The following is a 72,089-nucleotide window of genomic DNA, read 5'->3' as shown; positions in this document are numbered from 1 at the left end:
GTGTGTGTGTGTGTGTGTGTGTGTGTGTGTGTGTGTGTGTGTGTGTGTGTGTGTGTGTGTGTGTGTGTGTGTGTGTGTGTGTGTGTGTGTGTGTGTGTGTGTGTGTGTGTGTGTGTGTGTGTGTGTGTGTGTGTGTGTGTGTGTGTGTGTGTGTGTGTGTGTGTGTGTGTGTGTGTGTGTGTGTGTGTGTGTGTGTGTGTGTGTGTGTGTGTGTGTGTGTGTGTGTGTGTGTGTGTGTGTGTGTGTGTGTGTGTGTGTGTGTGTGTGTGTGTGTGTGTGTGTGTGTGTGTGTGTGTGTGTGTGTGTGTGTGTGTGTGTGTGTGTGTGTGTGTGTGTGGTTTCAGCATTACAAAGGGGGTAAGACTCACTAAGAAATGCAAATGGAGCCCTGGCACCTGCCCATGAAACAGGTCCCTCTGTATCCCCAGCAGCCCCCACCCACACACACACCCTGGGTACATTTCCCCCACTGGTGCAACAGCCCCTGAAGACTTGTAGAGCAGACTCACACTGATGTGTTTACTCAACAGTGGGAGGGTGGGGGAGTCAGGGATGGATAGCAGGGTGTGGAAAGAGAAAGGAGAGGACAGAGGAAGAGCGCCTGTAGCCTCGGGGGCTTTTCACACCTTATCACTCAATCCGCTCCCCGCATGTAGCACGAAGCGTTTCCCTCGCTCAGAATAAGGGCATCTCATCTGAGGTGTGTGAGAGTGGGAGGGGGGGGGGGTTCTGTGCATGTGTGCTCATGTCGTGGCAGTAAAGCGCAAATCTGTGCATCAGCTCAGGCCAGAAAAGCAGCCAGCAGGTAACCTCCTCTGCATTCTGCCGTGTTATTAAAGACTCCAGGTCGAAGCCAAACATAACTCAGCAGCAGTGCAGTCTGGGTAATGGTAAGCCCAGCCTGCCCCCTTCTGGGCACCATTTGAACACATCCAGCCTCTGCATGGCCACAGTGTGTTAAACAGGGGAGGGGGAGGGTTACTACTAAAAGAGGAATATTCTGATTACTTACTGTTACCTCTGTATTACCTCACTATCAAATACAATGTAAATAGAGACAAGAGAAAATACATACCTTATTATCTAGAATTCACAGTTAAACAAATCATACATTAAAAAAAAGGAAAAAAAATGCTTCTTCAAATTCGATTTTGACTCAGCTGTAAGCCATGAAAATGAACTGTAAATGAAGCTATGAGCTATTGTCTCAAAGCGTTTCTTCGTTATATCGTTCAGTATTTCCAAATGGATTGTAATTCTCATAGTAGTCCATTTTTTTTTTTTACTAAATGCAATACAGTTACCTTTGTTTGTATCCTGATTACCAAATTCCGTTATAAAAGGCTTTCACCTGAAGTAGCAGTGTTTCCCATTTGGACCCATTGTGACGAGGCATATTTAAACTTGGCTTTGTTTCTCAGGAAATGCTGCCAAGTGAATCAGATCTGAGTAAATTGTGAGGCGGGTGAAGTAGTTCATTTCTCAAACTCGTGATCACATTAGCTTAATCCAACCTTCTAGCGTTTTCTTCATTTGTTGCAATTACTGCTCTGTCGGGTAAAGATGTAGCACGCCATAAACAAATTCAGCTTCTCATTCACTCTAACAAGATGTTGCTAAACCCTGTAGGTTTCCCCTTGCTTATGCCATATCTGCACTCCCCCCTCTCCCTTCTCTTGGTCTAGCTCAACAGTGATGTATAACACCAGCTCTCACCCTCTGCTGCAAACACAATAAAGCCTTTGTGTATTTTGACGTGAGAAATGTTTGAAATAAGGCAGAGAGATAAACTTCCTGCAGGTGGCTACGTTCCAGGAAACACAGTTATGTCTCTTCTCCTTTAGGTGCACCATGTTGAAAGCAGGAGGAGAGTAAACTTGTTTTTTCCCGCATTATTCCCACTGAGTAAATGCTTCACCATCTTCCAGCAGAGGGGGAATAAGTACTCAGTAGAAATAATATTGGTTAAAACAAAGTAATAATACAAAATATTAGTATCAAGATATACTTAAAGTATAAAAAGGGATTTCATATTACTTCCATTTCTAATTTAAGAGGCCCTTTTATGCTTTATTTTCTCTTTCCTGTAGTGTTATGGTTTATTTATGTACAACATGGTCTGCAAATGCTAGAATCCCAGTGACCCTAACCCTTAACATAAAGTATTTTCTACTACTGTGCAATGTTCAAAACAACAGATAAAGCCAGAAATCTAGGTGTAGTCATGGACTCTGACCTGAGTTTCAACAGTCACATTAAAACTGTTACTAAATCAGCCTACTATCACCTAAAGAATATATCTAGGATTAAAAGACTAATGTCACAGCAGGATTTGGAAAAACTTGTCCATGCTTTTATCTTCAGTAGACTCGACTACTGCAATGGTGTCTTCACAGGTCTCACTAAAAAATCTATTAGGAAGCTGCAGCTGATTCAGAACGCTGCTGCTCGAGTCCTCACTAACACTAAGAAAGTGGATCACATCACTCCAGTTCTGAAGTCTTTACACTGGCTTCCTGTGTGTCAAAGAATAGATTTCAAAAATACTGCTGCTGGTTTATAAAGCACTGAATGGTTTAGGCCCAAAATATATTTCTGACCTCCTGCTAAATGATGAACCATCCAGATCTCTCAGGTCTTCAGGGACTGGTCAGCTTTCTGTCCCCAGAGTCAGAACTAAACATGGAGAAGCAGCGTTCAGTTATTATGCTCCAAATATCTGGAACAAACTCCCAGAAACCTGCAGGTCTGCTGCAACTCTGAATACTTTTAAATCCAGGCTGAAGACTTTTCTTTTTGTCGCTGCTTTTAATTGAACTATTCATATCTTAGACTGCACTGTAACATTTATCCATGTACTTTTTTTCTTTTAATGTTTAATTGACTGCCATGTATTTTTTTCTTTTAATGTTTATTTTATTAGCTTTTCTTTTTAATGACTGATTTTAAATGCCATTTTCTTAATCTCTTTCATTTTTTGTAAAGCACTTTGAATTGCCTTGTGTTGAAAAGTGCTATATAAATAAACTTGCCTTGCCTTGCCTTGCCTTACTTTTAGTAGGCTACTTAAAGGTGGGGTAGGTAAGTTTGAGAAACCAGCTCGAGATACACTTTTTGTTATATTCCATGGAATGCTCTTAACATCCCGATAGCAATGAATATCTTAAGTGCTTTGACAAAAAATCCATAACAACATTTAATCTGTGGAAGCCGTAGTACTGTAAAAAGCACGACCAATCATTTTAGCCAGCCCAGCTAAAATAACTGGATGGCCTACCTGCCTGTCAGCCTTCCATCTGTGCACAACTGTATCTCGTGCCCTCATTGGTCATGTGCGCGGTCGTGTGTGTTGGAGGAGGGGCTCTGTAAGGAAGTGGCAGATTTGTTCCGGCTGTGTATTTTCAAATTCTAGCGCACTCGAGCTGGTTTCTCCAAAATTACCTACCCCACCTTTAAAGTATCAAAAGTATAGTCATTCTGCAGAATTGCTCTTTTTTAGAGTAATATATTACTATAGTTATTGTATTTTCCTGTTTTTTTCTCACCTGCAAATACATTTAAAAGCATGTTGCAGTTTTTCAACAGGGAGCCAATTCATGAGACTTACAGAGTGGACTAACATATCATTTCTTTTCATGTATAAAAAGTGACTAGTATCTGATATAACATGTAGTGGAGTAAAGAGAACCATGTTTACCTCTCAAATATAGTGGAGTAAAAGTATGAAGTAGCATAAGAATAACTCAAGTAAAGCACAAAAATGGCAAAATAACTATTGGTTACATTCCACCCCGTCTCGAACAGAAGGCACCGGTTAGCCCCGGCTGCCATCACATGTGTTTTTCACAGCAGATAAAGAGCGACATGAAATCACCAACAGCACTGGAGAAGGAGGGAAGTCAGACTTGTTGGTCGTGGGAGCTCAATCAGACACTTTCTCTCCTTCCCAGGCTGCCGAGTGTCACTCTGCCTGCCTCTCAGGTGTGAAATAACAACACAATGAGAAGAAAGTTTGAGTGAGAAGCATTTCAGCTCCGCGCTCTGCGCTCTGCTCGCACACACACTCCTCTCCAGTCAGTGCACCGTGAGAATAAGCGAGTCCCTGCTTCTTTGAATTCCTCTCAGTCCTGCGATTGTCAATTTCATGCTTGATTAATTGTCATTACTCGGCGAGAGACAAAAAAGGGGGAGAGAAATGCATTTCAGGATTAAAATGGAGAGCGAGACCTCCCTAAAGAGAGCGATTTAGTCTGTGCCAGGTTGAGCGAAGAATGAGAGAATTCTGCACACGCAGGTTTTACTGTATTTAGCTTTTATCCTCCTCAGACAGACACAGTGGAGCATAACACGGCTGATTGGTGGAAACATTTGTTCATGTTAAAGACAACTGATACAGCGATAAGTCTGATAATTACCTGACATTTACAGAAACATCATGAAGAGGAAGTCATCCATGCTTTTTGATAAAGGTTGTTGTGTAAAACAATCGGAAAGACACATGAGCAAAACACACATACTTGATAGAAGTTTGGCCTCTTTGTTGTTGTGTTTTCTTCTCTTGGTTGTATCTTTCTGGGGTTTTGAGTCTCATTGTTGTTATTTTACATTACTTTCTAAATATTCTGTTAGTATTTGTAGTTATTTTGTGTTTCTTTGTGATCTATTTGCATCTGTTACTTAACATATTTTCCTCTTTGTGGTCATTTTTGTCTCCTTTTTTTATAGTTGCTTTGTGGCTGTTTGGGTCTGTTCTGTTTTTATTGTCATCACAAGTCTTGTTGTAGTTAATCTGGGCGATGTTGTAATTCAATTATTTTTGTCTTTTGTATTAACTGTTTACACATAGTTGTATTTTGCCAACTTGTTTTGTATGTTTTTTTTTAATTGATTTGTGTCTCTTGTGTTCATTTTGTGTCTCTTTTGGGTTGTTTTTCACTTTGACCAATTCATTCTCTGTGTTTTTATAATTGTTGTTGGTCTTTCTCAGTTTCTTTGACATCTTTGAGGTTACTTTTAGTCTTTTACTGTTTGGAATGTGTCTCTTTGAGTGACATCCTGTTTTGTGGTGAAGGCCAGGGGGCATCTGACCCTTTTAGCCCCTGAGCCTTTGAGGCATGTGTAGTAATCAATCCATGGTGTTGTGGCCAAATATCCATCTGTTCTTCTTTAATTTAAAATAGGACAGAAGCTCAAAGGTCATCACTTCCTGTGGCAGGCCTCCACAATTGAGTTTTCATGACAGAGAACCAAAGTCATGATGAATAATGAAAAAATTGTGATTTATGATAATAATCCTGATGCCTTCTGTCTCGCTGGAAAGATGGCATGGCAGATTTCAAAGCATGCTTGAATGTCAGCTTTCTTCATGACAAGGGGAATGATTTGCTATTTGAGTAAACAAACAGCAAAAGAACCCAGCGAGGCTCATCTGTGGTGCCTTTATTAAGAAGCTAATGCAGGCTTAGAATAAACATGTGCCCAAATCCCACACATATGGCAGGGCTGTCCTTATTTCCCAGGCTTCAAATTATTTCAGCCAACACTGCTGCTTCCCTTTGACCAGTGACATTCAGCTTTCCTTTGAGGTTAGCTCTGCTTGTTGGGTCTGCACCAGGCCCGGTTCTACGGGGGTGCATAAGGGTGCATTGCACCCTCAGTTGAGTCGTTATGCACCCTCATTTGAAAAGTAAAAAAAAAAAAAAGGGGGGGAAAAGTGAAAGATATTACATATATAATAATAGTAGTAGTAATAATAAGAAGAAGAATTTAGTTGAAATTAAATACATTGTAATTGTGGTTAAATAACATTGTCTGCTGCATTTATTTGGTCAATTTAAACGGTAAGTAACGTTATTATGTCAGGTGTGCGTGACCTGTGCCGCTGCGCGTTCGTCATCTGCAAGGTGCTTACACAGCAGTCAATGATGGACATAAAAAAAACAGCTCTTATAGCCAGCAGTAACACTGCATCTACTGCAGGTAATAACAGTTCAGATCATGGGGACATCACGTTACCCGCGGCCACTGTCGTGGACACTAACGCCCGACTCGCCGGCTTTGCCCGCCTCGCCCACGGAGGCGGAGCAGCCGCAGCCGTCTTCGTTGCCCCAAACGCCGCCACCCCTCAGCGGCCCGCAAGTGCCAGAGGACCTTGGCAAAACAGAGCCTGCCCAGGTATATTTAAAAAAGCACCCAACTCGCCTGTACAGTGGAGTGAGGCGCTCATTTTGCAGCTCATGGTTTCAAAACAGAGATTGGCTGGAATATTCATGTAAAAAAGATGCCATCTTCTGCTATGCATGTGGACATTTCGGTTCAAGTAAGTCAGATGCCTTCACCACAACTGGCTACAACAACTGGCGTCATGCTCTTATAGGCTACTTGATAAGGGACTGGGAAGGCATGAATCAAGCAAAGAGCACATAGATCCATAGATCTCTTAATGTTGCTCTCAAAGTGCACCAGATTAATGCTTTTAACTTCAATATTTTAAAATAAATCTTCCGGGGGAGCATGGACCCCCTAGAGGAGGTGAGGACCCTCCTAGAGGAGGTGAGGACCCCCCTAGAGGGTGTTAGGTCCACTCCCCACTTATAAAAATAGCACTTTACCCCTGCACCCTCTCTAATCTCAGATGCACCCCGAGTCATTTTGTTCTGGAACCGGGCCTGGTCTGCACGGCACAGGCATCATAGTTTTAATTTTTGTGTTAGAATGAAACCCAGCAGGCGCTTTTACAGGACAGCAGGTTCCTGAGTGTCTGTGCGTAGGTTGAAATGTGGTGCGAGTGCACATATTCACACTAACGGAAATCACTCTCTTTCCTTTTTCCACAGCCTTGGCCCTCAGTGTCCAACCTAGCCAAGGACTTTATCCATCGCCTGCTGCCGTTGGACCCCGCTTCTCGACTGAGCGCAGACCAAGCTCTCCGTCACCCCTGGGTGTCCACCATGGCAGCCAGTTCCTCCATGAAGAACCTCCATCGCTCTATTTCTCAGAACCTCCGGCAGCGGGCATCCCGAAGCTCCTCCCGGTGCCCGAGTAGCAACGGAAGCTCTGCGGACTCCACCAAGGTTGGCTTGGGAAAGCTCATATCGCTGGAGGGAAACCAAGAGCAGCAGCAGGGCCGAGCATCTGGACCACATCCAGCCAGAGGAGCTTCAACGCCATCCAACTGAAGCACCAGATTTATAAGAAGGCTAATGGAAAGAACCAGCTGCCCCATGCTCAGTGTGTGTACTAAACCTCAGAGGTGCAAAAGTGCCTGGGACAGGTGTTGTGACGAAAGAAACTTCAGTCAAGCTTCTCTAATAACCCCCTGAAGGTTTCTACCTCCAGTAGCTCCTCGTGCTCGGGTTAAGCTGTAAGTGAACATCTTTCAGTTTAGAGGGTCCAGGTTTATATTGAGACAGAGCTGTCCACCTCTACAAGGCCTCCAGCCTCCTTTTATTCACACAGCTCAGACTAATGGCTCTCATATACTTCATTATGAGTCACCACATCACCTGCCTGAGAGGAGGCTCATACCAGATATGAGAAATAGGAGCTAATCTTAGAAAGGATGACGTAAAAGAAGAAGAAACTTGCTTTTTCTTAGATGTTTTCCCACCAGACAGCAGGATGATTTATCTTTTATAAAGAAAGAAGCAAATAAGGCACGCTGTAGTATTTTCTTTTGTTTTCACGCCTCCTACATAGCATCCCCCACATCACTGAAACAACTGCAAGCACAAAATAGATATTTGGTGACAGGCCGCTGTCGAGTTAAAATGAGGTTTAAAGAGCCCTTTCTCTCCTCCATGCATTATGCAAGCTGTTAACAGCAGCATTCTCAAAATAACCACTTTTCCAGTGAGAAGTTTTAGCGAGTATAATATGCAAATTACAAGTGAAGTTTAATCATGTTTAGCAACATCACACATCATGTATTATGGATTTATTTCTCTTTTTATGTTTTAATCACATTTGATGAATGCTTTTGGTTGCAGATGATAAGTCATGTATTGGACTGAACCTACAAGGATTATTGGATACAGATTTGAAAAAGGCTTGGAAAGGGTAATTAAAACATCTAAGTAAAAAAGCATTTTTTTATTATGACTACCTTTTATTTTATTGATGTTTTGTGTATTAACACAATTGTTTTCCTTTTTCTGAAGAAAAACGTCACCAACAGTCACTCAATGTTAAATCGATGTTCTTAATTATCTAAAAAGGCAATCAATCAACCCGGTGTTTTTTTGTGCAGCTACAATAAATACAATAAAACAATTTTAAACTTGGAAAGTGACAAAGTAAAACCAAAAGTCTCTTTCTCTTTTCTTTGGCTTCAAACCAATTTGCTTGGTCTTCGTCATTGCAAGACTGTCAAAAAAGGACAGATAGCTTTGGAAAAATACATAATTGTTCTTCTTTAAGTATATTTAGTATAACTAAAAAGCAAAATGCTCCTTTTTTTTCCACAGTCTCATAAAATATATATCTCACACTGATTTGCTTTTGTTTTGCTTCAGCTTCAGAAAACTGGAAAATGCCATCAAAATAAAAATAGTCATGCTTGACCTCTGAAATAAAACACTTTGCAACAAAGTTTGCTCAACTGCAATGAGATGTAAGAAAAAAACTAATCATGGGTTTGGTCATGATGAAGGAAAAACACTTTACTCTCTCTCATTCTCCCCGATTCAACAGGTCTCTGGTTAGTGCCTAACACTCATGATGTCATTTGGAGGAAGTTCATGCATAATTTCTCCGGCAAAGGGCATTGGAGAGTTGTTAAAGTCTTTCAATGGCTGCCCAAACTCACTGACCTGATATCAATGTCCCTCTGGGTAGCAGATGAGCACTGACGGTGTATTTTGGAAGTAACGTGTAGAAACACAGAAAGGGCACCGAGCTGAGAGTGGGACGTTAGTGGGCAAAGAGGAAATCTCCTTAAAGTGCCGCAGTAAACGGTGCGTGGTGTGCTTCCTTTGATGAGCGCTCCACATTGTGCTTCAGAAACAGTCACAGTAACTTCAGAATTCCTTTATTCGTCCCACATAGGGGAAATGACATTGTTACAGCAAAGAGACGAAAACAATAGAACATTATAAAACAAAAAGGCATGCACATAAATACAAATAATTACAATTTGCAGAACTTTCTAGCATGTTTCATGGCAACACCTCATATAGCTGTGAAAAAAACATGGAATTGTTTGAAATGCTTTGTGCAATTTTGCTCCATATCTTGCGCTATCAAATATTCGAGGAAGAGGTGATTCGTTATGCATGTTTATTTTCTGCAAGCAAAATTCCCCTCACGGACCGATAAAGACAATTCAATTGGATTAAACCGAAAGAAGTCAGCAATGATGGAAATTGGTCTTTTCTCTGTTATCGTTCCATTCTCAGTGCCATTATCTTTCAAAGGGGAATAACAAACCAACCGTCTGCAAACAGACTAGCTCCATTGTCTCGTGCAGTTGCAGTGGTTTATGGAGTGGGCAGTGAAAGCTGCTTGATCTCAAAGAAATTCCCCAAATATTTACTTAAAAGCTCTCACAAAGAACTGTGCATAATCCTTCTATTATTTTAGTCTGATGCTGTGTAATCAATGGGGAGTTCTTATTTCCCCATAGCCCTAAGTGACTCCTCTGAGGGAAACAATGCAATCCTACCTTTGACGCAGAGGTTTAAAAGCCCACGCTCTGCTCGGGTACAGTACAGTGGATTTTGAGTAGCATCCTCAAAACTAATTTAGCGTGTGTGCAGTTAGGTCAATATCTCTCCATATAGGCTTTAGTCTCCTGCAGTGGTCAGCAGTGGCAGACAATCGAGGAACCAGAGTGTAGCCAAGATTATAGCCGATATCTCTCACGAGGAAAAGTATGACAGAAGGTCTTTTCTTCAGCTCCTCTCAGCAGAAAACTGAAGGACTTATTTGCTTTATCTTTGGCCTTACTTGGAGAGATCATTTGCTGCTCAAACATAAGCTGCAGATCCACTTGTGGCTAAAATAAAAAGAATAGGAGAGGGATCGGCGGACGGGAGCATCCCCCACACGGTTGAATCGTTGCAAGTAAGTGCCCTTTTTATTTCTTTTGTATAAACCAAACAGCCTATAGATCAAATATTGTGAGCTGCTGGGTGTACAGATTATTTTCCTTAAACAGCAATTACAACTGCACTTCACCTTAATGATTTGAGAGGAAAGAACGGTTCACATTTTCAGTCAGTAAATTGCTTTCCTTTTTTCCCCCTCCAGATGAGCGTGCTATTTGCCGCCGTCCTGTTATTGTGCTGCAGATACAACGCCACAGGAACACAAGGTGGGTCAATACTTTTCTCATTGAGGATGCAATAAAAGTAAACTGTCTCATTATTCTTCCCACTCTGAAATTCTCATTTAGATTGTAGCCTGGATCCCACCAGTTGTTTGCCACTTAAAATGTGCACTTGTCATCTCCTCGGGCTGAGGCTCTGCTTTAAATGCAGTTTACATCCACACAAGGGGGGGGGGGGGATGTTGATCAAATGAAACCAGTTGGATAAAGTGAGAAAGAGGCGGAATCGCTCTAAAAGATGTTGTTTAGGAGGTATTATGCTTTTAAGTTTACTTGTCGACAGTTAGAAAATAAGTTTACACTCTTATTATTTAAAAATATTATATCTCCTGCGATTAATCTACATTTTGGGGTTGTCTTTTCCTGCTTTGAAGGCTGTAATAAAATCATATAATGTCCTGAACTTCCCAGACTGTCCTATTATTTACCATTACCCAAATATTGATAATATCCATATTACTGATAATTATTTATGAAAGTCACATTCAGTAATTCTTTTTTGAAAGCGCCAATGATCAACTTTACAATATTGCAGCCATATCGAAGTTATTATTGGTCTTTTTGACCAATAATAACTTATATTCTATTGGGATGATTGAATTTCTCCGTATTGCCTAGCCCTAGCTGGAAAACAAGTGGAAACATCTGTTTCCAAGGAAACTACACACAATAACTGACCCATACATACACCATTTTTTTTTAACTGTACAAACTAAAACATTTTGTTTTTACAAGATGTCTGCCAGACTTTTTCTTGGCTGGCGAGCATTTACTTCCTGAAGTCTCAACTGACTTTCTGGCAACTTGAGGATGAAGGCGAGATGAGGTACTGTGCAGCCAATAAATGGTTTGGCACATAATGTGTTAGATAGCCCACACCTTTTTACTTATAAAAAGTCTGAGTAAAAACCTTCTATACACATAAATACATACTGAAAATGAAGTAGAATAACCTCTAGTTGTTGTATTTACTTCAAATGTGAGTCCATCATGTGAATAAGGTGGTATATACAGTATGTGTATAGATGTGTGTAGATGTGCAGGCAGCCAGCAGCACTCTTCAGATCACAGACTGCCTTCAAATGAAATATTTAAGGTTGTATTTATTTGGAAATTCAAGTAAAAGACACATATGATTTTTAAAATGGTAAACAGTGAGAACACTGTCGCTAGGCAACTGACACCCAAATTGATAATGATAGGGGATTTTTGGGGCAAATTCAATCACAAGCATAAAGGGACGGTTCACCCCAATATCAAAAATACATATCTTTCCCCTTATTTGTAGTGCTATTTATTAGAGTTGATTATTATGGAGGAGTGGGTGTTGGAGATATCAGTGTTGTCTGCTTCTCATTAATATATTGTATATAAATGTCTTCTTCTAGAAATCATGACCTGATTAGTAAAGATAATCCGTCAGACTGTGCCATTTCATGTAGGAACTATTTTCTTTCTACACCCGCCAACAGTATCACTGCACAGTTACGTTGCATCAGAAAATACTTTGCTGTTGAATATTCCAATAATATGTTTGAGTGATGGCAGACATCATTAAAGCCCATATTTCCAACAATTGGCCACTTACATCAGAGTTGTTCGAGGAACAATAAGTACATTTCCTTTGCTCCCAAAATACCAACCAAATATGTGAAATGAAAACGTGTACAAGTGTGTTGTGGAGCATTCATGCAGTGGAAAAGTCAAACTTGCTGCTGCTTTCTGTTCCACTGACAGACCATTCAGATCACGGATACCAGAGTCAGGGGTCAGAGGTCACTGAGGGTCTTCTGCAGGGCCACACTGACTTTGGGGGGGTGAGTGGCCTTGAAATACACTCTGCACAGGGATCACTGTTAACACAACCCCTTGGCACTGTTTGAGACCAAGAAGAAACTCCTCCATGCACAAATTCCTTTTTCAGAAATGATTGTTTTTGTGAAATGCTATGAGTTTTTTGTGAATTGTTTATTTTCTACAGTCGTAGAATTTGACCTACAGATTCAAATATTTTAAGAGGTTGTCAATGTTTGTTTCCCATTATTGACTAATATACTATTTCATAGACTTGTTCTACTATGAGAGGAATAAATGGAGAATTGTTTGTAACTCCTTAAAACTGTTTGAAAATGCATAATCATAATTAATAATATATATTATAACCAATCACAGTTATAAAGTGATGTTATAGTTATAGAACATGCAACCCGACACCCCCAGTGTGCAAGTACAGTGGGGCAAAAAAGTATTTAGTCAGCCACCAATTGTGCAAGTTCTCCCACTTAAAAAGATGAGAGGCCTGTAATTTTCATCCTAGGTACACTTCAACTATGAGAGACAGAATGGGGGGAAAGAATCCAGGAAATCACATTGTAGGATTTTTAATGAATTAATTGGTAAATTCCTCGGTAAAATAAGTATTTGGTCACCTACAAACAAACAAGATTTCTGGCTCTCACAGACCTGTAACTTCTTCTTTAAGAGCCTCCTCTGTCCTCCATTCGTTAACTGTATTAATGGCACCTGTTTGAACTTGTTATCAGTATAAAAGACACCTGTCCACAACCTCAAACAGTCACACTCCAAACTCCACTATGGCCAAGACCAAAGAGCTGTCAAAGGACACCAGAAACAAAATTGTAGACCTGCACCAGGCTGGGAAGACTGAATCTGCAATAGGTAAGCAGCTTGGTGTGAAGAAATCAACTGTGGGAGCAATTATTATAAAATGGAAGACATACAAGACCACTGATAATCTCCCTCGATCTGGGGCTCCACGCAAGATTTCACCCTGTGGGGTCAAAATGATCACAAGAACCTAGTCAATTACCTGCAGAGAGCTGGGACCAAAGTAACAAAGGCTACCATCAGTAACACACTACGCCGCCAGGGACTCAAATCCTGCAGTGCCAGACGTGTCCCCCTGCTTAAGCCAGTACATGTCCAGGCCCGTCTGAAGTTTGCTAGAGAGCATTTAGATGATCCAGAAGAGGATTGGGAGAATGTCATATGAAACCAAAATAGAACTTTTTGGTAAAAACTCAACTAGACGTGTTTGGAGGAGAAAGAATGCTGAGTTGCATCCAAAGAACACCATACCTACTGTGAAACATGGGGGTGGAAACATCATGCTTTGGGGCTGTTTTTCTGCAAAGGGACCAGGACGACTGATCCGTGTAAAGGAAAGAATAAATGGGGCCATGTATCGTGAGATTTTGAGTGACAACCTCCTTCCATCAGCAAGGGCATTGAAGATGAAACGTGGCTGGGTCTTTCAGCATGACAATGATCCCAAACACACCGCCCAGGCAACGAAGGAGTGGCTTCGTCAGAAGCATTTCAAGGAGTGGCCTAGCCAGTCTCCAGATCTCAACCCCATAGAAATTGGAGGGAGTTGAAAGTCTGTGTTGCCCAGCGACAGCCCCAAAACATTACTGACATTTATTTATTTGTTTGTTCACTGCAGTTATAGACTTTCATCTTTAGATTTAAGAATTTTAAGAGTTAAGTAAATTTGCTGTTTTTGTCAAAATCTAAAAAATATGTTTTTTTCACATGTGCTACAATGTAAACGAATGCCTCAGTTTCCATTTACTTCTCACCTAAAATGTAGGCTAACATCATTTTCACTCCTTTTTATCCATGTGTCACATTCCCTCTCACCCACCTGGGAGCCGCCCTGTACAGTAATAATCTCTCCACCAGACTCTGAGCTGCAGCGCTAGTAGCGATTTGGGATTAAGTGCTTTGCTCAAGGACAAATGGTAGCTTTTGAGGCAATTGAGAGCATAAATTATTCACTTTCCACCCTTCAGTCCCCAAAATCACTTCCCAAAACTTCTTACTCAACCTCCATTAATTCCCTCTCCGAGAGCATTTGGTGGATTCTTGGATTAAACGTTGACATGGCACTGCGAGGGAAATGCTCAAAAATCCCCATCTTCATTTACTCAAGAACTGAATTTAAGTAACATTTTGAGGAAGGTGTACTTACTGTATGTATCTGACTGCTTCACTTATTTACAAATCGAGATTATTAGCTAATACAAAATGTAAATCAACTAAAAAATAAACATTGAACTTGATTATAGGTCAAGATATCCAACAGCTGTCTATAACATCATTAAAATAAGCTCCACTTTTACCAGCTGTGATGAACGCTTTAATGCATCGATAATCATAATCCAGCAGTCCAATATATATCAGAATAATTTATTCCAGGGGAAATAGGGTTTTGTGAAGAGTTGTTCCATCTAAGAATGAAAAGGAGATACAAAATATGTATATAGAATAAAATGAATATATAAACATAAGGAGTGTGGCCCATTTAACTGCCCATATTATAAAATAATATGGGCAGTTAAATGGGCCATGCCGCATGATTAGTACTTTTACTTAGATATATTTTGCTGCAAATGCTTTTGTGCTTTTACTTAATTGAGATGTTGAGTGCAGGACTTTTACTGGTAACCACACATTTTTGCAATTTAGTATTGATACTTTTCATTCATAAAGAGATCTAAGTACTTATTTCACCTCCTCTGTGAGACAGGTCATGTGAGGAAGCCCAGCGGGGGGGCAGTATGCAATACGGAGATTGTTCTGTTTGGTGGGCGATGTGTGGAGGAAGTGTGAAGACTGCAAACAATAAACAAGAGGGGTTTTTCAGAATACTAAGCCTTCTTTGAGAAAATGCACCAGTCAATGTGGGAGGATTCTAACCTCGTTATGATTTTTTAAAACATGAATATTTCACTTCAATAATTTCACAATGTAGGTAGATTTCAGCCCTGCAGAGCATGAATGAATGAATTACTCATCTGCACTCATTTGATAACATGCAAAAGCAGAAAGGTAATTATTTGTTCCCGAAGCCTGTCAGAATCGCTTCTATCAGACACGGTTCTCCATTTGCAGCCAATTGGACGTTCATTGATTTTGATGTCTTTCAGTTGCAGGAACACCATCGTACTTCCCAATGAAGTGTCACCTGTATAACATGTAGCCACCAGAGGAAATTCACAGGTTTGGTATGAAGCTTAAATATTCGTGTTTTTTATTGCAAAGCCCAATTTAGCACCATTTTAAGGGTAACACAGCAATGTGATTGGGGCTGTTCTGTAAGAAAAACTTCAGGTACTTCAGAATATTTTACCTTTTTACACTCAGGTTTGTTATTCTTTAAGGCTTAATATTCCCTTGTTCACTTCTCCCTCCATACAACAAATTGAGGAATATGTTCTTGAAAGTAAACAAAAGGATAGTCATAATGAAACTTAAATCTAAACAATATATAATTTGAAATTTGAACCAAAAAACCCTGAAAATGATGATATGTGAAGGACTATCTTAGTCCATGTACAATATGTGTGGAAACGATTTCATGGTAAGTATCTAGTGCAATATTGTCAACATTTTTTTTTGTTTTAAAGAAAGGAATGTGTGAAGAATAAGTATCAAATATAATACTAGTAATTAGGTGTTATTTACGCTGGGGACATGTCATCACCACTTTCTGAAATGGCCAATTTTATCCCCACCACTTTTTAAAAGTATAACTTGAAATACATTTTCTGCAAAATAACTTGCGCAAAGAAATGTATTAAAACACAACGGTTTATTTTTGCACAACATAAAATGTGCATCTTGGTGGGTGTATTTCTGGAGACCCAAGATGTGCAATTTGGACATGCTGTAGTAAACCTTAAATAGAAAATGTAAAAACAAACATTGGTCCTGCTTTGCAGCAGCAGAGCGCAGGCACTAAGCAAGTAATGTAATGTGTTTTTGCTAAAGTAGTACCTGAATAGGTACATACTGTCGTTCCCCCCCAGACCCCCCTACAGGGTTTTGGTTTACAATAATTTATGCAGGTATGTGTCTCACCGTGGAGAACAGGCGTGTGCAAGTCTAAAAAAAGTAGGAGATTATTGGCTTCCTCAATAATTTTCCCCACGCCACACATATAATGGTTCCTACTAAAATAGTCACCCGAACCAGTTTGTACAAAAAAAAGAGCGCAATCCAGATTTATTTTTGTCTGAAAAAAGTGTCCCCACCACTTTTCAAAACAAAGTGTTCTAGTTAATATATAATACAACATTTTTCAAATCTGTTCATGTCATGTTATCCTCTCATGAACCTGCCTGGGTTACTAATAACATTGTAAGTTCATCGTGATATCGTTTTTCTGTTTTTCAACTGACTTTTCAAAAATGTTACCCTCCCAGAACTCCACTGCAGTAAAATGTTTCGGCAGAGATTCAGAGAATAAGTCATCTGAAGAGAGACTCTGAGAGAGGACAAGAGGAACAATAAAGGAACAACTTCAGTTAAAAATAATTGAAGTGTGAAATCACCCGAGGTGAGGCATTAATATTGTAAGACTTAAAGATAAAATGCAAAGCTTCCAAATATGCTACATTTTTATAGAAATGTTGTTTTTAAGACTGCCTGTATTTTTATTTATTTTTAAATCGAGATAATACATCCAAAAAAAAGCTTTTTATTGATCCAAAACTCGACCCAAAGCCGTCTGAATTTCTGACATGTAATTCCCAGCAGCCTCCGCGCGCGTGACGTAATAGTGGCCAAACAGTCTCTGGACCAAATATCCCGACTCGGCAGTCTCGGTCACATGTTTTTCGAAAAGAAAACTGAATTAACATGGGTTATTGTTGAGCTTTTTGTTGTACGAACGGTGCGGGATCTAGGAGAGTTTTACATGCATTTCCCAAAGACCAAATAATCCGCAAAAAATGGATTTTTTTAGTGAATCGTGTTGGATGGCAACCGACAACATGGAGCAAGTTGTGTTCTGACCACTTCGCGTGTGATGCATACGACGTTGATCCTGCTATCATGAAGTCTGTTGGTGGAGAAGCATTAATAGCACGGCTGAAACCCGGAGCCGTCCCCTCCACATTTCAGCACAAGAAACCACTGAAAGAACGAAAGAGCCGGGCGATGCAGAAACGCCAAAGAATTGAGGTAAACAACTTTTGATTAGATTTCAAAGCGCACGGAGCACAGCAGATAACGCAGATAACGGAATTGCAGTTTTATTGCTTATAGAGGTGGGCACCGTTAGATTCTGTGTCTTTACGATCATAAACAATGTGTTGGATGTGGAGCTAGGATAAGTAATAAGGGCGCTAGGAGTGATAGGTTAGCATTTTTCGCTCGGGGCTAATTCACTGTTAGCATTGTAGTTTATCTGCAGCTCATTCATCGCTCCTCCACTCATAACGGAAAATGTCGAACGTCCTACAGTCGGTGATGCGGACTTCTTCTCCCATCTCTTCCTTCACTTTCCCATAGTTGTGGCATGCAGCACTTGTTTTCTCGGCTTGTAGGCATGGTCTGGCAGTTTCCACATCTACACCAATTCTCAGCACCCTCGGCCTCTTCCTCAGATGGCGAACTTGAATCATCGCCATCAGCACTTTCATCGGTGATATCAGGTGACGTTTCCTTGTATTTCCTCTTCGACATCAGAGGCTCGTATATATATGGTTGGATGTCGACAACATACTCCAGATATTGGGTGGCCTCCGGCTCCGACTCAGAATCAGACATGATAGACGAAACTAAGTTTTACTATCGGCGGAAACCGCTGTGAGCCGCTGCGAGCATTTTTCGCTCGGGGCAAATTCAGACGCTCACTCAGAGCGCCTGGACTTTATTTTTCTAAACCTCTCTAAAAAGGTCAAATTTCACTTGTTTTGCATCAATCTTGATACAGGGTACTTATTATATGTTATAGTTTGGATTCCTAAAGCTTTTAGTCTATAGTCTACTCAGAATCAGACATGATAGACGAAACTAGTTGTACTATCGGCGGAAGCCGCTGTGATTGATAAGCCAGGTGGAAATATGTTTGGCACATCTGACGTCACGCGCCGCCATCTTGCGGAGGAGCGGCGGAGAAAATAAATCGTCGGACTTGGTGTTGGGGGTTGAACAAAATTAATATTGCGCATTGCCAGACTCATATTATCTCCGATTTTAATACTGCAATATCTTAGATAGTGTTGTAGCTATATGATTTCGATTTTACTGGCAATTATACAAAAAGCTTTGCATTTGATCTTTAACACTCACAGTTTAATTTACAAGACATGCTGTGATTCCACTTTAAATATTTAATCTATAAGTATAGTTTCATTAATATTCCAAGACACATTTGATCATTTTCTTAGTAAACGTTATGAACATTTAATTTGGGGAATTATGTGAGCTAGCTAATTCAATTATGTTTTGTTTTTCTTTAACACATTTAGAACAAATCTATGTGATAAAGATCTGTCAATAAAGAAGAAGCATACTGTGGTTTCTTTTTGTAATTAATTAGTGAAGTTAATCAACATTATTTCAATCAAGAAAAATCTATCAAAAATTAAATCCTAGCAGGCATCCTCTTAGATAACGACTGATGAATTGATTCAATTTGGTTTTATGTCAGGCATCAGTGTTGATTCAATTTAACTCATCAAATATTGCTATTAAGGCTGCCAGGGGCCAAAAACAGACAAACTAAATTAGCAACTAGGTTAAAAACAACTTTAAGCATTAAGCTTTTTATTATCAAGATCATTTTCCGAGGACTTCAATGTTGTACTTCTTTCCAAACTTGAACAGAAAAACTTTAATGACTTTAATAATAATGTTGCTCAGGACTGCTTGTTTTCCAATTCTTCTCCTTTTGTGGAAGAAAAAAAAAGATTGATGCCGCTTTATGATATATCATTCTTATGAAAACCAAAGCTTTAGCTCAGCAGAAAGCCACCACAGCTGTGTGTGTGTGTGTGTGTGTGTGTGTGTGTGTGTGTGTGTGTGTGTGTGTGTGTGTGTGTGTGTGTGTGTGTGTGTGTGTGTGTGTGTGTGTGTGTGTGTGTGTGTGTGTGTGTGTGTGTGTGTGTGTGTGTGTGTGTGTGTGTGTGTGTGTGTGTGTGTGTGTGTGTGTGTGTGTGTGTGTGTGTGTGTGTGTGTGTGTGTGTGTACTCTGTTTGTAGCATCCATCAGATAGCTGTGGTCCCAAAGAGCATACAATGTTTATCCTATGGAGCAGGTTCTGCAGCGTGTGCTAAATTGATTCCCATCGGCAATCCGAGCGGCAAAATAGAGGTCCAGGATTGTGCCGACAGAAGTCAAAGACAGTGATTTAAAGGTCAGCATCAGCAGCACAGTTCTCTGGGTGAAGGAGACGCTGACAGGCACACCCATAATGGGAAACAGCTGGAGTGTTTGCGGAGTAATCCAAACCCAGGCTCTCTTCTCGTCATCGCACTGCGTTTCTGTATTGATGTCGGTTGGGGTGTTTGAACGTGCCTGTCTTCTGAGTGCACTGTATGCCATTGTTAAACATCCATTTAGCTCTCTCATAGCGCTGATGTATTTTCGTTAGCTGCCCTGGGAGTTAGCATCGCAAAGGCTCCCTCGACCAAAAGCTATAGTGGGGTATTGGATTTGGAACATTTCAGAAAATAGAAAATTTGGCAAACACGTTTATAATACCATGTCTGGTTCAAAGGGATAATCTAAACATTTTAACACCACTTTTGTGATTGTTGAAGCGCACATAAAATCTGAACTAATAATCTAATAGGCTATAAGGGATCAACATATCAATCACATGACTTCACGTCACCACCGCTAAGCTAAAAGCAGCTAATGTTCGACGTGATCACCATTAGTTGTCTTATTTAAACACTTCTTGCTTGTAATCAACCATTTATCTATGATACATGAGGCTTCAGACATTCACCAGTGAATTATTTACTTCATGTCGTAGATCAAATTGTGAAAGTCTCTTAACATTGACTCCGAGACGAGGTACCCGAAGCGGTAAAATGCTGACTCATTCCTGGGTTTTGGGACTTATTACCTCTCTATTAAGTAGTGTTTTATTTCTTGACCTCATTGCAGTCCAGGCTGTTGACAGGTGGAGTAAATATAGATACATTATTAATATCTTTCTGTCTGGATAAATGACCACCCATGGCTGAAAATGGATGCGCGCGATGCAGGTGCCGCTTCTCTCTTGAATGGTACTTATTTATCTATTTGCAGGAAATGGAAAGTCTGTCAGGGAGAGTGAATGAAATGAGCGATAGAAAGAGTTGTTAGATGGGTGGGAATGGGGAGGACAGGGAGAGAGGGAAGAAGGAGAGCAGGCCTAACTCCTGATTACAGTATATATTCTTGTCTGAGTGTTATGCATCATGTTTTGCATCTTTCATGGCTCCTACTCTATCAGGATTATCATTTGGGGGCTCACATCGCTAAATCATTGAGACAGGAACATCCAGATCGTCTTCACTGTCAGGAAAGAACTGTCACAAATGCATGAGGTAGGCCTACAGCAGGGACTATCTGTAGTCATTCATTATTCATCCATTTTTTTTTCGTATAGGCTATACTTTGGAACTGAGAAGTAGCTTTGAATAAGATGATAACATGTAATTTACTAGTCCAGTGAAGATGAAAAAACAGTAACAGTGGGTGTAGTGTAACAGTGTTAAGAAAACATAATGAAACTAGAAAATGTATTTCCTGCTGAAAATGCGTGTGAATGCTGTAAACTGCAAATGTGTTGCTGAACTTGGAGCATACACTGCTTCATTGTCTATTTCACTCTAAATGGGAACATAATTTACACAATGATCATCATGCTGTATTGAAGAAAACATGAAACTAGCGATTGAGGAGATTATAAATAAAGTAGAAGGCACATTTTTTCGTAGACTTCTACACTATCTGACTTCTTTTTGCAACCATTATAGTCGCCCCCTACTGGATTTTTAGAGAGAATGCAGGGGCTTTGCATTGGCCTAATATCTTATTGGGAATTTTGCTTTGGTATTCATATATCCTGCGAAGGTCAATCAACAGTGGAAACATTTGCGTTGTAAAGCCACTTTTCCCTTGACTACCTCCATCAGAGCGGGGGAATTCTGACTGTCTCCAATTGAAGCATTCATGCTTTGACACTGCGTTTAGTCGTGGATGCTAGAAAGAGTAGCATAGTAAATCAGCTGGCAGATTGTCAATGAGCTCACATTCATTCACCTGTGTTGTTGCTTTGCTGCAGGGTATGGGAAACATCTTCCAAAACTTTTTGCAACTCCCACAACATCCTGCAGATAATATTGGAGGCATATAATGTAACTGAGGCAGTGGCGGTTCTAGAACATTTTACATGGGGGGGCAAAGGGGAGGCAAGAGGTCATGCCAGGGTGGCATAGGAGGGCGGACAGTACGTGGTATTTTATACTGTATATAACCTATTTATTGTTAATTCATGCCCTAACACAAGTGTTCTTAATGCACAAGAGAAACAAGGTGTTCAGACAAACAATCGGGTGCCCTTTGAGTCCCCCAAGCTTACCTCAACCATTTTAAATGAAAGGAAACTTCAAAATGTATTTTAAAGCAATGAATTAATGGAACAGGTTGTTTTGCATTACAATGTAAAATTAAATATATATTTTGTTTTAAAAAAAATTGGTTGTCTTAGACAGACATATTTGCATGTCCTCACTAAGCATTATTACATATTAATTTAATATTAAACAAATCAAAATGGCCAATTATCCCAAAATGTTGCTGCTAATATAATCATATGCTTGTCAACTTTAACTGATCAAAAATCAATTCTGAAAAAATACTTGAATTATCTATGAAATTGCAATATTGTCCCTCAGTTTGTTTCAACCCCGTCACGCCATATAATTTACGCTCCTATTAAAATAATGGATCAGTCCGTGATCTGCATTGAGGGAATTACATCACAAAAGTGTCAGTTTCTTCTCTTACCTATATTTCAGATTAAGATTGACAAGCTCAACATTTCAACTCTGTTGTATGAATTAATAATAGTAAATAATTGTTTATTACAAAAATAAACAATAGTTTTGCAAAATATTACAATTTTGTAATGTCCTTGACTTCCATGTGGTGCCATATCTTAGCTAAACAAGGTCTCATGCCTACTTTTTGTCAAAAACTTCAACCCTGTTAAATGTTTTCACGGAAATTCCTAGTAATTATTTATATGTTGTGCCTGAGGTGGGAACATGTAAGTAGTCCACTACCAGATGTTATGACCAAACATTTTGGTTTCATTTTTCAAAGATATAAAGACCCAAAAGGCACCCGATTCAGAGAATACTCAGAATTCTGCATACTGTAAATACTTAATTATAATTAAGTACACAAATGACATCACCCATCTCTTTAGAGAGCTACAGGTGACCTGTGCAGCAACACATTTCAATACATATTTGTCAATACTAAGAGCTGCTAGATTGTGCTGCTGTAATGGAATATGTAAGGAGAATAAGAACACACCATGTGGTCCAGCTGGAGTCTCCTCTGCCTCCTGATCCCTGCCTCTGGCCCTCTTTCTGATACTTCATCTTTATTCCTCACATATATTTCTTCTTCTTCACTAATGTCTTCATCTCCTCCTCTTCCTCCTGCTCTGACCCTCCTGGTCTCTTCGTCTCTCTTTTCCTTTTCCTCTTTCTGTTCGTCCTGATCACTTCTCATATGTATTTTTGTTGTTGTTGAATCACTCCAATACTCTGGCCTGCAAGAGTCTACTTGTGAAAAGCACTGGTACAAATGCTTGTATAACTTTACACGTTAGGGCCATGTAGACTAGCTAATATGTAGCATATCATAAATATAACATCAGAAAGTATTGATCAAACGCACACTGTATGGCAGTGGCAGCTGTGTTTGGATCCAGTTTTTACGGTAAAGGATGTATCCTGGTTTCATTGATCTGGCCTCATGGCTGTGATGTGTAATTTACGTGGATTTAATAGGAGGCTACTGCATAGTTTAGCAAAGTGATCGATCTCCCAGCTAACGCTGTCTGCGTAGTATTTTGTAACGTAACGCCCCAAACAGCGCCCGTCTGTTAAACGCTATCGATTCAAACGGCAGCGTTTTATTAATATTTAGTTTCAAGCTCTCGTCCTTAGTAAAAACAAAACTAGTGGAAGGGGAAATGCTCCCAGGGGAAGCTGATCCATAGGTGCTAGGACAGCTCGCTCCCTCTCTGCAGCGGTGTGAGCCGCGGTCTGTGTGAACGCCGCTCCGCAGTTTAATGCAGGGCCGTAGCTGCGTTTTTAACGGGCCTAAAATGATATTTAAAATGATTCAATTTTAACTAATGTAATGCTTGTTTTGTTGCTTGAGAAGCTTGTGGAAATAGTGTAGGTTTGTTTTAGTACAGTTTTAGGAACACAAAAGTTAGGGGGGCAGCTGGGGGGGCAAGGCTCTACAGTGGGGGGGCAGCTGACCCCCTTGCCCCCCCCGTAGATCCGCCCCTGAACTGAGGTAATTGGCACCATGTGTATAGCATTCTGGTTCCTCCTCAAGAATAAGAGGTTACCTGCTCTATTGACCACAGGTAACCTTTACAGTTAGTATGGAAAACGGGTTATCACATCGCCTATACATCACACTGTAAGGACCTCATGTGGAGGCACAGCGAGTAGAAAAAGAGGCATCGACATCTTCCAGGGGCCAAGATGGGAATTCACGTGGCTCTCTTTCTGTGTGGTTAAATGCTGCTATTAGCATGTGGCCATTCAAAGCTGGAGCGACGGTAATGCTAATCATGATTACCTCATTAGTAGAGCATTGTAATTGTGCGCAAAGCAGTCTCTCCCCAAGGTGAGCAGTAATGTAAGCAATACGTTCACTTTGTGGTCCCAAGGCTGCAAAGGAGCCGAGGTCCTGCTGAGCCCCATATGAGTGTACTCACGTCAAAAGGACATAATTCCTTATAGTCCTTCATGTAGCTATGGCAACGAGGCTTTGGAGTGCAACACATGAAGGGAGGTGAAGTGACTTTATGGCACCAATTTTGCTAACAAGCTTGATTTCCTGTTTTCCAGGAAAGAAACCAGGGAGAGTTATTTGTTTCTGAGTTACAAAAGCGGGGAATTGCGAACAAGGTGAGTCCGGGGCCGAGCAGTGGTGGACAGTAATTAAGTGCATTTACTCATGCTAAGTACAACTTTATGAAAATAAGATTATATTTTCTTTAGCGGACAATCAGCAGAGGGGACACAAATTCAGAAAGTCAACATACTTATTTGTTAGTATAGTAGCTTAAAACACGCCAAACCTTTTGAAGTGCTACATACTTCAATTAATTAATTCATTTGTATTTTCCAAATGTTTTATATTAGTTTTTTGTTTTCTTTATTTTCTTTTTCTTATGTTTTATTTATTATTATTTTGTATGACAACTTTTCTTTTGGTTTATTGCCAAGGTGCAGCTGGAAATAATCTAAACCTTTTCAAATACTACATACTTTTGAATTTCATTTTTTTAACTAATCTTTTAATTTTCCATGGTGAATTGAAACAGATGGGTTTTAAGTCTACAAAGGGAAAGTTCTGCTGTCCTCATTTCTCTTTTCACCACTTTTCTTTCCATTAACTGCTACCTTATACTTCTCCACTATCTCATAGAGAAATACATTACATTTATTTAATAACTTTAGTTACTATAAGATTCAGATTTAATAATACAAAATATAATCAACAAATCTGAATCTTTCTCGAGCCCCGGCCCACGCTGTGTGTTCTTCGTCGCTTTTAGCTAAATGTCTCATAATATATAATTGGAAATTATGCATAGCCGATGGGTAGAGAAGGTAATGGTTCATACGAAGTTAGAAAAGCTCAGTGTCCTACCACTTAGGGCTCGGTGAATAAATTCCAATAAGTATGGAAATCATTTCTGGACTACTATAATAATAATATATAATATAAACACTGCAAGATATATAACTTAGTGCAAGGCAAGGCAAGTTTATTTATATAGCACTTTTCAACACAAGGCAATTCAAAGTGCTTTACAAAAGTGCCTCTAACTAATAACCATAACTTTGTGGAATTGCTGTAGAATCTTTCACTTTATTCATAAATTATATATTAGTATGTTTTCTCTTTTTGTTATCACTTCATTGTTTTAAATCATTTACTTAACATTTATTTCCAGTAATATTTGTTATTATTATTTTTGAAAAATAGAAATCTATTTGGATATACTGATATCATCACACAGTAATATTCCAGGACTTGGCAGATGTGTGTCACCCAGTTAAGGCCCAGACACACCGGGCCGATTTCGGCCGTCGATAGATGTCTGGCCGTCGATGAGCGTTGTGTCGCCCTACTCAGATTGGCGTGTCCCGCAACGTCTTGTCTTTTCGGCCGTGCCGACACCTTTTTGGCCGAAAAGCATCGGCCAAAGGCTGTCGGTCAAATAAATCACTCTGATTGGCTGTTCAGCTAGCGAATCAGTGCATGAGAAGCGAAACGGAAGTGAGGGACCCAAAAAAACAATTAAGAAGGCACACACAGACGGCTATTCTTTTTAATTTTCATCTCAGCTGGACGCAAGAGTTTATTTTTCATCATAGCGATCTGGAATGAAGAAACTAAAGACCAACGCACACGCTATTTGTTGTTTGTTTATATCACGCAGTCTATTCGTCTTCTCTCGGTGTATCACCCGGGCTGCAGTCGAATAGTCCATTTAGCTTAGGAACCTTCCTAACCGAGTGAAATGACCCGGAAGTCCCTCAGTGGCAGCCATGATAAGTGCCGTTCGAATTCTCTAGATTATAGGAAAGGTGGTTTCAAAGTTCCTTTATAACCTCCTTTAGCTTAGGAACCACTGGACCTCCCTAACCGAAAAGAGAGGAGAAAATGCTGCCCCACAATGCCTTGCAGCCGCAGCATTTGCCATCACACAACAGTCGGCCGTTCACGGAAACAACCGATTATGACGGAGAAATGATATCATGAAAGTTACGGTGCTTATTAAGCTTTTTAAAACGTATGTGATAAGTTGCCAAAGTGCTTTGTTTTGAACGTTCACCAGTATTATAATCAAAAAGAGAAATATGAACGTTAGTTTTTACTGAAATTATCAAATAAAGTTAACATCTCACAGTCTTTACTGAGCTGTGTGGAGTTTGTTCAACTTTTAAAAGATGTTTGAATGGTGATATACACAGTGATAGATGTTAAGGACTGACGTTTATAATAAATACATTTGTATTTATTTTAAGATCTTTTCATACAATCATACGTATTGGGATCATTTGTATAGAGTGGCGAAGTCAAGCCCATCTACTTCCGCCCCATGGGACCTTATTTCTGAAAAATTATGTATTGAAGTCAATAAAGAGAGAAAACTTATCTTTCGATCCCGTTTCAATTGTGCCACGAATTACATGTCAATCTTAAAAAATAATTTCCATGTCAAAAAAGTCACAGTTTGTCGTAAAACTGTTGACGGTAATGCTAATCATGATTACCTCATTAGTAGAGCATTGTAATTGTGCGCAAAGCAGTCTCTCCCCAAGGTGAGCAGTAATGTAAGCAATACGTTCACTCTGTGGTATTTTTAGGCCCCAAGGCTGCAAAGGAGCCGAGGTTCTGCTGAGCCCCATATGAGTGTACTCACGTCAAAAGGACATAATTCCTTATAGTCCTTCATGTAGCTATGGCAACGAGGCTTTGGAGTGCAACACATGAAGGGAGGTGAAGTGACTTTATGGCACCAATTTTGCTAACAAGCTTGATTTCCTGTTTTCCAGGAAAGAAACCAGGGAGAGTTATTTGTTTCTGAGTTACAAAAGCGGGGAATTGCGAACAAGGTGAGTCCGGGGCCGAGCAGTGGTGGACAGTAATTAAGTGCATTTACTCATGCTAAGTACAACTTTATGAAAATAAGATTATATTTTCTTTAGCGGACAATCAGCAGAGGGGACACAAATTCAGAAAGTCAACATACTTATTTGTTAGTATAGTAGCTTAAAACACGCCAAACCTTTTGAAGTGCTACATACTTTAATTCATTAATTAATTTGTATTTTCCAAATGTTTTATATTAGTTTTTTGTTTTCTTTATTTTCTTTTTCTTACGTTTTATTTATTATTATTTTTTATGACAACTTTTCTTTTGGTTTATTGCCAAGGTGCAGCTGGAAATAATCTAAACCTTTTCAAATACTACATACTTTTGAATTTCATTTTTTTAACTAATCTTTTAATTTTCCATGGTGAATTGAAACAGATGGGTTTTAAGTCTACAAAGGGAAAGTTCTGCTGTCCTCATTTCTCTTTTCACCACTTTTCTTTCCATTAACTGCTACCTTATACTTCTCCACTATCTCATAGAGAAATACATTACATTTATTTAATAACTTTAGTTACTATAAGATTCAGATTTAATAATACAAAATATAATCAACAAATCTGAATCTTTCTCGAGCCCCGGCCCACGCTGTGTGTTCTTCGTCGCTTTTAGCTAAATGTCTCATAATTGGAAATTATGCATAGCCGATGGGTAGAGAAGGTAATGGTTCATACGAAGTTAGAAAAGCTCAGTGTCCTACCACTTAGAGCTCTGTGAATAAATTCCAATAAGTATGGAAATCATTTCTGGACTACTATAATAATGTCAACACTGCAAGATATATAACTTAGTGCCTCTAACTAATAACCATAACTTTGTGGAATTGCTGTAGAATCTTTCACTTTATTCATAAATTATATATTAGTATGTTTTCTCTTTTCTTTCGATCCCGTTTGAATTGTGCCACGAATTACATGTCAATCTTAAAAAATAATTTCCATGTAAAAAAAGTCACAGTTTGTCGTAAAACTGTTAAAATATACTTACTTACTTACTTACTTAGTCCCGCCCACAGAATTATGTGGGCGGGACTAAGTCTCGAGGATAGGAGTCGAGGAGGGGAGTTAGAGAAATGAGAAAGGGCCCAGGTCCCATGGAGCTTCCCCGGAAGGGGAGGGACTTCGCCACTCGATTGACTTCAATACATGATTTTTCCGAAATAAGGTCCCATGGAGGTCCCCCGGAAGGGGAGGGAGTTCGCCACTCTATTAATGTGGACCGGAGGGAGAGGGTGACGAGCATAAGTTTTACTTTCCTTTTTCATTTCAATTCCAACTTTGGTCATGAAGAATATGTTTCTCTGTTGTCCACGTTCATAAAGCATAAAGCAACAGCATCAGAGCACGGTGCAGAGTCTCTAGATGAGTTTGCAGTAGTCCCTGTTCTTATTGAACATCCATGTTGTAGTCCGCTGTATAGAAAACTGTAGTTTCCATAGTTTCCCCACAGCAGCAGACGCACAAAATGACGTCCGCTGGCGCATCATAAACACGTTGGATAGTGAAAGTGCAGTCGGATTCTCTAAAGTACAGCAAATCCAAAATGTAAAAAATACACAAAAAAAAAATGGAAATGTAATTGAAAGAATCTACCCTATGCATAAATGAAACCTCAATCTTAGCGAACTCTATCTACTTACTACAACTCTATATCTATCCAACACCCCTCACCCCCCACAATGAATATCGACCAATCACGTTCTTGCAACAGTTTAAAAGGGGAGTGATTAGTAAAATATGCATAAATAAAAAGAAAGAATGCTAACTATAGGTAACATAAGATAAGAATAAACAAGTTTAAATGATTTGTTATTGGTTGTGATCATATTCTAAAGATGTTTGGATTATTGAAAAGTATACAGCTCCCTTTCATATGAGTGTTGAGAGCTGTATCCATAAATTGATGTTGTGCTCAAAGTGCACCAGATTGATGCATTTAACTTCAACATTTAAAACAAATATTTCCCGGGGGTGCATGCCCCCGGACCCCCTAGAGGATGTGAGGTCCACCCCCAAATAAAGCAGGTTAAAATAATTAAATTGCATACATATTCTTTTAGTAAACACTGAAAACGGGTCCCACATGACCCAAACAGCACACAAAGTATAATGTTAAAATGTACTAAATATATACACTGCAAAAAACAAAAAAAAGAGAAGTAAAAGTAGCTCACTACTTGTTTTATTTTTTGAAAGTAGCTCTCATTCTAAAAAAGGTTGGAGACCCCTGCATTAGAGTGTAAAAACTGTAACTATAAGTATCTGAAATAAATATGTGTACTGAAACAAATACCAATAACTGTATTGCATTGTTTTCTTATGCGCAATTATCATACTGTCTTTGTCTTTTTCGTCCCGCATTTATTGTGCCCCCCTCAGAAAATAACTGGCCCCAGCCTGGCCCCCCCAGTCAAATTGGTCTAGAACCGCCACTGACTGTTGGCCAAGACACAGGCGACGTGAGGCGACACAACAGTTGTGTTCCGTTGGGACCTGTTCTTTGGTGTCAGTTTGGTGTGTCTGGGCCGTTGTGGTGGAGCATGTGAGTGCACTCAGCTTGAAGTCTTGTCTGTTTTGGTATTAAACGATGGGGATTATTACTGTAGCTCCTGCCATGGCAACTACTCCAAAAGGCCCAACATCTGCACTGTGCATAGGTACCACATCCTTTTTATTTCTGGCAAATTAAGCAGAAATTCCAAAAAAGTATGGACGTTTTTGGATATATAATGATGAAAAGATACCAAAATACTCTCTTTGCTTGTATACCCTCTGGTTCTGTCTTTGATTACACTGTTTGTTTTCACAGAAATGCATCTTTTGTCCTATAATCTAAAGGAGCGCGAGACGGGGTGTCCCCACCTGAACCTCACGCTGGTCTTTCAGGCTGGTGTCTTAGCAACAGTGCCTCCAACTCCAGCCTCCTCAGGTGTATGGACGTGGACACTGAGGGCTAAAGAGAACAAATCCTGCTGACGACTGGACAAACAGAAGACTCTCTCAATGTTCATAGACCTCCTGTAAGGGGTAGTTATTTTATTACTGCACCAATACATCCATAACAATGGAACAGTTCAATAGATTTTGTCAGTGAATGCAGCTTTAAGTGATGTTTTTCCTTAAAGTGGCAAATGGCAGCTTTTTCCCCACCATGCTTCTCTAAGTGTTATTATTGTTGGCTTCCATTTTCCTCAGAGCCCAGCAACTACCAACAACAAAGGACCGGTGTTCCCAACGAGGAGATATCTTCCCGAGAGGTTGCCCTTTATTTGGATGTTTGAATAAGTTTGACCCTCTAATATTCCCTGGAAAATCCCTCTACACAAGTCGAGAAATGTAATAGAGGCACAAACTGATATGTATTCAGATAAAATAGCAACCTTTATTTGTTATTAGTGTATCATGTGCAGTGCAAAGTTTTCAGTATATCATTTTGTCCACAATTAATAAGCATATCTTCCTAACTAATATACCATTGTATATTGTAATGTAGAACAATCTGCACATTTGTACCCTTACTTTTTATATATGTATTCATTTTATCATCTATTTTTACTTGTTATGGCACATTTTTCATCTTACATAACTATTTGCATTCATTAAAACATTTCTCCCGGGAAAGTTTAATCACTTAATGTTTCTTTCGCTCACCCCCCTTAAGATTTAAAAAGCATATTAATTTCATGCAAAATACGTTTTTGGAATGAATATCGACAATCTGTTTCCGATAAAGAGCTCCGGCTTCCCCTGTCTCTCAGGTATGCCCATGAGGTCCAAATGTAATCCTGATCGCTGCAGTGCTATGAGCTGCTGATGCTGGGTGTGGCTCTGTGGCTGCTATGGAAACTACTCACCAGCATCCACAAGAGTTTGCCTGTTATCAGAAAAAGCTTGAGCAGAGACGCGGGAAGAAGGTGAGCCATGCCCAAACAAAGCCTTCCGTCAGTGCCTGAAAAGAAATCTAAATGTATTGGTGAAATGAACACAGGAAGTACAATAAGAGCTGAGGAAAAAGCATGAGACTTCCTAAAAATGGTTGCAATCATATTTTGTATATAGAATGCAGAATTATATGCTTATGTCATAAAACTCTAAAAATTACAATAACAAAAACACTTTAATCTGTTTTCAATATCTAAGAGTAATGTTTCTACTGTGTTGCACAGCCCGTCTTTAAAAGGGCCATCATGACAATTGTCAACCCCAAATGTTAACGAAATCAGTAATAGCAGCCAGGGAAACAGATCTACTTCTCAATCAGGATCCCTGCTGTGAAGCACAATGAAGCAACAGCCTTCCTCGGAGAGGGGTTTGAAACGGATGTTGGGGTCTGACTTGTTCTCCTTTGATCTCAATATGCAACCCTGACTGCCACCTTAGACATTTCCCTGCATGCACTGCATGCACACATTCACACGGCATCCCCACATTAACTGCTTGCAACACAAGGTTAGTTGTCTGTGGAATGCATGCAAAGTTAAATTAATGTATTATTCACATATTTTCCAAGAAGAATCCCACATATGCTGACGTGTGGCTCAGCTGTGTAACTTTGCTCTCAGAAGGCAAAAGACTAAAAGGTTAGCATTTTGCAGTGTAATCCCAGTGGAGACACATTACTTTACAAAGGTCTCCACTGCCCTCTAGATGACAGGAGAAGAAATTGACTCGCTGCTGCAAATGATGAAGCATCTTCACATTCATTTACAGTTCAGCAGTCAGAGAAGATGCTATTCTGGACACCGACATGCAACCTTGACTCTCGGTGCTTCAGTATTCCGGCAAACACCTTTGAATCAATCAAACAGAACACTGCAGGCTTCACATGGTGATGTACAACTCTTAAAAGACTCTAAGAGCAGCCAGTGTATGTGCAGCCACTTTGCCAGGGCACTGGGCTGCATCATGTAAGCGCAGAGGAACAATGGGATGTTCAAACGTAAATTAGGGGTTCTCCACTGCCTACAGATGGCTGCTGATGACCTTGCTTGGAGTGTTGAACAAAGCGATATTAATCATAGCCATGCTTCCTTCAATCCAAGAGTCACGGGGCAGGAATGCATGCAGCTTTGGCACCTAGTAGGAGGTGGTGCTGCTGTTGGTGGTGGTGGAGCATCAGCTGTGTCATCATAAAAGATGTGGCATCATGCAAATATCACAGAGGAGGCGGCATTGCCCTGCATGTGAAGGGGCAGAGATGGGGGGGGGGGGGGGTTGGAGGGAGGTGACCAGCCCCGGAGACAGTTACATAACAAATACTGCAACCATGCTGAAAAATCACTGTTGCATCATGGCCTAAATAAAGGAGTAATACACTTAGTCAGAGGTTGCACTTATTAATTTATTTAAGGCTATATTGTTATTTGTTGCTTTTGTACTTACTACAATGCATTTCTTAAACCAAAACATTTAATGAAATACATTATTATTGTTATTATTAGTGGGTGGGCGGGGGGAACAGTGAGCTCTCCACAGGTGATTGGTGGCGTGCACCCTCCAATCACACTCCGCCTGCAAAGTGGCTTGGTGGTCAGTTTGGATGTTTTTTCTTTTTTTGTTGTTGTCGAAGTAACCTTAGGAAACTATCAAAGTTTACCCTCAGCGACAGGATAACACTTCCTCTGTTTTGGCTTGTTATTCCCAGCGACCTCTCACGGTGTGTTAACGCGACTTTTTTAAAGGATTTATCATTTTTATTTCCTCTGAGGCGTCCTGAAGGGAGCTAACCAGCGTTAGCATTGGGCTAGCATGACAACCAGAAGAAGAAATGCCATCATCATCATCCTCCCCTGTGGCGTTGCTAGCAGCAGGTAAGTTAAAACTCTGGCTCAATGTAGTTTTACCCCTCTTTTCCCCGAGGAAAATGAAAGTGACGGATTTTAATCGCGGACAAGTAAGTTACGAGTTGAAATAAAACTGTTGGCAGCCTGTTAGCTGGCTGGTAAATGGCGCAGGGTCAGGGGAACTGTGCTAGGATATCGTTAGCATCAGCTAGCCTCGGTTGTGCAAACACAGCTGTGTCTGATCTTTGGGCTCGAAGCGATTACAAACCCGTTAAAAGCTGCCTTGTAATCGGCTTCGTATCGGTGCATGGTTGTCGCCTACATTTGTTAAGACGATTTCTCTTTTTCTGTCGTGTGCTGTTATATTTACCCCTCTACTCTTCCATAAAAGGGTTGCACTAATGTTATGTGGCAATACTTGTTCTGCATTTATTAAAAAGCTAATGCATCCCAGCAAAAAATCATGCATTGAACAAATTGAAAGTGTGAACTAGTGTTGGTGTGTATTGTAGATCAAATCTTGCTCCATATATTTTTTTCCAGTGATCCCACATATTTCAGTTTAATTGTAATGCCCAACAGAGAAGAAAACAACACAAATTGCTGAGGCACTGTGCCTAATAAATCATATTAACCATGCATTTTGATAGACACTGTTTATGATGTGTTCTATATTAATTATGTCCTTCTTGCTAATGTCTGTTTCACAGGTCTCCATCATGGTCTGCAGCTGTGAGCCTATTGCTCCCAAATGGATGATGATTATCATGTCAGCCTCCCACATCTGTATCAGTCACTCACTCCCCCAGGCATTCTCGGCCATCCCTGCAGGTTATTTGCATTTTATTGTTTCTCTCTATGTTGTGATATGACTATAACATGTAAAGGTCAGGTAGCTAAGATCAGGCCCCACGTTAAAAATGTCTGCAGAATCTTTTTTTTATTTCTCAGTGTTGCATATGCAGATAATTAGTATTTTGACGGTCCACCTGGTGTTAAACATGTGTTTTAGTGTCAGACTGTACCCACAGAGGTGTAGTAGTGATGCATATGAGTTTATTTCCCTCTAGACATAAGTGGTTGAGCTGTCTTGCATCATATGCAGCAAACATTCTATGTTTATAGATGATCGGAGAATTCAGAGATTTTACTTTGAGACATCTTTATTGAGGCATATTCTTGAAGGGCAAGGAGGAAGTTGATTTAGTAACTTTAATACGTTTTATGATTTCCCTATTGATTCTTGCACTATAAACAGGGGTGCACATAACTGGTACGCATGCGCGGCACAAATCTGAATTGCGTAACGTCACTTGTGTCACTACACGTACCTCAAAACATCAAAAACAAAACACATATTTCGTCTACACGTGTAAACACTCAATGGAGTAAACTACATGTCAAAAAAACCAAAGACATTAAGCAGCTACGTTGCCGTTTTGCTCCCTGCAAAACATCTTCGGAATTTCTATGACTGATTGAACTGGAGCTGGGCGAGCCGCGCAGAACATAACCGACGGACCTGTGAAGCTTTACAGGAGGCAGAGGCTTAGATCACCGGACAACAGAGTTGGTCGCCGTGTGCACAGACAGGGTTAACGTCGGTATGAACAACAGAATTGTGCCAAAACTCCAACTGGCTGCAGTGGGAGACTCCCCCGCGCACACACTGGAGAACTACGCAAAATCAGCTGATCACAACACACAGTTGCAAACTTACTCTTAATGGAAGAGTTTGAAATCAGACAGAGGTGGAAGAAGTACTCAGATCTTGTGTAGGAATACTCTGTTACAGTAAAAGTCCTGCATTCAAAATGTTACGTTAGTCAAATTAGAAAAGTATTATCAAAATATAGTTAAAGTAGATTGGTCCATTTCAGAATAATACATATGATATGTTTTATAATGATTGATCATTAAAGTGTTATTACAGCTGGTAGAGGTGCAGCTAGTTGTAATCACTTTGTATACTGCAGGGTAGCTTGTGAATTTACTCCAGGTGGATCTAAAGTCTGATTCAACACTTGATTATATTTCACATCATTAATCCAGATCTGTAAAGTAACTAAAGGGATTAAATACATGTAATGGACTAAATGTACACCATTTACCTCTGAACTGTAGTGGAGTAGAAGTACAAAGTAGAATCAAAGTCAAGTACAAATATCTCAAAAAGTTACTTAAGTACAGTACTTGAATAAGTGTACTTAGTAACTTCCCACATCTGAAATCAGATATGACTTCAAGTCATGTGATCATTTCTTAGTATTTGATCCTTCAACTTGGCCTCAGGAAATGCAAGGACTTCACAGTTTTGGAGAAAGCAAATCGGAGGCTTAAAAAGAGACAGGGAGGTGCATCTTCATCATCTTCATCATCTAGCATGCAAGAAGTGTAAATAGAGGACAGTGAAGGAGACACTGAGGAGGACCACGCTTCGTGTGGGGTGACACTGTCTCCTGGTACTCATCCGAGTAACTCACAAAAAAAGTTATGTGCACCCCTGACTATAAACTTTATAATTAGGGTGATTACTTAGGCTTCATACTGAAACATATAAAGCAAATGTATACCTGTTTCGCAAGTGTTGAGTATCATACGATGGGTAACCTTTCTTATGTAAGTCACTCTTTTGGGCCACATTTAGATCAAACACTACACCACCAGTTTAACTTGACATAAAATTCAGGGCTAAGTGTGTACCTCGGTTTTAATGTTATGGATTGGTATGTTTTTAGTACAGAAGGGAAAACCGAAAGATGCTGAAAATAAAAAATATGTCATCCTTTACCAAAACGTTCCTTCCAAAACATAACTGCCTTTACCCTTGTGCTTGGATGTTTCAAAGCCCTTGATTTGATAACAGTCGGATTATTTGTGCCGAACACATTCAGCAATACAGAAATGATCAGCCTTGAATGTTGTTGAGCCCTGTGATTGGTGAGGTAACAGAGACATTGATTTGCAGTTTTGATAGTTGCATTAACATTGTGAAAATGCCACTTTGTCAAAAGCAATTGGCGGATAATGAAAAAGGCATGTCTTATCTTACGGGATGAAATTTAAACAACATCACAGTACATCAGTAATGTGCAGAAGGACCTGTCGAGATGCACAGATTCTCCATCCTGGAAGTGTTCGGGCTCCAGCAGCAGAAGACCGTGCATGTTTCCACGCCTGACAGCTACGAACAAGAAGAGGAAGCAACACTTGTTGATTTTTGACAGATTAAACAATGTTGCCTGTGTTTGGATTTATATAGCTTGACAAGGCGTAAAGCTATCATGCCCTTGTTTTTTTGGGAAACATTACAACACCACAGCATATTTTGTTTTGTGTGCATTGTCAAAAAGTCATGAATAACAGATTAGCTGTTCTTGTTCTGTTAAAAGAACAAGTCAATTTCCATATTGCTATATTATAGCAACATGGAAAACACTCTAGCTTTTGCCATCTTAACTTTAACAATTTCTTGCCATATATGCCGTATTTCAGTTTGCAACGAGCACTGCTCCAGTACTACAAAAAATAATTAAAATAATAGCCAAAATAAATAATGTATCCTCCTCAACTAAAATTACATAAGCTAAATTGGTATAAACCGCCCTTTCGGCATAGTATGTGATTACACACAATCCTTAATGAGTGAAAAATATTGAAAACAACAATGACTGCAAAGTTGTGAGGAAGGCAATAATTCCCCACTTCTAGACCCTGATTTTATGTCCTGTGCATTTCCAAAAAAAATCAAGCAGATGCTGTTCACATGAGTGCAGGATAGTAGTATGGTTTGTTTGTTCCACAGGGTGGCACTGTTTGCAAAACAATTGTATCGGACATGCAGAACGTGTCCCATTAATGTTTGAAAATTAATGTTAACACACGACATACATTATATGATATGTCTTTGCAAGGTTTAAAAACACTCATAACCTGTGATGGTTGACCCATAAATATATTTATTTTATTGCCATGGCGCTACACACTGCTGTGTTTTATATTTATTTTTTATTATTGCCACGTTTTTTCATCATAGAGAATAAATATGATCTGGTACGTCAGCACAGGATGAACCTGGGAAGTTCACATCCTTCATCAGCATCCATCCAGCCCCCACCCTCACTACACCCCCCCTCTACCGTACCCCAAGGGTCTCACGAACGCGCACGCGTGTAAAACTGCGTGGGAATGGCTGTTTGCGTGATCGAGGGGGTTGGGCCGCTTGCAGCGAGCGGAGAGCTGCATGAGTTTGTAATGTCCGCCATGTTGGCCATGGCGTATTGAACCGGGGAGGATCAGCGGAGCCTGCGAGAAAAGAGACCGACAGAGAGCGACCGAGACCCGGGCCTTCCCGGCTCTGTTCGCGCAGCTACGGACCCTAACCACGCTCAATTGACTGGCTGACTCCCACAGATTCATCCATGAGAACTCGAGGCATACCTGCTGTTATTCCGAGCAGATCCAATAGATTTATGCTGCATCTTTTAATATAAAAATGAGTAAATTGTCGTTTCGGGCTCGGGCTCTGGATGCTAGTAAGCCTCTGCCCGTTTTCCGCTGCGAGGATTTGCCGGACCTGCATGAATATGCCTCCATCAACCGGGCAGTGCCGCAGATGCCGACAGGGATGGAGAAAGAGGAGGAATCGGTATGTTTTTCTATTACTGCCCGACTGGCGGTGGATCGGTTTGGCGGTATTTTCACATCGAGAGGCGCCACTATGCTGCCTGCGCAAGGCTGTGCAAAATGGCCGCCATGTCTGCTCTTTCGTGCACACGACGGATCTCGATGAATCTTCAATATTATCCGCCCGTTCCACCACATGTGTTATTATAATGCTGCACAGATTTGATTTTGTATTCGTGAGTCGTGTTGTGTGCGGTTGTTTCCCTTGAAATTGCACCCGAAAGCACAAAGAAGTCACGTGATTTGTCTCTGCTCCACCATTTTGTTGACTTTCTCCTCGGTAAATGCAGGCGGGGATAGGCCTTGGTTATGGTGTGATTTCCGTGCACCAATGCCAGGGGGAGACACTGAGCCCCGGCTCGGTTTGACAGCTAAGTGTTGCGTGTTGACAGCTCCTGCTCCACCATGTGTGCTGCACACTGCCCGCGCATGCAGTCGCCAGTTTGGCGGAGACATGTTGCAGATCCTGCCCTCTATTTAATCATAACACACACCTGCAGGATTGCACAGTGTCGTGGGAGCATAATGTGTTAAGACATGCATGGTATGGCTATGATAGTGTTAGACTACAGGCGGATTCATGCTCTCGTTGCACACAATGACAGCAGTCTGAGTGCTTCAGCTATATTTCAAGTCTCATGATGCAGTGTAGGAATGAGAGAAGAGAAACTAGCAAAGTGTCTCTTACATTAGCGTGTTGTTTCAGTAATAGTTGCTGATTATGACATTTAGAAACGGATGCCTTTTTTTAAACTCAAAATAAATCATTTTGCATTGAGTGTACAAATATTGCTCACGTAGTTAAAATGTAAACTTGATATGGGCTTTTTTTTTTTTTAAAGGAAGAAACCCTCATTGCAGTTGCTTAGCTCCTGTGCACCAAGAACATTGTGTTGCATGTTTTTCTACTTGGATAATGTGTTTTTTTAATTAATGAGAAGTGAGAATGGCCACCAAATTGGCCAAAACCAGGCTGGTTTCCTTCAGTTTTGTTCGAAGACTGTTTTGAGTATAGGGGATTAATTTGTGACATATTTCTGTAAAAAGTTTAAGAGTGTCATGCAGAATATTCTATATAACTCAGACTTTAAGTAACAACTCTGGAAGCCTTGATAAGCCATGTAGTTGTATAGTATTTCTTTCTTTTTTAGGTAATGTTTCTTTTAGCTTGTGTACTATATCATCCTAGATAGTTCAGGTAATTCTCAGGCTGTATGTAACGTTCTGGATCCTTTATTTAAACTCAGGTCTTTTTATGATCATATATAGCGCTTGTCTTAAATATTTTTCTTAGTTTGTGGAGTCTGGTGTGTACTACCTAACCCTACATTTGTTCCCTCTTTTGTGTAATAGGTTGGTAGTACACATTATTCACATTCAACTCACGTTTAAATATAGAAATTATTTACATTGTGGCTATAGACAGATTATGCAAAGCCATAAAGATATGACCCATTGAAGCACATCTTGTCAGATTGGAGTATAGCCCAGATTTAGCCATTCAAAATGCATTGAAAGTCAAATGGGGTCACTCCATTCAATTCATCTACTGCAGAAATGCTAGCCCTCCACGTCTACATGTTTCACTTTAACTGCTTCAATTTGTTAAATTATTGATGAGTGTATGTTGTTGTCAGTTAATAGGTAGTTAATATTGCTGGTGCTGGAGAAAGTATACATTGGCAGTGTAATAGCAGGTGTTTATTACTACTCCTGGTGCCGATATGCCAGATTTTTCTGTCACCTTATAATCAAGAAAGCCGCTGAGACAAACACTAGGAAAGCACATACAGGGGCTTGCAAAGTCAGCAGAAATCCTCCTCCCCCCCACTACTGTACACATACACACAGTGGCATTACATAACAGTGTGACGGCAGAGATAAAGAGGACAGTTTTACTACAAGGCTCCACATGGCTCAGCTCCCTGACCCACATCCTGTCCAGCAACAAGGTCTCGCTCTGCTGAGTGACCACACGCTAACCTCAGCTGTATGTCTATTTAAGAAGCATGCAGAGGGAATTTTCAAGTACATGCATTGACAAGTACATGGAAGAAATATATTTTTGGAATCTACTAGTTTTATTTGGGGAATATACAGTTTGTTCATGGACTGCAAAAAAATCACATTGTGATCATTTTTGACTGATAGTACGATTACATGATTCACGATATTAAAAATGCATATGTGACTTTTTAAGAGAATTTGTATCAAAGAAGTTTTTTTTTTTAAAAGCCAATAGTAAACGTAGGCTTGATTATCTCTGCGTCTTTACAATACTAAATCCCAAATTATATTTGAACACATATTTTGACATGAACAAATATTGTGCTTCCTGTCATTTGAATATTGCACAAGTCCATATTTCTTTTTTTGATTACATTACGAATCATTGTGCAGCCTCAATATAAATAATAGATCAGAAGCCAGTGTATCTTTTCTTTTCTGATTGAGTTCTTTTTTGTATGCCTGCCTCATCAGCATTCATGATGGCAAACCTGACAGAAATAATTAACCTCTAAAGAACAATTTGTGTGCCATCAGTGGTTGCAAATGAATTAGAAATATGGCACTTAATTCACTGTTAAGCTGTGCATGCACAATGTCCTGCACAGCATACAATAATTCACCTGCTGTGCTCCACTGTGGCTTTCAACACGCATCAGAGTATATGTAAGGCTTTGTATGTCAGTGCTAGTTTGCCGTTTGTAGAAGCACAGCTATTACATTTATTCACCAAGACTGTGGCAAACAGGAACATTTTGTGCCAATGCCTAATCAGGGAGTCTGATTGTTACATTTGCACTGATGGTTGGAAAATATGTTCGTTGAGTGCTGATCAGAGGAGGAGATGTATCTCGTCAGGAATCACAAGGGTCAGTAGGACAATGGCTGTCGCAGTAACGTCTGATGTTGAAGAAGCAAGCAGAAAAAGATTAACTCTACTTCAGATATGCACAGGCCATCTTTAGCGATGAGGTATAAGTTTCATTATATGTGTGGCTTAATCTATACATTCATTCTATAGTACTTAAATTAAGAAGTTGCGATGACAACATGAGTTGAATTGAAACGTTTGAATTGTAGTTTATTAAGTGAACCGCTGATTCTACTTTGAGCTTCAGAAGTCAATAATATCTTTTAGTTTGTCTCAATGTTTAGGATTGTTGCGATAGTCTGGTTTTCTCGCTCCCCGCTTGTCTCATTGCTTGCATCGCTCTGCTCTGTGGATTTTAGATATGCCTTGACTGACTGAGCAAATTGCCTTCCTCGAGACTTCCTCTGGTCAGCGTGAGCTGAAAACACCTGCTGGAGGCCACACTTTTGTTTCCATGGCAACTTTTGTTGGAGTCATCTATTTTTCTTGAAAACATTTAATGGAAGTCGTGTGTGGTATTGTGAAAAATAGATTTTCATTTGTGTTTCTCTGCATCTGTGGCCCTGACAGAAAGCAGCACCGCCGCTGTGAAGGCTCCACAGTGCGAGCTCATTTTGTGAGGAAAGAACAAGACAATCAGAGGTTCGATATTAGGTTATTTTCTGGAGTAAAAGGCGGTTTGCGACTTTCCTATATGGGGTTTTAGCATTTGTGCACAATGCGTCCGTTGGCAGCCAGCATTATCATTCTGTTGTGTTTTTTCCTTTAGGTGTTCTTGTACTCTTGTAGGGTTCCAGTGGCTCTTTGAAAAAGTCCCAAAACGCATTGAATTAATTCAAAATATAGCCTCAATTTGCAATAAAATGTCTCTCAAAAGTCTTTAAAATGTTAAGTAGGATTCTATGACTGGTTGTTTTCCCCAGAGATATAATCTTTTAAAATAATTATCCAAATTACCCTCTCATTAATGTCACTCAGTTAAGGATAGAAAACCCATCAACTGTCTGCTCGCTAACAACGTTATGGCGGAAAGACTGATCATCAAACAATTTAGTGAAATGGTTCTAAACTCTAGGTAACTGGGGTCGTTTCTCTTTTTTATATTCATTGAGTGGCATTCATTCTTTAAAAAGTCTTAAATGTATCTTGCCTTAAACTGTAGGAACCCTTTCTTTTTTATTTGTGTGAATAATGAACATAATTGTTTCAGTGTGAACATACTTCTAGAAATTGGTTCCGAAACAAGCATTCAGGAGTGACATGTTCACTATGAATGGATTGAAACAGACAGTTGCACAAGTTCTTAAGATATCGTAGTATACTCGTCCCCATGTGCCATTCTCCAAAGCCCTTTATCCTTTCTCACACAATTCCTCAACAGAGGAAATCCCAGGCTGTGAACCGCGGTCGCGAGGATCACAGCTGCCAGAGATCAGGATATCTTTATATCTGAGGCAGCTCCGTGTAGCTTGCTGAAATGTGCCGAGCATATATCCTCCGCAGACGCTTGCAAAGGCCAGTCTGGGCCAGGCTCAGGTTTAATTGGTTCCTTGCGCTCACTCTTGTATGCATGTTCCTTAACCTCGCCATGCTCAGAGTTCATCGTCGTGTCAGACGGTGGGATGCACAGAGGGTGACTTTTAGAGGATGTCTTTGACAAGCAACAAGAGAGCAAACCCTGCGCCGTGTTGGTTAAGCATCAGTTCAAAAAAGTTGACATAAGGTCATGTCGACAACTCTTTGATTCACCTGTAGTCTGTCCTTGTGTGTGCCAGATGGTGCATACAATATTTATGGGTGTTTAGAAGCAACATATTTCACATTTAGACGTTACAAATATGGTGAGTTCCCGCTGGATATTCTGGTTTCCTCTGTAGTCTTGAGTAAGTGTGAATGGTTCTATCTCTACATGTATTCCACCCTTACCCTATTACACAATGTGATTAAGCTTCACCAGAGTTAATATTATGCTTTCCATCTTTTCTTAAATAATCAGTGTTTCCATGTCAACACATACATGTCATTAAAAAAGTGTGATTTTTAAGTGTTCAAAACCCTTTCACCGTATATTTTACTATGGCTTTAGCTTTGTATTAATAGGTTAGGGCTTGTAGTATTCTCCAAATGAAATAGATGTTCCTGAGTCCACAGCTTTCAAACTGATATTGAAGAAAGAGCTGAGGGAATTGTGTGAATGCTGTAACATTCCAACCTTTTGTTAAGAGATTTTTCCAATTAAATGTGTTTATTTTATTGTTAAACCTTGCCGAGATCTGAAGATGAAGAATCCCAGCATTTGTAGGCTAAGAGTTTTTAAATGTAGCATCACATAAAACTGTTGACTACTTGCATGTGGTTGTGTTTTTGTGTGCAGTGAACAAGAATGTGCAAAAGTTCCAACAAGTTTGTCTGGACTCTCAGTGCACACTGCAACAAAGCCAAACACAGCGTTTCTTTTGATCGGAAACCTGTGATTTGGGTGTGTGAACATGCCACATTCAGTCGTAGCATGCCAGCTAACCATTGCGACAGAAAAACCCAATGATTTGTGAATAGATTGTAATTTGTGGGTTGTATCCTAAACTCATTTAGAGCCACTTACAAGAAGACAGTGGGTGATGGATTACTTGGTGCCATACCCTTTAGTCCCGAGGTTACGCTAACAATAGTGTGGCTAACGCAATAAGCTGTTTTCTTTGTGTATTGGTTGTAGAGAAAGTGTTGTTAATCTTACCAGGGGCAGATGGTTGAGTTTGGACGCATGCTGTGTCCTTTCATGGCAGCTCTCGGCTCTGATATGGTTCTCCTGTTACTCCACGCAGAGCTCCTCATGGCTTCGGATTACACTTAAGGCCTCGAACACTCAAAACTCCCACGCAAGTGTCTAAAATTCAATGGCTAATGGAAATTAGCCATGCACAGACGTGGCTTCGTTGATGGTAGTATTTGCCAGCCGCACTTGGTATGTCATTGACCCTTATCTCCAACCAAGAAACTCTGGCTGTGAAAGTAAATTGGTAATGTGTAAAATGAGTAGGAGCCCTGTTAAAATACTTGTTAGAGCAAGAAACATTGGTTTGTTTGACTGGATCTGCCATCTGTTGCATTGGCTGATAAGAGAAGGCCTGTAAAGACAGTAAGAATAAAAGCTGAAATGTATTAGACGCAGATGTTATAAATAAAGTAGTTCTCCACTTATATTCTAGTCATTCAATATTATAAAGAATGCCTTGATTTCTCCAAAAGCAAACAATATGATGTGTTTAAACTCTACACGGTAACAATTAGAGAAGTTCAATAATGTAGTCTCGTGAAATGTTGTATTTGGCAAGAATTTTAAATAGTAATTGATGTTTCAACAGCAATATTTAATGGATATAAGAGAGGAAACTAAGACCTGTTTAACTTCCTAACTCTAGATCTAAACACCCTTTGTAATGCATTATATCATCTACTAATGTACATATTTATTTAATCAGGGCCCGTATTAATATCATTAAAAGGTACGAAGCTGGAGACTTGTAATATATGGCTCATTTGCTAGGGATGCTCCGATCGCCAATTTTGGGGTTGATGGAGTGGGCGGGGCCTATGGGGATCTTCCATTTAAAGTGACGTTTAAAACTCAGTTAATGGGGCTCATTCACTGGCGCTAACACAAACAACATAAGTAGCTAAGTAGCTAAGTGTGTTAGGTCTAACTCTTGTGTGTGTTGCTCCGCTCACCGGTCCGTCTCAGCGGGCGGAGCTGCAGGGTTTCTGCTTCACACGTTGCTATTTTACTGTCTTTTTCAGACACATTCAAATACTGCCAGACCGGTGAAGCCATGTTGGCGAGCTTGTTTTGCCGCGCACAGAGAAAAGTGTCATGTATTTGACGTCATGTGATCGGCTCTCCTAATCGGCCTTTATAGAGAGCACCGACCGATCGGCAGAGAGTGAATATCAGCCGGTCGATCGGAGCATCCCTTTCATTTGCAATCTGTATCGGCAGCAAACAAGGTGTGGGAATCTTTAAATGAGGCCTATAAGTTATTCTGGCATATTTTCAACAGTATGCGATTTAAAGTTGTTCCTGGATTCTTCTTAGCAGCACATTTTAATTCAGTGACTCAGTTTACATCATGTAAAACATTCTGCGCAGTTCAAGAGTCAAACTGTGACTCATGGTCGTGCTGCAGAGTTAGTTAAAGCAACAGATTGTTTGCTGGAGAAACTTGCACATATTTCATCTATGATCCCATGTGCAACGGTATCGGTGTAAACTTTGGGACAGATTTCTTTTCAGACTAACTTTGTGACTTCTGCGAGTTGCAGTAAATAATAACAATGAGTCACTGGTGTAAAATGAGGGTTACCTGTGCAGGTCTCAAGATGCCAGAGAGCGCATACTTTGAAGTATAAATACACACTGAATCTGTGTACTCGCAGTGTATTGACACAGTAATGCTCTGGCTGATACTCTGCAAATCCTACACCATGCTTCTACCTGTGTGTGTGTGTGTGTGTGTGTGTGTGTGTGTGTGTGTGTGTGTGTGTGTGTGTGTGTGTGTGTGTGTGTGTGTGTGTGTGTGTGTGTGTGTGTGTGTGTGTGTGTGTGTGTGTGTGTGTGTGTGTGTGTGTGTGTGTGTGTGTGTGTGTGTGTGTGTGTGTGTGTGTGTGTGTGTGTGTGTGTGTGTGTGTGTGTGTGTGTGTGTGTGTGTGTGTGTGTGTGTTGTGTGTGTGTGTGTGTGTGTGTGTGTGTGTGTGTGTGGTGTGGTGGGTACTATGACAAATAAGAGATACGGTTGTAAAATAGGAGCTAAGAAATACCAGGGAAATAAATTGGAAGGTATTCAGTGAAAGGATTCGGGGAGATATGTGACACTGGCAGCCTGTTTTAAAATGTTTTTGGATAATTGCCAGAACATTTTGCACTCTTTAAATGTGCAGGCCTTAATTCCCATGACATGCCTCAGGACTAATAGAGATGTAGAGCACATTCGTAAGGGTGCACCAATTGATATATTCTGCAATGTAAAAGAACTGATTCTGAGAGAGAGTTAATTGGCAGTGATTATTTACAGAGTGATCTTTTGGTTTCTCTCTGCATCAGGTAGTGCGTTGGTACTTTAGTAGGCTGTGAATACTTTTCCAATTGCTGCGTATTAATGAAATACAGTTTCTGTCTACTTGTTGATGAATACATTTTTCACTTTGCGCTGCCAGTGTGAGTATGTAAAGGGACAGGATGTCATCTTCAATATCTGATAGTTGTATGGTTTAGTCCTCTGAAATATACTCGTGTTCCTCATCTGGAAATTAATTTTAAAAAAATGTGCTTTTGACCGCTTTTTTTTCAGTTTAGTTTCAGATCATTTGTATTCCAATTACACGACAGTATTCTTATTTATAGATGCCGTTCCATACAAAGAAGTGATTATTATGAAACATAGTTATTGTCTACTAGTTGACACATCAGATGTTCACGTTGCCGTGCCTGTGTGAACATGTCTCTGCGAGGAAAAATCAAGAAAACTATTTGGGAGAAGAAGTGTGCAGACAGTGTCAGTAACACCTGTTTCCTCCCCCTCCTCCAGGAGCACCATCTCCAGCGGGCCATCTCGGCGCAGCAGGTATACGGCGAGAAGCGGGACAACATGGTTATCCCCGTCCCCGAGGCGGAGCGCAACATCACGCACTACGATTCCCTTTACCCCGGGGAGTTCAAGATGCCAAAGCAGCTTATTCACATACAGCGTGAGTAGAGGAGGATTATCCCTTCAACTGTGTTTGTGGCCTGTGAGCACGTAGTGGTGTAGTCGCTGGATACGTCTGATTTCACAGGCTATAAGCTGCCGATTGAGAGATTTGTGTATTTAGCTTCAGCCCCAGTTGTGTAAGATCGCATGCTGAAAGACTAATAGAGTTGTCATGTATAGGGATGCATCGATTTCTTGGTCCATACTGACACTATATACTATATAACTATTTGGCTGATGTTGCTATTTCTTCAAAATGTTCATTTGTGCCAGGGAAAATTATACATTTTCATAATAACTTGAATTAAGAGCTTTTCAGCCCTTTTTTAAAAAGTGTTTCCCATCATCACACCCGCAAATTGGGTGACGTGCAGAAAAGTATTTTCAAGAAATGGGCAAAAATCTGCCAATTCATTCATTGGTGCATCACTCGTCATATAGACTAGATACAACAATTCCCCACCACATGGGGATAATCAAACTCAGCAGTGTTGCAGATTTCATATGGCATGTAACTATGGGGACAGGACATCTTATATCTGCAGTGTTTCCCCTACTATTGTAACAATATTAACATGAACCTTTCTGTTGGTCGCTTGCTAGCAGACCCTTCAGGGCCCATAGTGATAGCCCTATAGTTTAAATCTACTACCCACAAATAAACATATGGACATGGGTTGCTATTATTATAAAAAAATGGTAAATGTATTTAGAAACCTATCCATGTGATTTTTTTATTTTGGGGGTGGACCTCAAATCCTCTAGGGCGGTCCGGGGGCATGCTGTCCCGGTAAGATTTGTTTTTAATTGTTGTAGTTAAATGCATCAATCTGGTGCATTTTGAGGGGAAAATAAAGAGACTATATGAAACAGAACTCTATACATTTCAGTAATCATAAAATCATGGTCATAACCAACAACATACCATTTCCAATATGAAAAAAACACTGAAACTTGTTTATTTATTTATTTTTCGTTCATTTATAGTTGTGAGTGTGTCTGTGCTCCTGAATCAGCCTCTCCCTCCTCTCCCTCCTCTCCCTCCTCTCCCTCCTCTCCTCCTCTCCCACCTCTCCCTCCTCTCCCTCCTCTCCCTCCTCTCCCACCTCTCCCTCCTCTCCCTCCTCTCCCTCCTCTCCCTCCTCTCCCTCCTCTCCTCCTCTCCCTCCTCTCCCTCCTCTCCCTCCTCTCCCTCCTCTCCTCCTCTCCCTCCTCTCCCTCCTCCCCTCCTCTCCCTCCTCTCCCCCTGCTCCCTCCTCTCCTCCTCTCCTCCTCTCCCTCCTCTCCCTCCTCTCCTCCTCTCCCTCCTCTCCCCCTGCCTCCCTCCTCTCCTCCTCTCCCTCCTCTCCCTCCTCTCCTCCTCTCCTCCTCTCCCTCCTCTCCCAGGCAGCAGCAAAGACTAGTTTTAGCTCTCAACAAGTTTTAAAAGTGTATCTTACCTTTTTTTCCCTAGTTAACTTTTTATTTATTTATTCATGCATATTTTACTAACCACTCCCCTCTCAAATGGAAATATGTGTTTACATAAATGGTGATCAAACTGTTTTGAGACCCACTGAGATAACTCAGACTAAAGTTAATATATCTAAACACTGAGAGAGTCCTTTACCTCACTGAGCTGACGTTATCTGACAGGAGAGGACTTTCCAGTTAGTTGTAGAAACAGCTTCTAATATCCGTTGGCGCAGCAACAACAATCTTGCTCACTCGTGCGCTCTTGCCACACACACGGAGCCGAGCTTGAATGAAAACACCCAGAAGTTGTACTGTACTGTAGCATATCATTTTCAAATCAATAATTTTTCAAATTATACATTTCACATATATATAAAAAAAAAAAATACATTTCTTGGGGTTGCTTAGCAGTTGCTAGGCCAATTGTTGGTGTTGCTGTAGCAACAGCAAACTACCGCCTGGCGCCGCCCCTGGTTGCAGCAGGTATGTTAGGTGTAGTCAGGTGATTTAAATGTATCAATGAAAGGAAGAAGTGTAGGCTACATGATAAGAAGGGAATACAGTTTGAATAAAAGTAATACTGTATTACTTTTTAATGTACAAATACTTTGTTACTGTACGATATCAATAACAATAATCCACAGCTCCTCTCTGCTCCAGAGGATAACAAAAATTCCAAATAAAAAAATGTTTGGGGGTACCCGAGCAGCACCCTGCCAAGTCAGTAAACCTAGGGGAAACACTGATCTGTCTTGTGTGGTACAGCGGGTTTGTAGTTATCCCTAGAAGTTCAGAGAGCAGATGTGATTTCAGAAAGTGTTGGAGCGGTTGGAAGAGAGAAGAGTTGCACCCACAGCACGCTCTATTCTAAATTTGGATTTGGCATGTTTGCAGAAGGTGAAATGATAGCTCTGCAACCAAAAGGAAGTGCAGCCTGTATCAGCCGTCTATCATTTGTGAAACCGCCTTGGATTCCAAACTTCCCTCTGTGCTGTAATATATTGTGCGAGCATAGTTTGTTTTTCTGGTTGCAACAGTGATTTGTTGAAGTTCCCTCTTCTGGAGAGAATGGAATCACACAACAGACTGGAAGTCACATGAAGAAGTATATCTCAACATACAATTACAACACATTTCTTGTTTGCTATCGACGCCAGCCATGACAGGTGTTTGAACAGCACCATGTAGACCTGAGGAGTTATGTAACAGTTGAAATACAGGGTGGTGAAGAGGATCACTGCATACCTTTTACAAAGCCTCACGTTTTGACAAGTTAATGCCACGATTAGAGTATAGTGACAGTGATGTTTCTTTTGCTGTTCACAGTATTTCATGGATAATAACAGACACTGTTCATTAGGGGTCGATATTCCGCATTTGACCGGTTATCGGTATCGGCCTTTTTTTATCAAATTGCCGATATTTGGCTCTGATGCGGCCGTTTCTCTGGCTGCAGTCACCACTCTGTGTACACGAGCAATGTCCCGCCCACAGCGCTATCTGATAGGCTATTACTGAAGATTTTCCGGGCGGGAGCCAGAGAGGCGGGACCTTCTCAGATTACAGGCAGGTGCGAAAGAACGCAGACACAGACTGAAGCGAGCAGCAGCGCTGAGCAGCAGAGCCATACATGTGTTAAACCGAAGTTCAATAAACATCCCTATCCCCTATGCTGAAGTTGCAAAAACACCACGATCTTATGATCCAATTCTATCAGTTTCCCAGTTACACAGGGACGCGGGAAGTCAGTCAGAGTTGGGGGTGCGTGCAGCGTCTCGCAGCGGAGTAACTTTGGAGCGGAGGGGGGGGGGGGGGGGAGGGGCTGCGAGTGGAGCCTTGCAGTTTTTCAGGTTGATATGTGAAGCTCATTAGCTAGCCAACATGTATCGAGCAAATGTTTAGCAAAAATATTAGAAGTGAGGCTCCTAGACTAACGTTAGGTCTACTGTAATAGCCTCACTTTTAATAGTTTGCAAAACATTAGCTAGCACTAGTGCTTTGCAGTTGCTAGCAGTTTATTGGGATTTTATGCTAGATAGACAGATATAATAAATGAAGCATTATTGTTAGTTAAGCATGTCAGCCTGCAGCCCTACTTCTTGTCTCTCTAACTCATTGCAGATGGCTGCACTAAAGAAAAGAGCACAGAGAGGAAACCAGTTGTAAGATGTTTAAAAGTTAATTAAACATAATATATGCGTAAATGCATTTCAAAGAAGTTGTGTTGGAGTTTGTGTTCTTCTACATTTTGACACCAAGATTTTCTGATTTTACTGCAAATGTATATCGGTTATCGGTCTCCTTGATTACTAATAATCGGTATCGGCCTTGAAAAAGCCATATCGGTCGATCCCTACTGTTCATATTCGACCAGACTTCCATGTTAATCTGGAGGATCTCCAGGCCATGGCTGCAGATTCTGGCCAGACGAACTGTAGCCACGGGCAATATTTATGAGCAAATATCTGGTAAAGTTCCCAGCCTGGATTCTGGGGTTCGCCCTGCAGCTTCATTGAGTTGGGGAAGGCACATAAACAAACACAAGCTCAGTGCTTTGCCATAAAAAAGTGTGTTTGTTTATTTAACAAACACAGTGACTTGTGTTTATTGCCTGAAATGCACTGCTGCCTAATTGTATGACTGCATAATAACCATGACGTGGAAATATATCACTAATACCTTTTGAAAGGGCTGTACAACATGGAAAAATAACTTAATTGCAATTATCATAATGACTTGATTACTGGGTATTAAAGTCAGTTTTAACAGAAGCAATGCTGTGTCTGCTTGAGGTTGCTGTGTTTGCCTGTTTAAATGAGTGTCTGTCTCTTCAGTAACCAGCCCTTCTCCGTCCCACAGCTTTCAGTTTGGATGCGGAGCAGCCAGACTACGACCTGGATTCAGAGGACGAGACGTTTGTGAATAAGCTGAAGAAGAAAATGGAAATCACAGCCCTACAGTTTGAGGAAATGATAGACCGCCTGGAGAAAGGCAGCGGACAGCAGGTATTTATCAGTCTGTGTGGGAAGAAAACACTTGTTTGCATGTTGTTTGCATCTCTGGCTTTACTTACACAGACTGAAATACTGGTTCTCACCCTGTCATTTAGTAAATCCAAAGGTGGGTCGTAGCCTTGATCTTTGGTTTCATAAATAGTTTCTAATACTTTTTACACAACAAGGTATTGCATTCTCTGAATACTCAAAATCATACATCTGTCAAACTTAGAAGTATAATGGCGCGTTTCCACTGCAGGCCTCGCTCGGCCTGGTTAGGCCTTATTAGGCCCGGCTCACTTTAATGCTGCGCTTCCATTACAGTTTAGGAACTGGGGTAGTTACTATAGTAACGCAGTGTAGGCGGAGCCGTGACGTCATCTTCAATGAGAGCCCCAGAAAAACAACACAGCCGTTAGCTGTTAGCACTCCGAGCTCACAGCTCTTCATATCTGTTCAGAAGCTAGACACAAGTTAAACAAGTACAAACCACAGACTGTCTGTGTCATGGAGAATACAGTCGCTGGTTCATTTATGTCTGTATAGGCCGTTGTTGTGAGTGTGGACGGTCGGAGCATATATAACGTTAGCTTAGCCAAGCTACATTTAGAAAACACGCATTTTAAAAGGGTTGTTCGCCTGCCGTCTGTCTGCAGACTTATCAAAGCATTAATTCATGGTTTTTACTAACCGGTATCAGTATGTTGTTACTTCGGCATCATTTTGAAACATGTATTACAATTAATTCACGGTCAAATATGTTCATCTTGTTGTAGTTGTAGCCCCCTTGCCAGCGATTCTCTCTCTAGTTTAGCATACTCAGCCCGACTCAGCCTGGTTGTTCCTGGCCCTAGAACCACGATTTTATGGGGCCAGAAAAACTGTGAATTAGGACCCACTAGCCGGTACTAGGCCAAGTGGAAACAAAACCAAAAACGGGCCCCGCATGGCTCGGCACGCTTAAAGCGAGCTACTCGCTGCAGTGGAAACGCGCCATAAGTTTACTAGACTTGCTAAAAATCTGTGTTTGTCATGTTCATTGCTGTTAAATGGACTTAAACTTGCTTAAAACACCTGGTTTCTTCCCTGGTTTGGTCTCACTGTATTCTTCTCCATGCATCCCAAGAGGACGTGTTACATTTGAATCGCACTGACTCTGTCTCTCTTCTGTTGCCCCGCAGCTCGTCAGTCTCCAGGAGGCCAAGCTGCTGCTGAAGGAGGACGATGAGCTGATCAAGGAGGTGTTCGACTACTGGAGCCGCAAGAGGAAAACCTGCACGGGGGGGTCCCTCATCCCCACCTGCAAGGGGGAGAAGAGGGACGGCTCTAGCACCAGCGACCCCTACGTGGCCTTCCGCCGACGGACGGAGAAGATGCAGACCAGGAAGGTAGGAATCCCTACATTTGAGCTTGTATGGGTTCTCGCACCACTACATTGGATAGTCATTATTACACTGAAATCACAGTTCTAAGAAGCACTCTATAACTTCCTTTCTGTTTCCAGAATCGAAAGAACGACGAGGCATCGTATGAGAAGATGCTGAAGCTGCGCAGGGACCTGAGCCGAGCGGTCACCATCCTGGAGATGATCAAGAGGAGGGAGAAGAGCGAGAGGGAACTGCTGCACCTCACACTGGAGATCGTGGAGAAGAGGTAAGAAAGACCAGCAAGAGTTGTTTTTTGGAGTTGTCTGCGAGAAGCTGATATTTGGGGGTCTTTTCTCTTGGATTTATGATAAAGGCATGCTTCACTTACTTGATGAGACCGATGCTTCATATAAGATACATTATTATATCATATCCTGTCATTCTTTGGCAATGTTTTCTGGTGAGGTTTAAAGTGAATTGTGTATCTCCTGGTGAGTGTCAGACCTGCGGTGTTTTGACTTGTGTGGTTAACCTTCATGTTTGATCAAGGTTTTGTTTAATCGTTAATAAGTTGGAATCCCAAGTGGAGGTCATTAGGAAACGTGTCTGCCAAGATTGGTGCTGTAAAGAAGTCAACAGCCCTTTTTCTGTATCGTCAGGCTTCGCTGCATGTGTTAATTGGGGGCGCAGTTATGTACAACGCCTTATCCATTTAAAGCTCACGTTATTTATTCAGCAGTGTCAGGAGCAAATGAGCTTATTGACTTCTCTGTGTGGATCTTTTCACGAAGTACGCTAGACTGTATGTTAGTATTATTTTGTGTTTCCATTCATTCTTTTCTTACCCAAGCTCCGCTTTGAGTTGTTCTTTGTTTCCCCTGTGGAGCCTTTGTGTTCAATCTTAACATGACATGCGAATGGAATGAATTTGCTCTGAAAGTAGCTGTCACTGTGAGCTTAAATTGGACCCTTCTCCTTGAAGTGCTTTTGATTTGTAGTGACATTTCAATTTCCTCTTGTTATCCCGGCCTGGTTTCTGCCCGTGCATCACTGCCAGCGTTCACTCCCAGATTGGACCTCTCCACTCTCAATAGATGGCTTCCCCGGCCCACTTCATGATATTATGCCGGCATAGAGAATGTGTAGTCTGACAGGAAGTAGTGGTTTTAGGCTGCTCCTGTGTACTGATGTTAAGGCTGTTTTTTGTGCTGGTCATGGCTGTATGCAGTGGAAAGTTATGCTTAAACCTACAATCATGTTGCTAAGTCCTGCAGTTGATTTGTAAACATCAGCTACCAACGCCTCTACCTTTTCTTTCTTTCTTCAGGAATGTAATGCCAGACTATGGCAGTGAGGTGATGGCGGAGGCTCTTGCACAGCGAGCTCTGGTGAAGCCTGTCTACACCATCCCCATCATTCCCCCGTCCAACAGCAACCAGTACAGACACCAGGACCACTTGGACATGAAGGACTACAAGAAGGTAAAACAATCCACATGTGCTTCTTCCTAATAATGTCCAAAATCTATCCTTTCCTCCTCGATTAGCGAGAAAATGTTGACTAATTCAAGTGGCAACTAGGTATGAATTATTTAAAAAGATAACCATGAATGTGTATTTTTCTCTGAAAAAAATGATGCACATTTATTTTTCAAAGGACAATACGTTATAGTGTCAAATGAAAGGCTCTTGAGGGTAGCTAAAAAGACTCGCACTATAACACTTCGGCCTCTTTCACACATGCAGTGCAACACATCATTCGAAGAGCTTTACGTGTGAATGCAAATGTCCGACATTAAACAGACTTTAGCTTCCCAGCTAACTAGTTCAAAGTCAGCATAATGTCAGATTTTTGCTCCCAGGGGAAAATAGTGAATTTCTGTTCCATGAATTAGTCCATGATGTTTCTATCATGAGAAACCTGAAGAAAACAAACAGGGTGGAGAAGAAGGGTCATTTTACACCAATGATTGTTTATTATTGTCAGACAAATGACCCTCTCCTCTGGACATTGTTCAGAGGTCATGCGACAACACCACTGAGTGCGATTAAGGCTGCTTGGTACATATTTAAATATGCTGACTCCTTCAAACTCAAACTAGTTAATGACAAGCCAAGCTGCCATATGTTTCTGCAGTGTAGGACTTCATTACACAGCAGTATGGTGAACTCTGAGACACCTCTTGTCATTAAGACTTCATTAGCTCCAGTGTCCAACAACCCCCTCCTCTCCTCACATTTCCCCTTCTTTTCTGCCTTTTCCTCTACCAGCTGGTTGACTTCTCCCTATTGTTTACCGATGCTTATTTAGCTATACCCCCCCCCCCCCCCCCACTCCCTTCCTTGTGTTGATTTGATGCAGCAGTCCTCCACTGTAGAGTCCCTGCCTCTCTGTTTGCTTTGTCTAAGGCCTGAATGGGATCTGACTAATCCTAGTAGAGTTGGAGTCTGTTCAGTCGGGGAGGGGTTGTCCCGATGGGGAAGTCGGGGTGAACGGTGGCACGGGTGGCTTGAGAAGGGGGGGGGTCAGCCATCTGGCTAGGCAGCAGCATCTGGCACATGCTGCCATCTGCATGTCAATGCCTCTTTTACTCGTGGTTGTTTCTACACACACTAGACGGCCACCAACAGTATTGCATTGCATCTTTAAATGCCTTTCTGATTACGCACACTGCCGTTATAACATTATCACGGTCCCCCCCCACCCCCCCCTTCTCCTTCTCACAGCCGGAGAAGACGGAGGCAATAAGAACCAAGAGGAAATACGAAAAGAAACCCAAGATCCCGCCTCTGTCAGCGCCTCAACATTCAGGACCCTCCGTGTTCAATCCCAAGGACCTCAACCAGTACGATTTCCCCAGCTCAGACGAAGAACCCTTCTCACAGGTAAATTCCTTTCAAGCGCGAGTGTTGTGATGTCATGTTGTTTCAGTTCAGTAATATGAATATTTATATTAAAAAACAGAGGGGTAGGGCTGTAATGCCCCTATGGCTGGCCGATATATCGATATGATATCCTTAGCGTAATATGAGACTAGATATCGTCTTAGATTTCACAATGAGAATACCTCATGGGGACATTGGGTTTCATGAACATTTTAGAATAAAATAAAATATTTGAGAAGAAGAAGTTATAGGAAAACTGTGCAATAAAAGACTTAATAAATAAAATATGATAAAAGTATTCCTAAAAGACATAAGTTAAATTTAAGAATGTGCAGTAAATAAGTAATGCCATTTCCCTGAATTTCTGATGATTTCTCAACATCTCCAATCCCTAAATCACCCAGCATTTTATTTCTTTCATTTTCAAGCAACATTATTTGCATCAATAATATGATTTTTTTTTTTTCTTCCAGCAAATCTTAAAATACAGCTTTGCCAGTGATATGCTCACCTGTGTATACAAATGTGTGGTTTCAAGTCCTTTAATCTTTATTAACTTAAGTTGTTTTCATTGTGTAGATCCATTCAGGTTCTTCAGAGGCAGAGGAGGAGAACGACCCAGATGGCTGCTATGCGTTCAGGAGGAAGGCCGGCTGTCAGTACTACGCTGTGAGTGCCCTCCTGTGACTCCTGGTTCTATTTTTAGTGCCAACAACAACAGCAGCAGGCTGGCCAGACTGGCTGTTAGTCTTCCACTCTGCTGGACCAAACAATGCAATACAAACACGCTCCGTTTGCCAGTGTCTTATTTGTTGCCCTATATTTTAATATGTGACGTCTCGCTGTGTTTTCATATATAACATAACATTTAGCTGGCAATTTTATACATAGTGACTTACAAAAAGTGCTGTTCTTGCATTATATTACATTTTTTGGACTTGTTTTATTATAGTTTTCAATCAAACATTTTTCCCTCCAGTCTCGTCCGGAGCAAAGTGGCAGCTGGCCCTGGGTCAGCCCGTCTGACGGGGGTCTCGGAGACTCTCGCTTCCGTTACTGTCTGACTTCGCTGAACGTGCCGCGGCGATGCATCGGTTTGGCCCGGCGCCGGATGGGCAGAGGAGGAAGGTGAGTTCAGTCCCACTGAGTGCTCCACATAATGCAGAGGTTTGATCAGGGAGGCTTGGATTGTTCCAAAGGTACACAAGCTAAATGGAAGTGGATCACTTCCAATTAGGGATGCACGATAATTATCGGTCCGATATTAGGAATTATGACGTCATCCCGATAAACCCGATACCAGTATTAATAGCCCCGATAATATACAATATATGTTTTGGGTAAAAAAAAAAGAAAAAATACTGCGGTGTGGGTGGGTTGGGATGAGGGGCGCTTGTTTTTCCCTCGGCTCCTCCCGTTTTGCCAGTACTGTGGTATTAGTGGTTTAGGAAGAGGGGAGTTCTTCACAAATCCAGCGCTCCCTAACTCAGTGCCTGGCTGTGACGTAAATGGTGTGCGGCCGTGAAGCCAGGACAGTAAACAAACATGTCGTCGGTGGTATGGGCGTTGGAGCTATGTGCAACTCAAGGCATATGCTCGAACCGGAGCTGCGTGGACGCTGCAATCATGTTGCGCACTATCCGTGCTGAGTATGCTGACTTTTCGTACAATGTCCCACTGTCTGGCTTCATGCATAAAGTCAAGTGCTCGGCGCAGTTGTGGCGAAATGTCGGTCCTCTGTTTTCATTTAAACAGCTCCTTATATCCGTTAGCGCAGCTAGCTAGCACCAGATGCTAACAACAATGCACGTAAGGTCTCTCGCTCGCTCGGGCCACACATACACACACCCTCCCGGTCCTCCAGGTGGCCAGTCGGTGCCTTTATATATACAGTCTATGGTCGGTGCCTGCCGGTGAGCGTGGAAGTGTGGAAGTGTGCTGATGCTGTTAGCATCAGCTTGTAGATGGTATTTTAAACTCGATGCGCTCTGAAACTACGGGGCGGCCAAGGAAAAAAAAATACATTAGTGGCGTACATTTTTGTTATCGGTCTTGAGAAGCAGGAAGTTATCGGTATCGGTTTCAAAAAACCAATATCGTGCATCCCTACTTCCAATACATTTAAATAAATCAGAAAAATATGCATAACCTCATATTTTGAGAAAATTGTAATCCTGTTGCCTAGGGCTGCACGATTAATTGGAATTTTATCAAATGTCCATAATTGAATAGTGCCATATTCAAATTGAAGTAGCGTTAGGGTTATATACCCTTGTCCATCTACTTTGCATTTATTCTAAGTGATTGTAACTGGGAAATTCTGGTATAAAACGAAGTCTGATAAAATGTTGAAAATTGTAATTGAAGAGTGCAGGAATGCTGCCAGTGCCAATATTGAGCGGGGGGGAAATGGAGCCAAGTGTTGGCAGTAGCTGCTGGGGCTGTTTACCATACCGGCTCTTTGGCAGGTGACCAGCGTTCATTCGGCGGGCTCATTGTATTATGAATATCAAGCTGGCTGCTAAAACGATAAACATGAGAGTCCCTTTTGGGGGATTCGCCCGCCACTGTGGCCTGTCGACGAATCAGGAAACTAAGAGACGGGTTCAAACAGCAGCATGTCCTTCAGCTCTGTCTCCTATCTCCTGAGTAATTACACACACGAGTGAATTAAACACTGACTGGAGGAGTGGTCCAGGTGATGTTAGGGGGGATCTGTTTCACTGACTCATGAGATTAGCAATAGCATGTTGTGCGTGTGGAAAATATGTGATCTTGTATCTTTGTTTATGCACAAAAGCAGTGTAACCTGTTGGCATGAAATCCAAAATTGTCACTATTACAATTTCTTCAACAATATGACTTTTGCTCTCATAACAACCCGCAAGCGGAATTTCTGGAGTTTAATTATGATATCCGCGTATCTGTAAACCTTCCGTTTTATGCAATACCCAGCTGTATTCAGTACTAGCCAAAGGCACATTGTAATTACATGAATGGTATGCAAGGAATATCCACTCTTGTGCAATCCCTCAAAATAAGTAAAGGATGTTGGCGCTGTAATGACCTGCTAATGACTGCAGGATGTTTCCCCTTCCATCTGACCTCAGATCCCTGTTGAACAGCTCTCTGATGTGCACGTTTGTTTCTGTTTCAGGGTCTTGTTGGACCGAGCGCACACAGAACTAGACGCCGTCTGTCAGAGTTTGGACTCCGACCCGGAGCCCGAGCCGCTCTCCTCTCCACTTCCACGCTCTCCACTCCGCAACTCCAACGGCAGTACCTCAGAAACCAATACCTCGCACCCCACCAGCTCCTCCCACCCCCCCGCCTCTTCATCGCCATCATCGCCAGCCCCTATGGACCTCAGCCAGATTATTTTGAACATTAAATCCAGCCGCTGGAGGCACTTCAGACCACGGACGCTATCCCATCACCCCTCGGGTGGAGGAGACTTGTCTCGCAGAGGATTTAGGGATTTTAGCCGCACGGTGTCAGCACTAACCCGGACTCTGTCGGGAGGAACCAACTCCCGGACCCGCCCCGGACCCCCACCCCCCCCCATCAACGGTGAGTCACATGTTTTCTCTGCCATGCTGTGCGCTGTTCTGGCATTTTACATCTTAAAAGTTGTTTAACATTTAATTTACTAGTAGTAGTTCCATTTTAGAACATACAATTATCAGGGTTCGTACGGGTGCTTGAAATCCTTGAAAATGCTTGAAATTTGACGTGGTGTTTTCAAGGTTGGGAAAGTGCTTAAATTTTGGGAATGGTGCTTGAAATTGAGATAAAGTGCTTGAAAATGTAAATGCTTTACTTTTACAATAAATTGCTGTCTGACTGAATAGTTCGCTTTTTAGATTAAAAGAAAATAATTGCTTCGCTTCTACATAAAACAGCTCCGCTGCGCGCGACCTGCAAGTGTTTGTGTTACGTGTGACCTGGGCATTCTGGTGAGAGTGATAGATGACTGTGTGCCAGTATGGGGGTTATTCCCTATCTTTATTCAAGAGCGTGGTATTTAAATTTGAGAGCATACTTTATGTATGTATTTCCCTCAAACCCTGTCCTCGCACTCAAACAGTGCCTGCTTGCACTTAGATCTGCTTCTGCTCAAACTGTACGCTTGCACTCAGATATATTGCTGCTTACAGATTTCCTGTGTTCCAGCTTAAAACCTTCTCCTCGCACTCAGGCTGTTTCTGTGCGCTCGTGACATTTCTGCTCTCAGATTTATTCTGTGCGCGCTCGAAACTTTTGTGCAACAATCCTGTCAAAATCCCTCAACCAATAGGAGGCCAGGTGTCCTTGCGGGTAGTTCGCTTTACTTATTACAGCGTCCCGTAAGGGCAGTTACTCTTTGGTTTATAAACTCCCGCCCTCCACGGCTTTATAACATAAACATAAGCCGGATGACCGTGGAAGAAGGAGCGGTGTGAGTCCAGATAAAATGAGAATTATAATCCACAGCATATCAGGAGAATAATTCCAGGGGTTTCCAGAGTAGAATCGTAGGAGGGGCTGACAGCCTGGTGCAGAGTGGGAGCCAAGTGACCAGCCTGAGCCTACTAGCTGGTTAGCTAGCTTGATAGCCACCGGCTGTAGGCGGCAGGGAGAGACGATGTCAGCGGGGAAGCCGGCTGATCGCAGCGGGATGGGAAGACCCACACGAGCCGCGGAGTTAGGATGGAGTTGGGGTGGAGACAGAAATGTTAGCTCAGCAGACTTCAGGGAGCCGAGGAGCATCTAGGTAGCAGCCTGCTAGGTCCGATAATGCTAGCTAGCTATGGACCGGTGAGCAGGAAAGAGCCAGCAGGTAGGAGATGACAACACAAAGATCTGTGTCGATTCGATATAGAGATGCTGCTATTTTTGCTGATGACTGACGTTTCAAAAGTAGAGAGCCAGACAGGAGAGGTTCTGATCTGGACTAAAGAACAATATTTGGGGCGGAGGAGCGGCGAACAAACAACGCCAGCACCCTCGGCGACCTGGGAAAAATAATCACCTACAATCAGTTAATACAACTAACGAGTGACCGTCAAAATACTCTAGTGGTTTAGTGGTACTTTAGTGGTTGGATGTAGACAACATACTCCAGATCTTGGGTGGCCTCCGACTCAGAATTAGGGGTGCAACAACTAATCGACTTAATCGATTAAAATCGATTACCAAATTGGTTGCCAACTAATTCAGTCGTCGATTCGTTGGTGACGTCATCACATGTGTTTTACGCGCCGTTAAACTCCAACGTTATTGGTCTTTTTATCGGTAGGCTACTGGAGACATTTAAAAAAGATATGTCATGTATTATTGCTACAAAAACATGATATCGCAGTCTTAGTGTCGCCAACTCGTTTCTAATATGTAAAAAGACAAACAAATGCGTCTATGGTGTATTTTCGATCAGACGAGATCTCTCTCCCGTCTGTGTGCGAGGGGGCGGGGCAGTTTACACACACGCAGCTTCTACATGCAGCGGAGCACACTGCGGAGATGGCGGAGAGAACGCGCTCCGAGGTGTGGTTAAACTTTACCCGTCTCGATGCTCGTTGCCAAAGTGCAATAAGAGTTTAGCATGTAACGGCGGTAACACGAGCAATGTGTCTAAACATTTATCAAAAGTGCTCCACATCCAGATGGAGGAATGCACCGGGTTCCACTGTCTTTCTAGCAGCTCTGTAGCCCCATCCACGAGTAACGTTTCCACGTCAGGTGTTATGTATGCTAGCAGCAACACACGGAGTTAACTACATGATACAAACATGGGTTAATGATTAGAGGTAACTGAGTTATTTATTTTGTTAAAGTTTCAGCTATTCTGTTTACAGTTCTGTCATCAGATTATTTCATACGATTTGCTAAAACACTGTTGTTTCTTTTGATGTGAAATATTATTTATTTAATTTAAATAAAAAGCAATGTTAATTTTGTTCAAAATGTGTTTAGTTAATTTAATAATATATGTATTTTTGAATCAAGTATTCATCTTTATTGTCTTCATTGTTAGTTTCCACGTGCCTAAAACAACCTCAAGCTAAATCTAAAAGTTGATGGCTAAATAAGAGCGCTTGAGAAATTGTGCAAGGCATACGTAATAGTCCGAATAGTCGATTAATCGTTTCATTAATCGGTAGATTAATCGATTATCAAATTAGTCGTTTGTTGCAGCCCTACTCAGAATCAGACATGATAACGAAACTACGTTGTACTATCGGCGGAAGCAGCTGTGAGCGATAAGCCAGGTGGAAATATGTTTGTACACTCTGACGTCACGCGCAGCGCCATCTTGCGGAGACGAGCGTATTTAATGGCTGAGAAATAAATCGTTGGACTTGGTGTTGGGGGTTGAACAAAATAAATATTACGCATTGCCAGACGCATATTATCTCCGATTTTAATACTGCAATATCTTAGATAGTGTTGTAGCTATATGATTTCGATTTTACTGGCAATTATAAAAAAATCTTTGCATTTGATCTTTAATGTTTATTTTATTATATTTTGTATTTATTTGAGTGAATATTCACAGTTTAATAATAATTAAAAACCCAAAACTAATAGTTTGTTTTGTGAGTACTAGTACAGTAAAGTTCAAATACAGATTATTTCAGTTCATCGAAATGCTGCACCTTAATGTTTATTTTATTATATTTTGTATTTATTTGAGTGAATACATTATTCACAGTTTAATAATAATTAAAAATATATATATTTTATGTTTTGTGATAATTTTTTCTGTACCGAACCGTGACCTAAAAACCGAGGTACGTACCGAACCGAAATGTTTGTGAGCCGTTACACCCCTACAATTTAGTGTTACTTATTTTTCATTTATTTATGCTTAAGTTTTTCTAGTTTAAACCTGCTGCCAGGTTATCTTTCAGCTTGTTCTTCAATGTGATCTTACTTTTTGCAATGACATTCTGTTATCAACATTTATATAAGCCAGTGTTTCTCAAACTCTTTCACATCAAGGACCACTTAACCAATAAAAAAACACTCGCAGACCACCTAACTCCACAAATATCCAAAATCGCATCGTTTTTCTAGAACAGATTACAAATCGCCTGAAAATGGTACAAACAAGTGGCAGCAAGTGTGATGAAGGTGTTGCGATGGGCTATATCATGCAATCGAAAGTGAAACTTTAGCGCGCTCCATTGCGGAGATATTCCCGCGAGAGTGCGGAAAACTTAAATGTATTTTTTTATTTCTAGGGATGCACGATAATTATCGCCCCGATAATTATCGGTCCGATATTAGGAATTATGACGTCATCCTGATAAACCCGATACCAGTATTAATAGCCCCGATAATATACAATATATTTTTTGGGTAAAAAAAAAGAAAAAAATACTGCGGTGTGGGTGGATTGGGATGAGGGGCGCTTGTTTTTCATTCGGCTCCTCCCGTTTTGCCAGTACTGTGGTATTCGTGGTTTAAGAAGAGGGGAGTTTTTCACAAATCCAGCGCTCCCTAACTCGTGAAGCCCGGACAGTAAACAAACATGTTGTCGGTGGTATGGGCGTTGGAGCTATGTGCAACTCAAGGCATATGCTCGAACGGGAGCTGCGTGGACGCTGCAATCATGTTGCGCACTATCCCTGCTGAGTGTGCTGACTTTTCGTACAATGTCCCACTGTCTGGCTTCCTGCATAAAGTCAAGTGCTCGGCGCAGTTGTGGCGAAATGTCGCTCCTCTGTTTTCATTTAAACAGCTACGTATATCCGTTAGCGCAGCTAGCTAGCACCAGATGCTAACAACAACAATGCACGTAAGGTCTCTCTCTCGCTCGCTCGGGCCACACCCTCCCGGTCCTCCAGATGGCCAGTCGGTGCCTGCCGGTGAGCGTGGAAGTGTGGTCTGCCACAAGCGGGGCTGTCAGCATCAGCTTGTAGATGGTATTTTAAACTCGATGCGCTCTGAAACTACGGGGCGGCCGTGGAAAAAAAAATACACATGCGTTAATCGCGTTAAAATAATTAGTTGCGTACATTTTTGTTGTTATCGGTCTTGAGAAGCAGGAAGGTATCGGTATCAGTTTCAAAAACCCAATATCGTGCATCCCTATTTATTTCAAATGTTACCAATATACTCACGGACCACTAGGGAGCGCTCACGGACCACCAGTGGTCCGCGGACCACACTTTAAGAAGCACTGATATAAGCTAATAACATAACTCTGAATGCTTGCCGCTTTTCACTTTGTCTAAGGTAGATTGCTCGGCTGGTGAATTACACAAGGTTTCTCTTTCATCCCCCGCTACATATCACAATACATTAGTTCCTGCTCCCATGTCATGGTGGAGTCGATTAGAAAAGTTATTTAATGAATAGATTCATGAGGTGTTGGCCTGAGTCTGGGCTGGTGGCTGCAGAATAGGGCACTGGGTGAATATGTGAAACACCATCTATAAGCCTTGATTTCAGCGTAGTTGGTAAAGTTGGATCGATCCAGATTTGCCAGTCCGGTGTACACGTTTAAACAGGTTTAACCATAAGACACAGTGAGTAAAAATGAACAGTGTCATGGCACTCAAGCCAACTGTAATCGCAATTGTGTCTTTAAATATTCCATTTTGATGAAGTGGTCACTGCTTGATGAGTATTGTGTATCTGATACATGTTTGTATTTATTGACAAAACATCTTCAAACTAGTTATACGTGGCGGTCTGCAAAAGGTCTCCAGGGAAAAGAGGAGACCTTATTTGAGTTTTTCATGTTAGTGATCAATGCCTGTATTTGTAGAAGAAATGCATATTGCTGCATGGAGGGCTATTCCAGTCATTAAAGTGGAATGAGGTTGAAGACATTGATTATTTGTTGAGGATTAAGCCCACAGCATGGAGGTATGAGTGGGTGTTGCTTTCTTTTTCATTCATCTCTGGATTAAACTCACTGATTTGGGAATGTATCCTTCCTTTCCCCCCTCAGTTGGAGTAGGTGTTATTCTCTGTAAAGGCCTCTCTGATGCATTGTCAGGGGGTCTTAAAAAGTATTAAAAGTTGATGAATCAATTCAGCGAAAATTAAGGCTATTAAAAAGTATTAAACGGCATTTTCCAAGGTATTACATTTTGTAGCTTGTTTTCAATAAGTATATAAATGGTCCAAAGAGGTTGTATTCTACAGTCTGCCTGAATGTAATCATGGCGTAGGTGTGTAGTGTGATTCTGTGTAGTTTATTTATGGCATCCCGTTCGATTTGACGTCATCTGAACAGGACATCGCACGCTCACTGCTTGATAGCGCGCAGAGGTCCGTTTACGCCGGTTGTTAAACAACATCGTTATGGGGAAATGCAAGCTTCCAAATGGTTGGAAGATAAGGAGGAAGGACAATCAATACTGTATATAGTCGATGTGAGGTCAAGTGTGTCGCCAATAGGGATGGGTATCATTTGAAATGTATCGATTCCGGTTCTTATCGATTCCCCGTTTCGAAAAAATAAAATAAAAATATGGCTTAGTGCAGAATTATAACCTTAAGACTAACTAGTCTAGTATTAATGCAATGAACAACAGCAGCTTAACATAACATGAATAAACAAAGTATTATATTACCATCTTACTGGAGTAACACAATTCAATAGTAATCAGCAGCGTACCACTTATTTTTGTTATTCTACAGTATTGTTGTTTTATAGTTATTTGTTAATGTAACCCAATTTGTGTTCTTTGAAATTGAAAAGGATATCGCATTGTGTTTGTTACTTTCGTTGCAGTTGTATATGTCTTAAGTGTAATTTGTCTTTGCTTCCCATTTGTGGACATGCTTTTATTTTGAAGGAGAGTTAGCGCTGTTGACAGGAAGTTGTTGTTGCTTTGGAAACAACGTGACGGAGATTAACGGAGAAAAGTAATATCTACATATAAAGACGGAGAAAGTAAACGATAACGTTTATGGTTAAGTGTTAGCACCCCCCGAAGAGGCACAAGCTCTTACGTTGATATGGGAGATTTCAATAAATTCAATTTGGGAAAAAAACGGGGGGGGAAATGAAAAAACAAACAATCGTATCAGATTGGTCGTGTTGAACGTAGCTCTGTTCTTTCCACCACGCGGAACATCCTTCTTGCAAACATTGCATCTGGCTGTTACACTGCCTTCACTTTCAATTTTATAATACTTCCAAACTCCTGACATTTGCTCTGTCCCGACTCCCGAGTCACCAGCTGAACGTAGCCTCTCGTTAGCTTACTGCTACTATTAGACACTGCGCCCACTCTGTTGCTTTGAGAGAAATAAGCAACCAAGTCTGAAAACAAGCCCAAAAGAAGCAACACATACATGATGTTGTGTCATTTTAAACCAAAACTAAGGCCTCAGGATGACTTTAAGAAGTGAACATGGTCATTTTTGTTTTGTAACATTAAATAAAATAATTGTTTTAAGGATTCCCGATCCCCGATCTTTTTCTCCTGATTCCGATCTTTTAAAAATCACGTGATCGGCTCCGATCCCCGATCACGTGATCGGATCGGGACATCTCTATACTGGACATGTAAGGTCCGGATTTCGATTGGGTACTATATAGGGATGGGTATCGTTTGAAATGTATCGATTCCGATTCCGGTTCTTATCGATTCCGATTCCGGTTCTGCTTATCGATTCCGGTTCTTATCGATTCCCCGTGTCGATTCCAAAATGGTAAAAGAAAGAAGTCAAACGTTTAGATAACAAAAATATCTTTATTCTTTTAAGCTTTAACTGACATTTTTACAAATAAAAAATATACATGCAATACAAATGTATTGCACAATAGCTGTGCTTTACTTTAACTGAGCTATGCCTGTGGCGAGCTATTAACAGGCATTACACTGTGCCTTGTCTTTTTCTTTCTTAGTTTAGTGGAGCCTCACTTTAGAGCGTTTACCATGATCCATCTTTGGTGTTATGAAGTGACTGAGCTCGTGAACTGTCTATGGGAGGGCGGGGGGAGCCTCGCTGCGGGGCAACTGTGGACCTCTGTCGCCTGTCAGTGCAACTTACATGATGCCGTTTAAAAAAATGAAGGGCTGTGCCGGCTGTCAACGGCCTGCTGACGGCCTGCCGTTCTGTGATTCTCCAGAACACACAGATGGCCAGTCCGCCCTTACCTTGTATTCCACCGGGTCACCGCGGCGCAGACGGACCCGGTGGAATACAGGGTCTACCGCGTTTAGGAACCGTTAAGCAGAACCAAAATGGTGTATTTTGTATGAGTACCCGGCATTTTCTTAACGGTTCTCACCTGGAACCGAGTTTCGGTTCCCAACCCTAGTAATATATGATCATGCCATAGTAGGAACATTGCTGCAAATGATAAGATGAATGCTATGCTACTTCAGTACCAAACCAACACTTTTTACAAGATACGTTTTTTTTTATCAATAACACCGGTGACAGTTGTTTTAAGTTATAATATTTGCACAATGTCTGTACAGATGTGCACTTTTAGCTTTATTTAAAGTGTTTTGTCTTTACAGATTTATGATTAAGTAAAATACTCTGTCAAAAGATGGTTTTACTTCATTGGTTATGTTTTTTGTGACGCAACCAGTTTTTGAATGCAACACACGGTTTTAACCCACAGGTAGAAGAACCTGTAGCTTGAACCACTATGCAAATTCAGAAAAAAGCGTTACAATGTGGCCTCAGGAGGATAAGCTGTGTGTGTTTTGATAAGCCTCAAACTGGACTTTCAAGCTTGTGATCATTTAGTTTACCTTGAACCCTGGAGCATCACGCCCACATCTCCAGACACTTGTGTGGTTGTGTTCTCTCTGTGAAAGCATTCCTTCACATACATTCATTTCTGTCAGTTTCTCAGAACATTGAGGCATACATATTGCATGCATACAAATCTTTGTTTGCCGTTCACAATTCATACAAATCCAAACCCTTTCTGTTATATCTGCTCTCTGTGCACACTGCTCTGGATGAATCTCTGCTAAATGCAAAGTAAACTGAATGAACCCCTCGGTAAGAGATGTCAGAGTTGTGGTTGTGACCGGTGTGTTTGTCTCTCCTGTGCTCAGTGTTCACAGCGGAGCAGTACCAGCAGCACCAGGAGCAGCTGGCCCTCATGCAGAAACAGCAGCTGGAGCAGAGCCAACAGCAGCAAGCCAACAACCCTGCAGTCCCAACACACAACACACAGGTCAGTGAGGACACACACACACACACACACACACACACACACACCTGGGAGCACCGGAACACACCTCTGCATCCCCTGAGTTGAACTTTTAAACAGATCAATATCAAATGTTATGGGTGTAAAACTACTGAGAGGAAGAGGGTGTTATTTTAGTCAGCTGGTTGTCATTTTGTGCACTTCTTACATGCTTTTATTGCCAAAAATAAGGTAATAGGAGCTTGCATAGATTTCTCCACAGAGTGGTGCAGGAATGAGTCCTAAAACCAGGAAATGAGTCGGCATATTAGCACTGCCATGGTGCTTTATGGGCTTTTTGATTTGATCTTTCTCCCGGAAAAAAAGTTCTGCTGTTAACACGAGCTGAAGAAATGTTGTTTTACAACATAAAATATGTCGGTTAACACCTCACTGGTGCAATTAACATTTGTTATCAAGTGACTCAATAGCCGCGTTCACACTGGAGTACTTTTCCCACAATAGTTCACCAGAACTACGATATATTTGCGTTCACACCAAAAAGTCCCAGGAACTAAATTAATTCATGAGAACCTTTTTACCCCCTTTTCCGTCCCTGCTAGAGAGCAGGTACTTTCGTGGGAGAAAAAGGTTCCTATGTCTGATTGGCTGGGCGCATTGCAAACCACGCCCCGTAAAACTCCCAAAAAGTTTTGTGAAGCCGCCATTTTATTATCCTCGCATTCCATTATTAGCATTAGCCCAGCGCAGAAACGCAGAGAGACTAAAACATGGGAGCGGTGGAGATGAGGAGGTGTCGGCGTTCTGGCGATTTACTCGGAAGGCTTCAGTAGAAGCTGCTGGGAGTCCCAGCAGCTTCTACTGAAGCCAGTCCCCAACTCCGGGGACTTCTGGCCGGGGACTTTGGGCGGCAGTATACGCCGTGAAGTGGTTTGCGGCCTGCCAGTAAACCCAAAGCAGAAGAAGAAGAAGTGACGTCAGCGGCTTCATTTGCCTAATCCTCCCCCAGGGATTTATTCCGGTGTGAACGCGATCTGTACTTAGTTCATGAGAACTAAAGAGTTCTGATGAATTAAAGTGGGAAAAGTACTGCGGTGTGAACGCGCCTCATGACACTACTCGACGTCATCATGCCGATCATTAGCCACCTTTAGCTTAGCGGTGGTGACATAAAGTAATGAGACTGATGTAGTTCTGATGTAGTTATAGCCAAATATTAGCTGGTTCCTTCTGGTGATTTCATTTAAGATTCAAATATCATTAAAGTATTCTTAATTTGTTGCGATTATCCTGATATACAGAGGTTAATTTCTGCGATATTCCAAAATCCAATCAAAAAAACAAATCCCACTGCTTTGGCATCCTACAAACATACGTCATCACTGCAGCACTCTATATGGAAATATTTCCCAGGTCAGTTCAGCCTTCCTAAGGAAAAGGGACGCATCCTCATTCCCACGAGCATTGTTAATACCATTGGCTTACTTCCTGTCTGGCAGCAGAGGTGCTGACTCTGCAGTTTGTATACATTGTAACGGAGCGTTAAACGTTGGCCCACTCTCACATGTTGCCTCTCCGGTCTCCAGGCTCTCGTGTCCAAGACGTTGGACCAGGCCAGCGCTCAGTTTGCTGCGTCGGCGCTCATCACCACCAACCAGCTGCTCACCTTCAAGTCCAAAGAGGAGCTGGTTCTGGGGGGCGGGGTCAACGGGGTCATGGCGGGGGCAGGTAGGAGACCCTAAATGTTACCTGGTCTATGTCCCGCAGGACAAAGATGTGATAGAAGCATGCTCTGGATTCATCTTGAATTTTTGTATTTACATTTCCATCATTTTCTCTCTCTGCAGGTGTTTTCAAGGGCTTGCATCTCTCCGGCCCCCCCGCCGCCCTCCACCAGACCACCCAGTCTCCCCGCACCCCCCCCTCCATGGCCCCCGCCTTCCTGCAGCCCTCCTCCAACTCGGCGTCCCCGGCCGTCCCCACCTCCCTCACCTCCACCTCCACCCCCGGCGCCCACGCAGCAGCCGCGCTGGGGATTCTGGGATGCAGCGCCGCCAACGCCACCCCCGCCACCACTCAGGTCCTCATCGGGAACAACATCTGTCTGAGCGGGCGCCACATCCCCCGGACCCTCGGCCCCGTGCCATCCTCTGCCTTAAAGCTGTCGGCCTCCACCAACCTGACCATGCCCAAAGTCTCCGGGGCGGCGGCCATGGAGCTGGGCTCGAGGTGAGGGGAACACAGGTAGCATTTTCTCACAATCATTGGTATAAAATATCATTCATAGTCTTTCAAATACTTGGGAGACTACGGGAAAATATATGAATTTGTTGAACTGCATTTTTTTATTATTTGACAAACCCTTTACGCATTACCACCATGCAGATCCGGATAGCTCAGACATTTCAAAAAAAGTCTTAAAGTCTTGAATCTATGTGAACAAACACCAGTGTGACATTACTCTCGAATAAATGACAAAAGAAGATATATCTTTGTTTTGCATTACTTCGTACTGATGCAGAATAAACAGATGTGCGGCCACAAGCGGTAATAATCAGCCGAACCAAAGCTGCCGCACTAAGTGGGCGATCAGACGAGAGTTCCAGACACCACAGAAAAACACCCATTAATATATAAATACATAAAAAGCAGGAATGTGTTTAAATATGCAACAGAAGATAACTTTATTGTAAGTGTGTCCCTCTTGTTGTAGCAGTGTTGGATTACTTATTGTTTGTGTGTGGATAAGTGAGTTAAGCCTCTGCATCCCTGGGTTCAGTCTAAATAAGCCGACGCAGAGTCTGCCAAAGAGAAATGTGAATCCACATAAATCCGTTTGAAAGAAGAAATGAATGTTCCTTTAGAGATCACTGACTGATACACAGGACCGTTACAGATACCTCGTTAGTAAAGTGAAAACAGAAGGACATCAGCGTTAAACTCTGCCTACCTACCTTCTCCTAATATCTTATTAATACTATTTTACCGTTGTTTATACTGTAATGTACATATTAAATATTGCAGTACAATAAATATATATAATTGTTTTACATAATTATTTTCATCTTTTATTGGACAACTGACTTTAACTTGTGTTAATGTACATATCTTAATTTTATTTTAACTTTATGAACTTTTATAACTTATATTTAAATAAATATATATTTTTGAAATGTATTTATATTTTTAATGCACATTGTATACTATTTTTAAAATATATATTTATTGGGCATTTTACTCTATTAACTTTTGTTTCTATAAACTATATAATGACTAAATAAATATATTATGTTTTCTTATTTTGCACATTCTGGCTCCCACCTATGAATATATGTTGGTATTCTGAATGAACCCTGACTGAGATGTTAATGCCCCTCTTCCTCTGTCCTCAGGGATAATCACGACGAGGAGAAGCCAGCACTGAACAGTATAGCAGACAACACAGTGGCCATGGAGGTGACGTAGTAGCGGGGGGGGGTCCCCTCTTTAGGTGCTGTGCATCGTAGCATCGGGAATGCAAAGGGACAGCAGGACTCTGATGCAGACTGACAGAATGATCCTCATCTCGCATACTTTTTCAACCTTTTATTTTTTTTTGTTAAAAGTAAAAAGATCAACTTGTAAATTATGAATATGGCAAAATTAGTATCTGTACAGTAACTACATATTTGTAATATCCCCCTTGTATATATTACTTGAATACAGAACTGTCCATTTGTGATGTTTTGCACTTGGGAAAAAAAAGAAAGCCAAGTAACCTGTGGCAGTGAGAGGCGTGTATAGACAAGAGTTTTATCATCATGTGCATGGTGCGGAGCCTGCTGCTTTTATCTATTTATTGTGCTGTGTTTACAGTTTCTTTATTTTGCTTTGTTCTGTTTTTTATTTGTACACTGTACCTTTGTTGGTTCCTGTGCTGTAGTAAATGTTAGGTAGCTACGGACTCCTGGGTATTTTGTATATTGTGAACACAAAGCAGGTTCCCCCCCCCCCCCCCCCACACATTTATTTCTGGTCCCTGTGCTTCTCTCTGTGGATCATGTGAAAATAAATGGTGACATACGGACCGGAGTCCAGGAGAAGGAGGAAGAGGAGGAGGAAGATGAGGCGCCCCTCTTCCTGGAGCTTCCATTAACATCGTCCCAAACACAAGTAACAAAACAGGGATGAAGTCTCTTCCCAGAAGCCTTTGCTGCTTCTGATTAAAGCACTATTTTTTGTGATGTTTTCGTTCATGGTTTTGATAAATATTAATGCTGCTTTTGTATTTTTGTTTTTTTAAAAGGGGTTGTTCTTCATTTTCATGCAACCTTTTATATTTGTTTTATCACAGACATTTTTTTTGTAAAACAAAAATTCAGTTATTTTTGTATTTTTATTTTGTTCTTGTGGTAAACTTGATTGTAAGCTTTCCGTTAATTGAAAGACTTCATTCTTTTGTTAATTTGTTACTTGTTCATGCATAGGTGATAAGGGAGGTGAATGGGCAGTTATTGCTGTACGTGTTTCATCATTCCATTTTTTAATAACAAAAAATGCTAATGAGGGGCAGGGGGTGGGAAGAACGGCAGTTCTCTCCACTCTCTCTTCCCCTTTTTCTTTATTTTCTTTGAAAAAATAATCTCCAGACGGCTGCAAGGCCAAAAACCACAAGTATTGGGTGCCTTCCTTTGGGGAATTTAATGTACTCTCTTCTGTGAAGAGTTAGGCACAAAGGCAGCATTACTTAGTAGTGCTTCTCGTCTTTGTCACAATCTGAATGCCCAGTCCAATGGCAGGATTTATCCTTGAGGTTTACTTGTCCCACCTGGAGGCTGAAAAACAAAAAAAAATGTGACAGAACTCTCACTAAAATAAGACAATAAAGCCCAGGGCATTAAATGTGAACTGTTTGGACTCTGTGTCATTTATGTACGTTTGAGTGTGTATACGTTTGTTTGTCTGAAAGGATCTGAAAATATAGGTACAAAGTTACCATTCCTGAGATTTCTCCTATCTCCAATGCAATTGGTTTAGAGAGCTCACAGCATTTGAGAAAATATAAGAATAGTCTGACGTTTTTATGAAATACTGTATACTGAATTATATATTATTTCTGTGATTTTGATGA

General features: G+C 41.2%; 2 protein-coding genes across 4 annotated transcripts in view; both read left to right on the top strand.

Annotated features, from left to right (window-relative positions):
• The window catches only part of LOC117539756 (serine/threonine-protein kinase H1-like), a 16,289-nt gene extending 8,008 nt beyond the window's left edge, over window positions 1-8,281 (top strand). Inside the window, exon 3 of the mRNA XM_034206037.1 lies at window positions 6,837-8,281. Coding sequence (XP_034061928.1) covers window positions 6,837-7,178 — 342 coding nt within the window. The 3' untranslated portion in view covers window positions 7,179-8,281. The remainder of the gene's footprint in view (window positions 1-6,836) is intronic.
• A 24,307-nt stretch (window positions 8,282-32,588) lies between these two features.
• On the top strand, window positions 32,589-71,866 carry LOC117539773 (enhancer of polycomb homolog 1-like). Of its 3 annotated transcripts, XM_034206075.1 has the most exons (15): window positions 32,589-32,874; window positions 33,558-33,678; window positions 45,991-46,150; window positions 50,467-50,612; window positions 51,785-51,991; window positions 52,108-52,256; window positions 53,298-53,451; window positions 54,697-54,855; window positions 55,435-55,524; window positions 55,835-55,983; window positions 58,013-58,425; window positions 66,882-67,003; window positions 68,566-68,707; window positions 68,827-69,208; window positions 70,372-71,866. In XM_034206075.1, exons 3-15 carry the CDS (start codon window positions 46,051-46,053, stop codon window positions 70,442-70,444), a joined length of 2,286 nt encoding a protein of 761 aa, XP_034061966.1. In that variant the 5' UTR covers window positions 32,589-32,874; window positions 33,558-33,678; window positions 45,991-46,050; the 3' UTR covers window positions 70,445-71,866. The 3 variants fall into 3 exon arrangements, with proteins under 3 accessions (XP_034061966.1, XP_034061964.1, XP_034061965.1); XM_034206073.1 differs by lacking the exons at window positions 32,589-32,874; window positions 33,558-33,678 and adding an exon at window positions 37,343-37,495; XM_034206074.1 differs by lacking the exons at window positions 32,589-32,874; window positions 33,558-33,678 and adding an exon at window positions 37,343-37,495 and having other exon boundaries at window positions 68,827-69,223.
• Window positions 71,867-72,089: the final 223 nt, after the last annotated feature.

The sequence above is a fragment of the Gymnodraco acuticeps genome, unplaced genomic scaffold (genome assembly GCF_902827175.1).
Source record: "Gymnodraco acuticeps unplaced genomic scaffold, fGymAcu1.1, whole genome shotgun sequence".
Taxonomy (NCBI): Eukaryota; Metazoa; Chordata; class Actinopteri; order Perciformes; family Bathydraconidae; genus Gymnodraco; species Gymnodraco acuticeps.
Note: the sequence above shows the minus strand (reverse complement) of the source record. Positions and strands in the feature narration are given on the sequence as shown.

Excerpts from the sequence above, each read along its gene's own strand:
- LOC117539773 (XM_034206073.1), top strand. The coding sequence starts at position 37,343 with ATGAGTAAATTGTCGTTTCGGGCTCGGGCTCTGGATGCTAGTAAGCCT. Across the intron at positions 37,496-45,990 it reads TGGAGAAAGAGGAGGAATCG|GAGCACCATCTCCAGCGGGC; the intron begins GTATGTTTTTCT and ends CCCCTCCTCCAG. Across the intron at positions 46,151-50,466 it reads GCAGCTTATTCACATACAGC|CTTTCAGTTTGGATGCGGAG; the intron begins GTGAGTAGAGGA and ends TCCGTCCCACAG.